This window comes from Rhincodon typus, chromosome 5 (assembly GCF_021869965.1).
Source record: "Rhincodon typus isolate 14 chromosome 5, sRhiTyp1.1, whole genome shotgun sequence".
In the NCBI taxonomy this organism is placed as follows: domain Eukaryota; kingdom Metazoa; phylum Chordata; class Chondrichthyes; order Orectolobiformes; family Rhincodontidae; genus Rhincodon; species Rhincodon typus.
In genome coordinates, this window is record NC_063336.1 from 30,895,210 (window position 1) to 30,967,298 (window position 72,089).

Consider the following 72,089-nt stretch of genomic DNA (forward strand, 5'->3'; position numbering starts at 1 on the left):
ATAAAATCACGAGGGACATGGATAGGGTAAATAGGCAATGTCTTTTCCCCAGGGTGAGGGTGTCCAAAACTAGAAGGTATAGGTTTAAGGTGAGAGGGGAAAGATATAAAAGGGTCCTAAGGGACAATTTTTTTTCATGCAGAGGGTGGTGCGTGTACACAATGAGCTGCCAGAGGAAGTAGTGGAAGCTGCTACGATTACAGTTTAAAAGGCCTCTGGATGGGTATACGAATAGGAAGGGTTTAGAGGGATATGGGACAAATACTGGCAAATGGAACTAGATTTATATAGGATATCTGGTCAGCATGGACAAATTGGACTGAAGGGTCTGTTTCCTTGCTGTATATCTCTGACTCTATAAATGGAACCAGCCAGCCAGATCACCTGGCATCGACCTAGGCACCAGAAAAAAACGACAGAAACAGCCCTATCGACCCTGCAATATCTAGTTCTTAAGCTATCAATAATACTGGAAGATTGTAATCTTCAAGATTCGAAAGATGTTATTAAGACTACTTCTATCGTTCAGCCTAAGCCCAAAAGTGTCATGTATATACGTAGTATTGAACACCTTTCACTTCATTATATTTTATTTAGTTAAGCCACAGATTTTGATATCATTTTGAAATATTTAAAAAGACTTTTTTTTTGCTTCCCAGGTATCTGTTATATTCAATGACTTCAGCAAGATGGAGAATTGCTGTAACTTATTGGTGGAGAAACTAGATAGTTCTGTTGTTGTTGGTTCACCTCAGTTTTATCATACAACTGAAGCTGTGGAAAGTATCAGGTAACGTGGACTACTTTGTTTTTGTTAGCCAGGATCAAGACCCTTTGACGCCTTGTTCAAAGATCAGTGTTTTAGATTATTTATTGTACTGCTTACTTATTCCATGAACAATTCATTTTTCTAATAGATTTAAAACACACTTTTAACCCTTTTTAATGCTCATGCAAACTGAAGTTCCTTGTAGATGGAATAATTTTACAGCTAGTTAAGTCTTTTTTTTAAAAAAGCACACGTTTTATGATCTTAATTGCACGTTATTATAAATAGTGAGTGGCATTGACCTGGAACCTGCTGCCTACAGTGACGGAGAAAATTGGATGGGTACTTGAGGGAAACAAACTTGCAGGGCAATGGAGATAGAGTATAGCTATTGGACAAACTGTGTCATCCTACAAACAGGCAGCATGGGCTTGATGAAGTGAAGGGCCTCCTTATGGATGCACTAATGAGTCTTGCGTTTCTGTTACCCAAAATATATTACATATTGTTCATTAAAGTCCATTAGGGAAGGAAACTGCCATCCCTACCTGGTCTGGCCTACATGTGACTTCAGACCCAATGTGGTTGACTCTGAACTACCCTCTGGGCAATTAGGGATGGGCAATAAATCCTGTTAATGAATTTAAAACAAAATTTTGAGTTTTTGTATCAATTGGATTGCTTTAGAGTTGTATTGGTGTAGATGTTTCTACCGTAGAAGTAAATGTCGAGTGAGATATAAGGCATATCAAAACCACTTACATCCAAATCCAGGTAGTTTTTTTTTTAGATAAACTAATAGATCAGCAAGTGGTTTTGGGAAATAGTTCAAGGGGAAACTTAAGCTCTCATGCTTGAATATAAAAATCAAGCACTGCCATTGATATCAATGTAGTATTGACTTGAAACTGGTTTCAAGTTGACCACAAATCACCAACATATAGTTTACATTATATCATATCTACTCAGCCTTGGTGCTAATATGTGCAGAAGAGCTGAATTCCAAAAGTTAAGTCAGAGTGACTGTCCTTGAATTCAAAGTGACATTTGACAGTGTGGCATCAAAGAGTGTCAGTAAAGTTGAAGTTTCAGCCCCAGAACATTGCTGTTAATTTCTTAGGGCATTGTTCTAAGCCCAACCATCTTCGCTGCTTCCTCAATGACTTGCCTCCATTATAAAACCGGAAGTGAGGATGTTTCTGATTGCACAATAAAGAGTTGCAAATGGTGATGAATAGGTACAGAAGCACGATGTGTTGCATTTAGCAAGACCTCGACAGCATTCAAGCTTGGGCTGATAAGTGGTAAGTAGCTTTGCGCCACAAAAATGCCAGGTGATGACATCTCAATAGAAGGCAATAAAACCACTTATTCTCGATGTTTATGGCATTGCCAATTGGCAATTCACTTACTATTAACATTCTGAGCCAGGCAGTCACCGCTGACAAGAAATTTTATTGTACCAGTCTCTCTCTCTCACACAGACACATACATACACACACACAACTACAATAGCAGGTAAAAGAATTACTGATTCGTTAGGGAGGAGAAGGAGGCCATTCTGCCTATCTACTCTGTTTAGCTTGGTCATGATTTTGAAACCCTCTACTAAATCTTCTCTCAGTTGGCATCTCTCCAAAGAGAGCAATCCCAACTTCTTCAATCTATCCACATAAACTGAAGTTTCTCATTCTTGGAACCATTCTCGCAAATCATTTCGACACTCTCTCTAACACATTCATATCTTTCCTATAATGTGGCACCCAGAACTGAAATCTACGAGCATAAGTTCATCATTACCTTCTTATTCTTGTTATTTATGAACCAATTAATAGAGCAAGAACACTGCTTTATTAACTGCTCTCTTTACCTATACTGCCACTTTCAGAGATCTATGCACATATATACCCAGGTTCTTCCTGCATACCTTTTAGAATTGTGCTCCATACTTTATATTGTCTTTCAATGTTCTTCTGACCAGTGTGTGTCACCTTCTTTGCATCTAACCTCATCTGCCACCTTTCTACCCATTCCACCAACTTGTCCTTTTGGAGTTGCACACTGTTCTCACAGTTTACAATTCTTCCAATTCAGAGGCTGGCTAGTCTGCAGTGACTCCCCTCCAAAAGCATGTCCACCTTCTACAAGGCTATCGTTGATTGTTGTAAAAGCCTATGTGGTTCATTATTGCCCTTTCAGGAAGAAAATCTCCTGCCCTTACCTGTATGTAGCTCTCAACCCACAGCAATGTGGTTGACTTTTAACTGCCCTTTGATATGGCTCATCAAGCTACTTAGTTCAAAGCAGTTAAGATAGGAAACAAATGTCAGCCTTACTTAAGAGATAGTAGGAACTGCAGATGCTGGAGAATCCGAGACAACAAGGTGCAGGGCTGGATGAACACAGCAGGCCAAGCAGCATCATAGGAGCAGAGAGGCTGACGTTTCGGGCCTAGACCCTTCATCAGAAAAGGGGGAGGGGAAGGGGGTTTTGAAATAAATAGGGAGAGAGTGGGAGGCGGATAGAAGAGGGATAGAGGAGAGGATAGGTGGAGAGGAAACAAACAGGTCGAAGAGGTGGGGATGGAGCCAGTAAAGGTGAGTGTAGGTAGGGAGTTAGGAAGGGGATAGGTCAGTCCAGGGAGGACGGACAGGTCAAGGGGGCCGGATGAGGTTGGTCGGTAGGAGATGGAGGTGCGGCTTGAGGTGGGAGGAGGGGATAGGTGGGAGGAAGAACAGGTTAGGGAGGCAGGGACGAGCTGGACTGGTTTTGGGATGCGGTAGGGGGAGGGGAGATTTTGAAACTTGTGAAATCCACATTGATACCATTGGGCTGCAGGGTTCCCAAGCGGAATATGAGTTGCTGTTCCTGCAACCTTCGGGTGGCATCGTTGTGGCACTGCAGGAGGCCCAGGATGGACATGTCGTCTGAGGAATGGGAGGGGGAGTTGAAATGGTTCGCGACTGGGAGGTGCAGTTGTTTATTGCGAACCGAGCGTAGGTGTTCTGCAAAGCGGTCCCCGAGCCTCCGCTTGGTTTCCCCGATGTAGAGGAAGCCACACCGGGTACAGCGGATGCAGTATACCACATTGGCAGATGTGCAGGTGAACATCTGCTTGATGTGGAAAGTCTTCTTGGGGCCTGGGATGGGGGTGAGGGAGGAGGTATGGGGGCAGGTGTAGCACTTCCTGCGGTTGCAGGGAAAAGTGCCGGGTGTGGTGGAGCTGGAGGGGAGTGTGGAGCGGACAAGGGAGTCACGGAGAGAGTTGTCCCTCCGGAAAGCAGATAAGGGTGGGGAGGGAAAGATGTCTTTGGTGGTGGGGTCGGATTGCAGATGGCGGAAGTGTCGGAGGATGATGCGTTGGATCCGGAGGTTGGTGGGGTGGTACGTGAGGACGAGGGGGATTCTTTTTTGGTTCTTATTGCGTGGACGGGGTGAGAGGGATGAGGTGCGGGAGATGTGGGAGACACGGTTGAGGGTGTTCTCGACCACTGAGGAGGGGAAGTTACGGTCCTTGAAAAACGAGGACAACTGAGATGTACGGGAGTGGAATGCCTCATCCTGGGAGCAGATGCGGCGGAGGCGAAGGAATTGGGAATAGGGGATAGCATTTTTGCAGGAAGGTGGGTGGGAGGAGGAGTATTCTAGGTAGCTGTGGGAGTCGGTGGGCTTGAAATGAATATCGGTTTCTAGGTGGTTGCCCGATATGGAGACAGAGAGGTCCAGGAACGGGAGAGAGGTGTTGGAGATGGTCCAGGTAAACTTAAGGTTGGGGTGGAAGGTGTTAGTGAAGTGTATGAACTGTTCGAGCTCCTCGTGGGAGCACGAGGCGGCGCCGATACAGTCATCAATGTAACGGAGGAAGAGGTGGGGTTTAGGGCCGGTGTAGGTACGGAAGAGGGATTGTTCCACGTAACCTACGAAGAGGCAGGCGTAGCTTGGGCCCATGCGGGTACCCATGGCTACCCCCTTTGTCTGTAGGAAGTGGGACCACGTAATCTACGAAGAGCCTTACTTAAGAAGCTTGACACCGTCTAAGGCAAAGCAGCCTCTTTGACTGGCAGCCCATTCATCACCTTAAACATTCACTCCCTCCAACACAAATGCACCATAGGATCAGTATCATTTGTATTGCAGCAACTTACAAACCTACAATCTGTGCTGCCTAGAAGTGCACGATCAGCAAATACATAGGAACAGCACCTTCTGCAAGTTCTCATCTGAGCCACCCAGCATTTTGACTTGAACTATATCACCACTGCTTTATTGTCCCTGAATAGAACCCCAGCCTAGCAGCATTGTGGGTGGATCAACACGCCAGGGACTGCAGCAGTTGAAGAAGGAAGTTCATAACCAACCTTGATATAAAGATGCTAATCAATTAGCAAATTAATGTAATGCCCACATTCTGTAGTTTTTTTTTTAAACTCTCCTGTTTTCCCTGTAGCGTGCCATATTTTCATTAATTTTATTGCAGATAATAAAGGTATTTCTTTTGGGATTAAGATGGCTTCAGGTGTAGTACAAACCACTTGAACCTTTGCAGCCTCTGTTATTCTAAATAAAGCCATGAAATTTATTGGCACTAAATTCCACGTGCTTTTTTTTTTAATCAATTCAATCCTATTGTTAGATTCCTTAACATCCCTTTAAAATGTATACAAAACAATGACTTGTAAGGCCATAACTGCCATATGGTGGAGGAAACAAAATGGTCTTCAGACTCGAACAACAGGAATGACCTTAGGAACAAAAACAAAGTTGCTGGAAAAGCTCAGCAGATCTGGCAGCATCTGTGAAGGAGAAAACGGAGTTAATGTTTCCGGTCCGGTGACCCATCCTCAGAACCTCGGGAATGACCTTAGGTTTGTGTGGTGGGAAGTGGAGTGTTTTGGGTACTGGTGCTAACTTCTTTCTTTTGAGAAGATAATGGAGTTGTGCTTGAGGAAAAAAAAAATTAAATGTTTTAATGTTTAATTATGCATGCAGAAAATGTGGAAACATGAAAAAATGCCAGTGAAAGGGCTTGAATATAATTCAGGACGTGGGTATGATAGGCCCATCATAAACTAAGATTCTGGCCTCGAAGTGGCAAAATTTCAATCCATCCCTCACCCACTTAATGGCAACTGTGGAAGTGGGGCCTAGGTCTCCTTAAACTAAGAGCTCATGGTTTCTCTTGAGGAGAACATGTCTGGAGGCCAAAACAGCCAGCGAGTTGAGGTAAACCAACTTCCAAAGGATATTAGGCTCAGTTGGTAGGAGGTTCTCAGATGGCAGAATTAATTTAAAAAATAAAATTCGACCATTGGTTCCAATCGACCTGGCTGCCAATCTCTTGCAAATTCTACTGTGTTCACTGACAGGCATAATACTGCTGCAGTTGACTAAGAGAGTTACATCCTGCATTACTTTGGATGTGTAGCAACAGCAAGCTCAACAACATGAAACAGATGTGCTGCATTAACAATAGTTTCCTTCTTCATTTTGTATCAGCACAAAATCGTAATTTTGTATTGTAATAGCACGTGAAGTTATCAGACAGTTGGAGAATTTATTAAAACAGAAATTTGAACATCCAGAAGTTGATTGATTAATCTGTGGCCAGTTATACTAATTCTTCAGGCAATTGGCCAACCTCCCACCATAACATCAGTGAAACTTTGATTGTATTTCCTGTAGGAATCCAGAGTTTCATTTTCACTGCAAAAACTTGATGAATGGGGTAGCCTGAGTAACAGAAATTTAGCTCCTTTGCTTCACTTGCATTTCTCCGTGAAATCACTGCCCTGCTGGGATGAGGCACAAGAAATTATCATCAAGTAGCTACTGCTGAAAACCTGTGAAAATGTTCCCACCACGAGTGCTCCAGGAAGGGAAGTCCAGGGCGGGAATTGCCCAAGGGTTCCTCATAGAGCTGTGTGGAGCATTTACATTCTTCTGGCCCTGGCTAATGTTTCTGGCAAGTTTTACCCAAAAGAAACTCCATTAATATCCGACTCAGGCCTTAGGTTACAAGGCCATACTGAGCCTTGATGATATCAAAGTGCACCACATGTTTGAAGAGGACCTCACTTGTGCAGGTGTTCTTACCGACCACAATTTCTGCGTAAACTCCTCACTCCATTATAATTTCCTTGCTGCCTTACACTTTAGGGTGGTAGAGGGTCAGGAATTAGGTGGGCAGTTAAAATCCGAGGCCTTAGCATCTGCTGTAATTTTTTTTAACTAAAATGTGTAGAGTAAAATAAAATTTTATCCAAGTTCTGTTTTATTTTGTATAGACGGCAGGCGTGTCTTCGAGCAGTTGCTAATTCTCGACGTAAAGCATTTGAAGTATGCCGACTACTTGGCCAGACACTCGGCAGACCTTTGATTGTTCGAGAAGAAGAAATTAAAGAAACTGAAGGGTTAACCTCTGAAGCACAAGCACCAGACAATACAAGGCCATTGACTATACAGCAGCAAATTAGCAATGCATCTGTGACTGTTTGTTCTAAAGTCTTTGTGACTTTTGAACTTAAATCAAAAGATAATCTCAAAAGAAATAATTGAGTATGACCCTTTTTGAATTTATAAATTAAAGCTTTTAAATCGGGAAACTGGCTGATTTTTTGGAAAAGGGGAAAGAATGTTTCAAACGTGTACTAATGCAGAATTTGGAAGCAAACTGGAAATGCAAATTCTGTATTAGCTAATTCTTGATGGTGCTAATTTTTAACTTGTTTCTTAGTGTGGTTACAATGGATCCATCAGTCTTGTGCATAATAGAATCTGTTATTTCTACTTATTCAGCTCATCACCAGTAACCAAAACTCCATGGAACATCTGTCAACTTATGGCAAAAGATGGCTAGGAACAAAAAGTTATTGACAGGTTTTTTTTCATAGATGCAGCTACGAGGCATATAATTTTTTGTGCAACAGTCAGCATCATCAAATCTTTTTTAGTCATTTCTCTGTCATATAATCTTTTAATCTTCATTGCTGTGCTGATACAAAATGAAGAAGGAAACTATTGTTAATGCAGCACATCTGTTTCATGTTGTTGAGCTTGCTGTTGCTACACATCCAAAGTAATGCAGGATGTAACTCTCTTAGTCAACTGCAGCAGTATTATGCCTGTCAGTGAACACAGTAGAATTTGCAAGAGATTGGCAGCCAGGTCGATTGGAACCAATGGTCGAATTTTATTTTTTAAATTAATTCTGCCATCTGAGAACCTCCTACCAACTGAGCCTAATATCCTTTGGAAGTTGGTTTACCTCAACTCGCTGGCTGTTTTGGCCTCCAGATATGTTAAACTCCTCAAGAGAAACCATGAGCTCTTAGTTTAAGGAGACCTAGGCCCCACTTCCACAGTTGCCATTAAGTGGGTGAGGGATGGATTGAAATTTTGCCACTTCGAGGCCAGAATCTTAGTTTATGATGGGCCTATCATACCCACGTCCTGAATTATATTCAAGTCCTTTCACTGGCATTTTTTCAGAGTTAACAGCAGGAACCTGGCAATGTAATTGAGAAAACCCGACTCCTCTTCCCCACTTCCCGAAACATTCCTAGGAAAGGAGTGCAGTTTCTAACAGTTACTGTAATATTCAGATTCTAGTGTGTTAAAATAACACATTTCTTTGACTCAATGTTGTGAACCAATACATGTTAGTGACGTGACAAGAGTATTTTTACAGTCAGAATGGGAAAGTTAGAAGATTTATTAAAACAATTTTATTTTGTAAAAAAAAAAGCTACTTTTTCTTCAAAGATGTAGATCTTTTACTACCATGCAAATGTAAATATTTGTTTTAAATAAAAACAGAGTACTAGAGAACCTCAGCAGGTCTGGCAGCATCTGTGGAGAGAGAAATAACATTAATATTTTGAGACCCTAGGAACTTTCTTTTTCCACAGATATTGTCAGACCTGCTGAGTTTCTTGAGCACTTTTTTTAAATTTCAGATTCCCAGCTTCTGCAGTATTTTGCTATTATTTCATATATATTTAGTTCCATCCATTTGTTGTAACTTACTACAATACCTCAGCTACCATTATTTATACGTGGACACCTACTTTGTACTAAATACTTGGTTATTAAAAACCTCAGTGACTTGCATACTTCTGTTTTCACAAGCTCATTTACCTTAACCATCCAGACAATCTTCAAGCATGTACGCAGACCTTGACTGATAAGTGGATAATCAGCCTTACCACAACTTAAGGGTTGGAGTACAGAAACCAAAGCTTCTTCCTGTTGTTATTCAACTTTTATACATTATGTGGATCTTTGCATTGGGATCAACAAATACTCAGCAAGACTGATTCATTTTCCCATTCTGTAGTCATTAATGCCAATTGTTGCTTCAGATTAGATAAACTAAAGAATCAGTTTTCAATGGTTGGAACACCAACACTGCTTTGATGAGGCACGAGTTCACCATGAAACTTTAATTGTAGCAATTTTCCAAGGTTATTTTCCCCATAATGTATGGACTGTGCAGCCTCTGGCAGAGACACTAGAGAAAATTAAAAGATTTTTCTTCCAATTGTTTGAACATTCCTTGTAAAAATGTGCTGCAGGCTTTACAATTGATCCGCTGTTTCTGCTCCATTATGCACAGTAAAACAAGAGAAACACCTTTTGGTCTCCCATGCACTCAGCACTAGTATGGATAAATATGTGAGATGATTTCACTTGCAAAATACTACAGTACATTTGCTCCCAACTGCAAGTGGCTGTTAGGTAGACCTACATATGTCACTTTTGTCAGTGTCTCTTGAAGAATCCCCTGCTGATATTACAACTGGGAGCTCATGTAATTCAAACTGGAAAATCTAGCTCAGGAGTCTCACATAGGACCTGATCTGTATAATAATGTGTAACACCAGATGGTTGCATTATCAACTGGGCTAATAGTGGAAATTCAGAAAAGCATTTTCTAAAATCCAGCCTTTGGTGTTGCTCATAGAGGCAATGATTTATGCATTAATTAACAGTAATTAAAGCAGTAGTTCAAGATGCCCTTTTTTTTTGCTCAGAAAAACAGACCATTTCCCCTTGAGAGGAAAAATAATCAGTTCTTTGGCTGTAGTTCAATGCCTAAATAGCTGGTGAAAGAGCTGAGTTTTTTTTTTCTGGAGGAATTTGTCTCAATTCCATTTTCTACACAATGTTTCACACACAGCTGTTTAATTTCCCTAAAATTCTCATGACAAAGTGAGCTTGAAATTCTGTAACTAAAATAACTAGATTAATAAATTATTCAATGGGTCTTATATAATCTGACTAATTCAACCTTTCCTTGCCTCCTTGTTGTAAAAACCTCTTGCCTAAATGAGGATTCAGAGTGTTTGCACTAAAATCAGGAATTGATTTTCAATGTTTTTGAAGAGAGCTGGAAGCAAGGTCCACCTTAGTGACAAACTGTTTATTTTTTAATCAAAATGTTTCCGATTTTAAAATGAAATTGCTCTGAATAAAAGTGAGAAAACTACATTGTCAATTTTTGCTGTTCATTTAAGTCAATTTTGCAGGCTTAATGGAACTGACAAAATTATTTATTAAATGCAAATGCATTATTTTTAGTTTAGAGTTAGTATCTCTGTCCAGTCAATTTGGCATCATTCTAACTCTGGATCAGTTAGATTGGCAAATATGAAGTGGATGGGAAGCAGACTGCAGTTATTTGGGAATATGCTATCACAGCCTACTAAACCCAAACGCTACAAGTTGCCGCATGACTTGCAATCAAACTTTAAATTATGTACACACATTGTTGCTTTTATTAATGAGTAATATTGAGACACACTGCTCCTAACTTCAATAAAATATTATCCTTTTGAGCCTTTCTCACAATGGAAGTATTTGTCTTTTCCCATGGCCCCTATTACATTTTCTTTAATACATGTATATAAATATGTCAGGGCCCAGTGGTGAAGAGATGGTGCCAAAACAGTGGCAGCTCCTAAGTTGGTGGGTCTGGCACAGGCGGTGGAGGCAGGCTGACAATGCAGGTGTCGTTGGTGAGCCAGCTCAAGCCTAAGGACTTTCTTTCAGTTATATCTTTTAGCCTTTTTATTCTTAAAAGTATTCAAAATGGCACCAGACTGTGGCGCTATTTGAAGCTTTTCTCTGTATTTAATTGTTCACAGTAAAATGCAAGTGACAATAAATAAATTAAACATACTTGGTATGATATGCACAATGACAACTTAATGAAGTATAAATATCTTTTTCATATTCTGTTGTCAATGTGGATAGCAACTACAAGATTATCATTTTTTTCCATTTCTAAATGCTTTTGAGCATGAATCACATTGTTGAACTGCTGCAATTCTTTTGAAACTCTACCATCTTTCCGTTGATCATGTGATAATCCAATTTTCCAAACTTTACTTGATGGTGGTTGCACCAGTCAAGCTGACATAACTTCTGTTTTGTTAATGGGGGAGCTGGTGGTGTAGCGGAAATGTAACTGAATGAATGATTTTTATTGTCACGTGTATTTTAGGGTGAGAAATACAATAAAATACAGTGAAAAGCTTCCATTTGTCACCACAAAATAGCCATTTTAATAGTTTAAGAATGAGAAAAATGAAAAAAGTATAGCTTAACAAGAAGTCCATCTACATTCGAGTTCTGAGCCAGTTCAGAACCACCACTGCTTTGCCAAACCCAACTAACGTCAGTGTTGCCGATTTCTCAACTGCCATCTTTCTCCACTGGGCTGATTCACCTCTGCCACCACCTGCACCAGACCCACCAATGCCAGAGGCTCTCACCACGGCCCACCTTGTCGATGTTGCTGTGATGCCCTTCTGCCACTGTTTCACCGCCAGCACTGGACAAAACTAACACCAAAGTCATCGATCCTCAGGCATCATCTTTCGCCACTGGACCCACCTTACCGACTTCGCCAACAGGGCTCAATTTCCCCCGCTCTGGGACCTCTGTCCTCCGCACTGGGCTTGCTGTCCTCAGTGAGTCTGCGCCAGAATAACTCACCTTCGCCAATGCCATCAGTACTCTTCACAGTAAGTGAAGTAAAAGTTAAGTAAAAAGGGAAAAAAAAACAAAAACCAAAAGAAATGAGAAGTGGATGATCCCCGAGCTCGGAGACCTACTCCACAGCCATCTTGGTGCTTATTCCTAAGAAGATAACTAGTAATTCAGAATCATAGGCTAATGTTGTACGGATTATGAGTTAAAATCCCATTGTGGTAGACTTGTATTCAATAAAAACCTTAATAAAAAGCTAGTTTAACCACTGACAATTGTTGTTTTCAAGAGAAAAAGAACATGTGATTCACTGATAGCCTTTGAGGGAGGAAATCTGTATTTCTTACCTGGTCCAACTGACCTGTGACTTGAGAGCAACAGCGATATGGTTGATTCTTAACTGTTGTCTGGGCGATGCCCACATTGCATGAAAATAAAACAGAACATAATTTGTTATAGAATGTTTATGAATTTTACAGTACAAAGGGAGGCCATTCGACCCATTGTGTCTGTACTGGCTCAATAAAAATGGCTTAGAGATATTAAACTACCATCATCTAATTTTAATACTTGAAACTTTTCAAAATGGTTTTAAAATGAACAAAAGGAGAAATTGCTGGAAAACCCAGCAAGTCTGGCAGCATCTGTGCAGAGAAATAAGAGTTAACATGTTGGGCCCAGTGACCCTTCTTCAGAACTGATAGTAGCTAGGAAAAGGTTGGTATTTATGCAGAAGATGGGATGGGGAAAGGGGAAGGAATAAATGATAATCAATGGAGAGGAACAAACTTGCTGAATTTTTCCAGCAATTTCTGTTTTTGTTTCTGATTTCCAGTATCCACGGTTCTCTCGTTTTTTTTCTAAAAGAACAAATACGACCTAAAACAGCTGATCTGATCACCTTTCTAGGTTGAGCCAAGATCATGAAACCCTCAGTTATCAAAGATCACTGAGCCAAAATGAACATCATCATAAAAGGGTACTGAAGGCTGGTCAGTTCTGTGCCTATTGATTCACACCTTTCAGGAAGCTACACATTAAGATTAAAGATGTCTGCAGTGTTCAGCTCAGCAAAACAGCAGACCCAGGAATATACAATTGGAACTTTACCAACAGCTGCTTCTGAGTAGTAGTGCACAGACAAGGAAAAATAGATTTCCAAGCAAGAACTGGAATTGACTGTCTGAATGTCTCTTTCCCTCAACTTCAGTACCCAGTGAAAAAAAAAACTCGGAACAACAATCTTTCTCCAGCACTCTTTGTTTTATTTCAGAATGACAACCGTTCACTGAGAAATCAGGATCCACAAACTACACCATTGCTGAAGAATCGAAACAGCTAAACAGTTTGAACTCCAGTCATTCTCATAACTCAAAGACTCTGAGATGCAATTGTGTTTACCTTTAAATCTGCGTTGACAACCTCCGTAAACATATTATCTGCCTTTGTGTGTATTTGATGTGATAAATTTATTATTTTCTTTTGGAGTAGTAAGTAATAAAATCCCTCTTTCTTTGGGGTTCCTTAATTTTGCTAGTCAACTAAGTTTTAATTGAAGTGTGTTCATTTTGTGCTTAAAAGAAATGAAAATATTTGTTTCCATCAAACTAAGAGGGTTAACAAGAGAGGAAGAAAAACAAATTGCTAGTGAAACTCAGTAGGTCTGACAGCATCTGAAGGAAGAAAGGGAGAGTTAATGTTTTGAGTCTGGTGACTCCATTACTTCTTGTACTGATTCTTGTACTCATCAGGACAATTTATAAGAATATCAAATTTAAGGGGACAACCAACTTTGATAGTGGACTTTGATAGAGGTGTTGCCGTGGAGAATGTCCCATCAATGATGATTGACAGTTAACTATTAAACCGGGCACTGGGCAGCATTAATAGATATACTGTCCATGGCAATGCCTCTACCAATCAGAAGTCACATGACACCAGGTTATCGTCCAATAGGTTTATTTGAAATCACAAGCTTTCATAGCCCTGCTCCTTCATCAGGTGAAGTGGCAAAGGAACAGCACTCAGAAAGCTTGTAATGTCAAATAAACCTTTTGGACAATAACTTGGTGTCATGTGACTTCTGACCTTGTCCACCCCAGTCCAACATGGCGCCTCCACGTTATGTCCACCAATCAGAATTCACTTGTCAATCAATCAGCACTCTCTGCTCATGCAATAAGAATGTAGGTTTTCCTTTGAAAAGGCATTCTTGCAAATTGTCCTGAAGAGTGCACAATGAAAAGCTCTGACAAAAATTGTCTTCTTTTCAGCAACACTCAAGTTTTGCATGACCTTTTTTTAAATTGCTTAATGGAAAACGGGCATTGCTGACTGGGCCAGCATTTATTGCCCAATATTAATTACCTTTGAGAGCTGCTTGAACTGTCAAAAATACTTTCTAGCAAATGATAGAACTCAGTGACTTGCTCAGCCATTTCAGAGAGCAGTTAAGAGTCAACTCCATTGCTGTGGAACTGGTCACATGGAGACCAGACCAGGTAAAGATGGCAGTTTTCCTTCCCTAAAGAATATTAATGAACCCGATGGATTATTTACGACATTTGCCAATGGTTTCATAGTCATTGTTATCTCTAATTTCAAGCTATTTTATTGCATTCAAACCTGGGTTCCCAGAACATTGCTTAAATCTCTGGATTACTAGTCTAGCAATAATACTACTATGTCACTGCCACTGCTAAATGATAATTGGATGACTATGACTTAATACGTGGAGCCATAAACTCAGGGAAACTGTAGTCTGGACACCAGAGAAGAATTAGGGCAGAGTAAATACCCCATAGACAAGCCAGAGAGAAAAGGGAGGTCCCACAGAGAAGGCAAAACTGTCCCCTACTATTAGAAGTAGTGGATTGCATAGGGGACACTGGTAGGAAACTGCCCCAGTGCTTCTGCTATGGGATACAAGGGCATATAAAGAAAATTTTGGTTCCTGCACCCCAGAGAAACTCAAGCTGTTAGGCCAGTGTTTAAGAGATGTTTACTGTGATGTTTACTGGAGTAGGTCACTGTTCTAGAAGGGCTGTATGACCCACATTTTTTAAAAAAAAAAGCCTTCATGAAAGTAACCAACCCCATATGCTGTTATTTTAAAATTCAAGCTTTAATTTACATCATTACCTGTCATTACGCAAATCGTTAGCTGAACGTTATAGGGGGCCTGCATTTCTGAATGGAAGCATGTTACATATTATAACAGCTTGCATTATGGAATTGTGTATGTCTTAAGGTCTTTCTGCATTTTAAGCTCCAAGAATGACTTTGTAAAAGTTTTGTAAAGATTTGCTGATTTTTTTTAGTGGAAAGTTGCTTATTTCATATTCATCTAAAACCAAAATCAAAATATATTCTAACTTTGCATTGCTTAACTAATTACTACATAGCTAACCAGAAGTTAAAATTAGAAGGGTAAGTCATAGAGAGAAATAAAAGATATCTGAAGACACTAGGGAAATATGTGGACTGGTTCAGCAATCAAGTCTTAAGACGCATAAAGGTGGATAAATCCCTGGGACCCGATCAGGTTTACCCTAGAACTCTGTGGGAAGCTAGGGAAGTGATTGCTGGGCCCCTTGCTGAGATATTTGTATCATTGATAGCCACAGGTGAGGTGCTGCAAGACTGGAAGTTGGCTAACACGGTGCCACTATTTAAGAAAGGTGGTAAGGAAAAGCCAGGGAACTATATAACGGTGAGCCTAAAGTCAGTAGTGGGCAAGTTGTTGGAGGGAATCCTGAGGGACAGGATTTACATGTATTTGGAAAGGCAAGGACTGATTAGGGATAGTCAACATGGTTTTGTGCATGGGAAATCATGTCTTACTAACTTGATTGAGTTTTTTGAAGAAGTACCGAAGAGGATAGATGAAGTCAGGCATGATCTATACGGACTTCAGTAAAGGGTTTAACAAGGTTCTGCATGGTTGACTGGTTAGCAAGGTTACAGTACATGAAATACAGGGAGAACAAACCATCTGGATACAGAACAGGCTCGAAGGTAGAAGACAGAGGGTGATGGTGGAGGATTGCTTTTCAGACTGGAGGCTTGTGACCAGAGGTGTGCCACAATGTTCAGTGCTGGGTCTACTGCTTGTTGTCACTTATATAAATGATTTTGATGTGAAAATAGGAGGGATGTTTTGCAGATGACACAAAAATTGGTGATGTAGTGGACAGCCGAAAAGATTATGTCAGAATACAACGGGAACTTGATCAGATGGGCCAATGGGCTGAGGAATAGCAGATGGAGTTTAATTTAGATAATTGTGAGGTGTTGCATTTTGGAAAGGCAAATCAGGTCAGGATACTGAATGGCAAGGTCCTGGGGAGTGTTGCTGAATAAAGAGATCTTGGAATGCAGGTTCATTGTTCCTTGGAAGTAGAGTCCCAGGTAGACAGGATAATGAAGAAGGTGTTTGATATGCTTGCCTTTATTGGTCAGTGCATTGAGTACATGAGTTGGGAGGTCATGCTGCAGCTCTACAGGACATTGGTTCGGCCACTTTTGGAATACCGCATTCAGTTATGGTCTCCCTACTATAGGAAGGATGTTGTGAAACTTAAGAGGGTTCAGAAAAGATTTACAAGAATGTTGCCAGCATTGGAGGGTTTGAGCTTTAGGGAGAGGCTGAATAGACTGGGGCTGTTTTCCCTGGAGTGTCAGAGGTTAAGCAGTGACTGTATAGAAGTTTATAAAACATGAGGGGCATGGATAGGGTAAATAACCAAGGTCTTTTCCCCAGGGTAGCGGAGTCCAAAACTAGAGGGCATAAGTTTAAGGTGAGAGGGAAAGAAATAAAAGGGTTCTAAGGGTCAACTTTTTCATGCAGCGGATGGTGCATGTATGGAATGAGCTGCCAGAGGAATTGGTGGAGGCTGGTACAATTACAACATTTAAAAGGCATTTGGATGGATATATGAACAGGAAGGGTTTGGAGGGATATGGGCCAAATGCTGGCAAATGGCACTGGATTAATTTAGGATATCTGGTCGGCACGGATGAGTTGGACCTAAGGATTTGTTTCCATGCTGTACAGCTCTAAGACGCTACAATTCTAAGTGTCCCTGGCAGGTGTAGGCACCTGCCAAGAGAACAGACTTTGAAATGAGAAGCTACAGCTCCTGCAGATATTGTGAGCACTGCCCCTTGCTGGCTTCATCCAATTGCAGTCTTGCTGAGACCATTATGGCTACAATCCCAATAAGAGAAAGAATGAAGCAGTTGAAAGTTCCTTAAAGAGGTTACACTTGCAGCTTTAAGCAGATTCCTCACAACATTGCTTGAGACAAATAAAGGCAAAACACTGCGGATGCTGGAAATATAAATAGAAAGCACTGGAACAGTTCAGCAGGTCTGGCAGCATCTGAGGAGAAAGTTAATGATAATAGAGTTGGATATGACTATTTCAAAACTTCCTTAAAGTCAATCAGAGTGAGTCATTTTTTATAATGATGTTCCGATATCATGTAAAATCTCAATATATAGCTTCAATAAACCAAATGGCTCACTTTGGAGCCAGAAAGACATCTTGGCTGCCACTCCATTTGATCATTTGCTGAGCTACTTTTAACCTTAACTCTGCATTCCTGCATACCCACAGTAATCTTTCAGTTCCTTGGTAACCAAAAATCTCTCTACCTCTGTGTTAAAAATATTTAAAGATTCTACATCCACTGCCTTTTAAGGAAGGAAATTCCAAACTCTTTCTGCCCTCTAAGAGAACAAATGTTTCCTCATCTCTGTCTTAAATGGGTGACCCCTTATTTTTTAACTATGACCCCCAATTCTAGATTTTCACACAAGAGGAAATATCCTTTCCACATCCATCCAGTCAAGTTCCCTCAGGATCTTATATGCTTCAATTAAATCACCTCTGACACTTCTAAACTCCAGAGGAGATGGAGCGAGCAGGAATCCTTTCCTCATAAGGCAATCTGCTTATTCCAGGAATTTGTCTAGAAAATCTTTTCTGAGTGGCTTTCATCAAATTAACATCTTTCCACAAGTATGGTAAAGAATACTGTATACAGTACAACAATAGTGTGGACAGTACTTTTCCACCTGTATATAATCAGTTGCAAGCTTTAACACCAGAACACAAAGGGGAAAGCAATTGTTATTGCTGCTTCCAAGGCTCTCAGAGGCAGTCAGGAGTTCACTAGATTGTTCTTAGTGGAATTTTAATACTATTGTATTAAACAGTTGATAATACCCAGTTCTTGGTTACTGCTTTTCAAATAGGTTTCCAGGTATGCATTTCTTTTCCATAAACATTAAATAAGCTTTTAACACTGTCCTTAATGACTGGATTTACACTTTACAGCATTTATTGTTTCTTACACTGTATTTTATGCAAAGACCTGTTTTGTTATGATCAGTTGAAGGTGGGTGATTGGCTAATCGTAATAAATATCTTTATTTTTTTAAGGTGCAGCTATCACACTTCAATTAAAACAGAGTTAACTAAAGCAAACTGAAGGAGTCAATTAATGACAAGGTTTTCCTGAGTGGAAGAAAGTCAGAGGAGCAGAAGTTGGCTATTTGGCCCATCAGGGGCTTTTATTATCTGTGACACTGAAAAAAAACTGTAATTGTGATATTGCTAGTCTATTAATCCAGAAACTCAGGTAATGTTCTGGGGAATGGTTTGAATCCTGTCTTGTCAGACGGTGGAATTTGAATTCACTAAATGTCTGGAATTACGAGTAAAATGATGACCAATGAATCACTATCGTGGAAAAAATTGGTTGAATAATGTCCTTAGGGAAGGAAATCTGCCATCCTTACCTGGTTTGACCCATAGCACCATTGCAGCCACTCAGTTTTATCAATCACTACAAAGTTTCATAAGAGAAATGAAAAAGACCAATAATGTGGTATCAACAGAGGCAGCGGAAATGACAATGGTCAAAACAGCTCTGTCGACCATGTAAGTGCTCCTTACTGACATCTGGAGGCTAGTGCCAGAATTGGGAGAGCTGTTTCACAGACTAGTCAAGCAACATGGAATACTCTCAGAATCACACCTCACAGACAGTGTCCCAGACACCACCATCACCATCCCTGGATATCTCCTGTCCCAACGACAGGACAGACCCAGCAGAGGTGGCCACAGACTGGTACAGTATACAGTCATGAGGGAGTTGCCCTGGGAGTCCTCAGCATTGACTCCAGACATCATGAAATCTGAAGGCATCAGGTCAAACTTTGCCAAGGAAACCTCGTCCTGATCGCCATGTCCCATATTCGCTCAGAACTTGAATCGATACTCCTCCATGTTGAACACACTTGGAGAAAGCACTGAGGGTGGCAAGGGCATAAAATGAACTCTGGGTGCAGGATTTCAATGTCCACCACCAAGATTGGCTCAGCAGCAGGACTATTGATTGAGCTGGTCAGGTCCTAACGACATAGCTGCTAGACTGAGTCTGCAGCAGATGGTAAGCAAACTAACAAAACAGAACATCATTCTTCACCTCATTCTTACCAACCTGGCGTCAGTAAATGCATCTGTCCATGACAGTATCGGTAAAAGTGACTGCACAGTCCTTGTGGAGGCCAAGTCCCAATCTCACATTAAGAATAGCTTTTATTGTGTTGTGTAGCACCATCACCATGCTAAATGGGACAGACTTAGAATAGGTCTAGCAAATCAAATTTAGGCATCCATGAGGTGCTGTGGCAGCAGCAGAATTATACTCCAGCACAATCTGTAATCTCATGACATTTTATATTCCCCGTTCAACCATTACCATCAATCCAGGTGATCAACAATGATTCAATGGAGAATACTGGAAGGCATGTCTGGAGCAGCACCAGGCATATCTAAAAATAAGGTGCCAACCTGGTGAAGCCACCAAACAGGAATACTTGCACACCAAACACCATAAGCAATAAGTGATAGAGCGAAGTGATCCCACAACCAACAGATCAGATGTAAGCTCTGCAGTCCTGCCACATCCAGCTGTGAATGGTGGTGGACAATTAAACAACTCCACGCAGGAGGAGGCTCAACAAATATCCCCATCCTCAATGATGGAAGAGCCCAGCACATCAGTGCAAAAGACAATGCTGAAGCATTCTCAGCAATCTTCAGTCAAAAGTGCCCCCTTTGCTGATCGGTGATCTGCACTAATTGGCTGGTACCACAAGCTGCAGGATCTCAGCCTCCTCCAATGGTCCCCAGCATTGCCAATTCCAGTTTTCAAACAATTCGATTCACCCCTTATGATATCAAGAAATGGTTGAAGGCACTAGATACTGAAAAGGCTATGGACCCTGACAACATTGTGGCAACAGTACTGTAGACTTGTGCTCCAGAGCCTACTGGTCTCTTAGCCAAGCTGTTCCAATCCAGCGACAACACTAGCATCTCCCGACAATGTGGAAATTTGTCCAGGTATGTCCTGTACACAAAAGGCAGGACAAATCCAACCCACCAAATACCACCCCATCCATCTACTCTCAATCGTCAGTAAAGTGATGGAAGGTCGCATCAATAGTGCTATGAAGCAGCTCCTGCTCAGCAATAACCTGCTCAGTGACGCCCAGTTTGGGTTCAGCCAGGGTCACTCCGCTCCTGACTTCATTACAGCCTTGGTTAAAACATGGACAAAGAACTGAATTTCAGAGGTGAGGTGACAGTGACAGCCTTTGACATCAATACTGCATTTGACACAGTGTGGCATCAAGGAGCCTAAGCAACTCAGAATCAACACAAATCAGGGGGGCAAACTCTGCTGGTTGGAATTATACCTGGCACACAGGAAGATGGTTGCGGTTGTTGGAGGCCAGTCATCTCAGCTCCAGAACATCTCTGCAGGAGTTCCTCAGGGTAGTGTCCTAGGCCCAACCATCTTCAGCTGCTTCATCAATGACCTTCCCTCCACCATAAGGTCAGAAGTGGAGATGTTTGCTGATGATTGCACAGTGTTCAGCTCTATTCATAACTCCTCGGATACTGAAGCAGTCCATATTTAAATGCAACAAAATCTAGACAATATCCGGGCTTGGGCTGAAAAGTGGCAAGTAACAGTTGTGCCTCACAAATGCTAGGGAATGACTATCTCCAATCAGAGATAATCTAACCATTATTCCTTGACATTTAGTGGAGTTACCATAACTCAATCCTTCACTATCAACATCCTAGGCGTTACCATTGACTAGAAACTGATCTGGACTCACCGCCTTAACAGTGACTGCAAGAGCAGGTCAGAGGCTAGGAATACTGCAACAACTAACTCATGACTCCCCAATGTCTGTCTACCATCTACAAGTCATGAGTGTGATGGAATACTCCCCACTTGCCTGGATGAGTGCAGTTCCCACATCACTCAAGAAGCCTGACACCATCCAGGACAAAGCAGCCCACTTGATTGGCACTACATCCACAAACGTTCAGTCCCTCCACAACTGACTCAGTAGCAGTAGTGTGTACTATTTACGAGATGCACTGCAGAAATTCACCAAAGATCTTAGACAGCCATCCAAACCCATGACCACTTCCATCTAGAAGGACAAGATATCACCATCACCTGCAAGTTCCCCTCCAAGACAGCACCATTCTGACATGGATATATATCACTGTTCCTTAACTGTTGCTGGGTTGAAATCCTGGAATTCCCTTGTTCATGATAATCAAGGATTGATTTGAGTTTAGGAAATCTACAGGTTTATAATATTTCAGAGAGCTGTTTGAAGTCAGAAGTAAACAGTTTCTCTCCCAGAATGGAGTATAGGTCAGTGCAGGGAAGGCAGTTACCTCAAAGCAAAAGTATAGCTGGTGAAACTTCCAAACCAGGACTGGTTAGAAATCTAAATAAAAACCAAAAGAACTGCGGATGCCGTAAATCAGGAACAAATACAAAGTTGCTGGAAAAGCTCAGCAGGTCTGGCAGCATCTGCGGAGGAGAAAACAGAGTAAACGTTTCAGGTGCGGTGACCCTTCCTCAGAACTGGTCCAGTTTGTTTTCTCCTTCGCAGATGCTGCCAGACCTGCTGAGCTGGTTAGCAATCTGTTGATTATTAGAAGCTGAGGAAGTCTAAGCTTCCAGTTTTGAGTATTCATGTAAAAAAAAAGTCACATTCACAGGAAAGAACTAGGCAGAACCAGTGAAGTTGAACGTAAAGATTTGATACAGCTGCATAATTTCTCTGGATTTGAGTCTCTGTGATGGATAGTGTTGGGAGACAGGATGACACTTTTTGTTATAAGACCTTTCAGTCTGCATTCAGACAGTTTGATTTTTTTCTTTTTTGTTATAAACCTCTGTAGTTAAATAAATTCTGCAACCTCGTGTGGCCGTGTATCAATGAATGACAATCCTGTTAACTAAAATCTTGTTTAAAAATCTATCAGGTTCTATTTCATTCTGGGATCTGGCTTGTCTAGTAGTACCATCAGCTGGGATCATAACAATAGTTGCTATACTGTGAATGCCATTTTATGATAGGAGTAGAACACACAGATTGTTCTATTTGGGTCCTAAATTTAAATGTATTCCTAGCATGAAGGAGGAAATAAAATAGTGAATTAAGTTCATCAAAAGTTATGGAAAATATTGTGGTTATGTTGCAATGAACGTACAGTAAGAGGAGACATGCCAATGGAATTATGAAATATAGACTATTCCATTTAACGTGTTTGTACTATCTTTCTCAAAAATTCATGTTTAAAGGGGCTCAAGCAGTTTGCATTTCCTAGACACTCACTCAAGAGAGTGTGAAGGAGTGAGATATCACTCTACCCTGACATTGTTCCATGTTAAATTAGAGGGACAGGATCAGTTACATAGAGTTGCTGGGGGAAGAGTGAAAATGCACTATTTACTGTTTCTTGAGTCATGGGTTCATGAAGGGTAGGTCATGTTTACCTAATTTAACTAATTTGGTGGAATTCTTTGAGGACATTACTTGCATGGTAGACTATGGGGAACCTGTGGATGTAGTGTATCTGGATTTCCAGAAGGCATTTGACAAGGTGCCACACCAAAGGCTGCTACATAAGATAAAGTTGCAAGATATTACAGGTAACGTATTGGCATGGATAGAGGATTGGTTGACTAGTAGAAAGCAAAGAGTAGGGGTAAATGGGTGTTTATCTGATTGGTGGTCAGTGGCTAGTGGTGTGCCTGGTGTTGGGACCGCAATTGTTTACAATTTACATAGATGATTTGCAGTTGGGGACTAAGTGTGGTGTGTCAAAATTTGCAGATGACACTAAGGTGAGTGGTAGAGCAAAGTGTGCAGAAGACACTGAAAGTCTGCAGAAGGATATAGATAGTCTAAGTGAGTGGGCAAAGGTCTGGCAGATGGAGTAAAATGTTGATAAGTGTGAGGTCATCCATTTTGGTAGAAATAACAGCAAAATGGACTTTGTTTTAAATGGTAAAAAATTGCAGCACGCTGCTGTGCAGAGAGACTTGAGTGTCCTTGTGCATGAATCGCTAAAAGTAGGATTGCAGGTGCAGCAGGTGATTAAAAAGGCAAATGGAATTTTGTCTGCCATTGCTAGAGGGATGGAGTTTAAAAACAGTGAGGCTATGCTGCAGCTGTATAGGGTCCTGGTGAGGCCACACCTGGAGTATTGTGTGCAGTTTTGGTCTCCTTACTTGAGAAGAGATATACTAGCACTGGAGGGGGTGCAGAGGAGATTCACTCAGTTGATTCCAGAGTTGAGAGGGTTGGATTATGAGGAGAGACTGAGTAGACTGGGATTATACTCATTGGAATTCAGAAGAATGAGGAGAGATCTTATAGAAACATATAAGATTATGAAGGGAATAGATAAGGTGGAGGCAGGGAGGTTGTTTCCGCTAGCAGGTGAAACTAGGACTAGGGGGCATAGCCTCAAAATAATGGGAAGCAGATGTAGGACTGAGGTCAGGAGGAATTTCTTCACCCAAAGGGTTGTGAATCTGTGGAATTCCCTGCCCAGTGAAGCGGTTGAAGCTATCTCGCTGAATGTGTTTAAGGCAAGGCTAGATAAATTTTTGAACAGTAAAGGAATTAAGGATTATGATGAGTGGGCAGGTAAGTGGAGCTGAGTCTCAAAAATATCAGCCATGATCTTATTAAATGGCAGGGCAGGCTCGAGGGGCCAGATGGCCTACTCCTGCTCCTAGTTCTTATGTTCTAGGTGATGGCCTAATGGTATTATGAAGAGATTTTTAACCCAGAGACACAGGTAATGTTTTTGGGGACCGGGGTTCAAATCCCACCATGGTAGATGGGGGAATTTGAATTCAATTGAATAAAAATAAGAGTTTAATAATGACTGTGAAACTGTTTACAATTGTCATGTACAGTAAAGCCCATCTGGTTTACTAATGCCCTTTAGGGAAGAAATCACCATCCTTGTGTTGTCTGGCCTACATGTGACTTCAGACACACAGTAATGTGGTTGACTCTTAGCTGCCCTCTGGGCATTAAATGCTACTCCAACCAGTGACACCCACAGCCCATGAATGAATAAAGAGATAGTGGTCCAAAGTGTGCTCAATAATCAATGGTCACATTATTATAAACATTATCTGTCTTGTAGGAGATGCTCTGTGGTTGATTGCAATCAGAAAACCAGTGCATGGTTCACTATTATGCCTCTGGAACACAAACATACTCCATCATACAAAGGGTTTGGGGGTCAGAATTGGTAGAATTTTGGGGGATGATGCAATTCAGCCCTTTTCAGGTCAGCAGGGAGCATGGATAAAAAAATGCATCCCATCACTCTTGGACTTAAAGCATGTAGTTATCAGAGTCATTGAGATCTACTGTACAGAAAAAGGCCTTTTGTCCCATAACATCCATACTGGTCAAAAACATCACCTAACTATTCTAATCCCATTTTCTATCCATTGGTCCACAGTCTTGTATGTCTTGGCATTGCAAATGCACATCTAAGACACAAAAGATTATTTGACCAAGCTGAAATACATACATTTGTAAAATGGAAGTCTTCTAAAAGTAGTGTAGTGAGAATTCATGGCTAGCATATTTATCTTAAGAGTGAAAGGCCAGGATAGCAAATCCAGGGAACTCTTTTGACATCAGCGGGTTTCATGAGTTTGTTAAAGAAATAAAAGGAAGCGTTTGTTAGGTAGCATGGGATGTGTAGGAGGATGCTGAAAATTTAAATTAGGAGGGCAAAGAGGGGCCACAAATTATCTTTGGCAGATGGGACCAAGAAAAACACAATGCTTTTTATAAGTATATTGAGTAAAAAGATTACCAGGGAAAGAGTGGAACCTCTTAGAGACCAAAGGCGCAACCTGTGCATAGAGCCTGAGGACATGGCGAGGTATTGTAGGAATACTTTTCATCTGTGATTGTACATGCCTTTAAGAGAGATTCGTTCTGTGCCGTTTCTCTTGCAGAGAGGTGTTGCCACAGTGGTCCCAGAATGTCTGCTTCAGAAGCAGTGGGAAAACAGCTTTGAACTCTGTTTTGTTTTTAATTAGACAAAAGAAACATGAGTGGGTGGAGTCAGGCCCATACAGGTTTTTAGTTTTGCTTTCAGTTAGGGTTTTTGAGTTGGCAGTTGAAGCTGATAGATACAGCTCTCTCTCTGCTGTAGCATAAATCTTGCATTCTCTCTCTGCTACTAAATTGTTTCTTTTGGTGTTCTTATCTCCTGGACTGGAGAGGAGATAGCATGTGAGCAAAATCTGTTTTGCTGAATTTGCCTTTGCCAAGGGTGTGTTTACGGAACTGCTATATTGCAACAGTTGATGATTAGTAGTTAAATTTAAAAAATTATTTTATTAAGCATTTCAATGGAGTTAAAGTTATGCCTTTTTTAAAATCTGTATTTTCACTGTGTTGTTAGAATAAAGTGTGTTTTGCTTAAAGCCTACTAGTGGACCAATTGAATCACATCTGGAACACAGCACCTTACATTGGTCTTTAATTAAAATAAAAGCTTAGGGTCTAGGCTATCTCCTTGATACATTCTGAGGGGGTTTGGTCTGATCCCCAACACATCTGTATTCACAGAGGAGAAACACATTTTTGCCAAGGATTTCACTTGGAATGGCAACATTCTAGAACATGTTAAGATTAATAAGGAGGAGGTATTAGATGTTTCAGCAGCATAAAAGGTACAAAAATCTCCAGGGCCTGAAGAGAAGAATCCCAGGCTGCTTTGAGGGGCAAGGGAGAAGAATTCTGGGGCCCTGATGGAACTATTTAATACTTTGCTGGCCACAGAAGTGCCAGATGACTGGAAGATAGTTAATGTAGTTCTTTTGTTCAAGAAGGGCAGCAGGGATAGGCTAGGTAATTACAGACCAGTTAGTCTGATGTCAGTGGGAGGGAAATTATTAGAAAAAATTCTCAGGGACAGGATTAAGCAACACTTGGATAGGCAGGGATTGATCAGGGATTGTCAGCGCGGATTTGTTAAAAGGTCATCTTGTTTGATAAATTTAATTGAGTTTATTGAAAAAGTGACTAAATATATTGATGAGGGTAGTGCAATTGATGTGATTTACATAGGTTTCAATAAGGCTTTTCACAAGGTCCCACGTGGAAGGCTGAAGGAGAGTCATTGGACCCAAAACATTAACTCTGCTTTCTCTCCACAACTGCTGCCAAACCTGCTGAGATTTTCCAGCAATTTCTGTTTTTGTTTCTGATTGCTAGCGTCCACAGTTCTTTGAGGTTTTTTTTTGTATAGTAGCAAGGAAGTCTTGTTACAACTTTATAAAACATTGATGAAGCCACAGATGGAATATTGTGTGCAATTCTGGTCACTACAGTATTGCAATGAGATGTTTGATCCGGAAAAGATGCAGAGGAGATTCACCTGGATGTTGCCTGGGATGAGAAATCTCAGTTATGAGGACAGATTGGACTGACTGAGTTTGTTTTCCTTGGAGCAGAGAAGGCTGGGACAGAGGGGATCTGACTGAGGTATCCACAATTATGAAAGGCAACAGATAACAGTTCATTGTGAGAAGTTTTTTCCCGCATGGCAGACATGTCTAAGACCAGGGGGCATATGTTTAAGGTGAGGAGTAAGTAGTTCAGAGGACATCTGAGAGAAAAAATGTTTTCACCCAGAGGATGGCTAAAATATGGAATGTGCTGCCTGAAACAGTGGTGGAGGCAGGTACTCTCACATTTAAGAATCATTTGGATGACCATTTAAAATGCCAGGGTACAAGAGACTATGAATCAAGTGGAAGTAAATGGGATTAGAGAGGTTTTGTGCATGCTGGTGGCATAGGCATGGTGGGCTGAGGGCTTGTTTCTGTACTATACGATTTGTAAAATATTCTACTACCATAAAATATTAAACCATCTAATCTTACACAAAGTCGTTGAATATTCAAAAGAAATCACACCTTAATAGATGGTTTTGATGTTTATTTTATTCATAGGAACTGAAGGTGAACAAAATGTTCTGAAACAATGCATATTGCTACAGTAATCTACACATAGCTTATCAAACTTTTTAAAATGACAATGATATGACAGCATGATGATATGAAACTTATACCAAGATGGATTATTTCAGAGTCTGAGGAGCTGTGAATGTTGCGAAACACTGTGCAACATCAGCAACAGTCCAAATTTTTGTATTTTGATTTTTTGGGGCAGTGTGAGGGGACATTGATGAAGAAGTGTGGATGGTTGAGCCTTGGACACTATCTTGAGGAACTCCTGCAACAAGGTCATGGGATTGAGATGATTGATCTCCAACAACCATAACCATCTTCCACCGTGCTAGTTTCCCAGTGCAGAGTTTTCCCTCTGAGTTCAGTCTAATTTAGGTTACTCATTGCCACACTTGGTTAAGGCAGATGCTCACCTCTTGAGTTCAAGCTCTTTTGTCCACAGTTGGATCAATGCTGTCATAAGGTCTGGAACCAAACGACTCTGGCAGAGCTCAAACATGATTGAACAGGTTACAGCTGAGGTGGTTATGCTTGACAGCATTGCTGATGACACTTTCCATCCCCTTGTTGATGACTGAGAATAAACTGATAGGACCGTAATTAACCAGATTCAATTTGGCCTGCTTCTGGAGACGAGGGTGTACCGAGGCAATTTTCTACATTACCACTGTTACAGTTCTACTAGAACCAGCTTGATCAGGGTGTAGCTAGTCCTCAAGCACACGTCTTCAGTACTATAGCCAGGCCGTTTTCAGGGCCAAAGACTTTGAGGCATCAAATGCCTTCAGGCATTCTTTTGATAGGATGTGGAGTCATTGAGTCATACAACACTGAAACAGACCCTTCAATCCAACCAGTCCATGTTGAGCGTAATCCTAAACTAAGCTAGTCCAACCTGCCTGATCCTGGCTCAAATCTCTCCAACCCTTTCCTATTCATGTATCCATTCAAATGTCTTTTAAACATTGTAATTGTACCTGCATCCACCATTTCCTCAGGAAGTTCATTCCACACCTGAACCACTCTCAGTGTAAAAAATTTGCCTCTTACATCTTTTTTAAATCTCTCTCACCTTAAAAATGTGCCCCCTAGTCTTGAAATGCCCCATCAACTCTATCTATTGGCTGAACCTGTTACGATGGGGACTCAGGAGGACACCAAGGTGCAATAGTCACTTGGTACTTCTGGTTGAAGATGTTTACAAATGCTCCAGCTTTGTCTCTCACATTGATGAAATTCAGATACCACTATCATTGAGGACAGAGATGTTGATGGAAGGCGCTGAAAAATAGATAATGTCTATATGATGAAGCTAACATCACAGAGTAACAACAATAAGTAAAGTAATCTGTACCTTTGGATGTATAGTCAGAATAAGAGCTCAAAAACTAGGATGACAATGAATTTAAAGAGTTATTAGCATGGACACATGCAGAATAGTGTACCGTTCTGGCTACCATACTACAGAAACAATATCTAGAAATTGAAAAAATACTAAACAGGAAGCAACATGATACCTATCCTAAGACATCTGACCAACGAAGAGGTTGAAGACATAGGATTGTTTATACTGTTGAAAAGAAGGTTTAGAGTAAGCTAATGGCAGGAGATTTACAGAGGATTTAGGGAAAATACTTTTTTCACTCAGAGGGTGGAAAGTATCATGAACTCACTGCTTGAAAGGGTCATAGAGGTTGGAACCATTACAACACTGAAGAAAATTTAGGTGAATACTTAAAAACCAAACAAACAGGACTGCAGGACAAGTGCTGAGAAATGGGACTACTGTAGTGCACTTGATGACCAGTGCAGCTATGATAGTCCAAAGGGCCTCTTTCATAAGAACAAATTGCTCTGTAATGCTCTACAACTCTACTCAAGCAGAACAGTTCTTAAGAGAAAAGTTTATTAAACCTTGATAATGCACTTAAGATTTTCAAGAATGATGATAGTAGGGTCAAGTTTAAAAGTGAGATGATTAAGTAGTCTTACGCGTGGTACCTCACTGAATGCATTTTGGAAATCCAAATATATTACATTTATTTGTTCCCCTTCATCGGTGCTGCTTGTTACCTCCTCAAAAACTCTAAGAAATTGATCTGGCATGATTTCCCCTTCATGAAGCCATGCTGACTCTGCTTGAACATATTATGTATTTCTAGATGCATCTAGATTACATCCTTTACAACAGACTTGAACATTTTCCCAACAATAGATGAACAGTCTCAATTCTCCACTGCCCTCCTTTGCCTGGCTGAGTGTGTTCTCACATTGCTTCACTTTCCACAGATGCTGCCAGACATGCTAAAACTGCGTTAATTTTACAAAATCATGCAAGATGTGACTGGAAACATTTAGTTTTTGGTCCAGTTGGGTTTAGAGATTTTTCTGTCCTTAGATTTCTTTTTTGTTTCTATGAAATAATCAAACAGGGATCAAGGAACCACTGAAAGTTGACAAGGACAGGGTAGGATAGAACTGACGCAGCAAAGTTTAGGTTGATATGGAGATTCAACAGATCGACCTCAGGATACCTCTGTGGGGCGTAGTGGTAAAGAAAGGCCTGAAAGTAAAGAAGGTGTGTGATGTTTAGTAATAGTAGTTATCAAGTATGGATACAGTTGAGAATATTACTGAGGTGGAAATACTTTCAATGGATTGCATGTGGGGTTTGCAGCCTGTTGCTGACTCAAACATGGTAAAAGTTTGGGTTAGTCTGTTGGAGCAGCCAAATTAGAAGATTAAATCAAGGAGGGACAAATCTGGTCTCTAGTGATATGAACAGAACCTTCAGTCTTACCACCATCACTTGCCATTAATTTTAATGAGCCTTACTATGGTGGTCCATCTTCATTTATAAAAATGGCCAGTGGGTATCATTCAGTATTATTCCTTGGAGGCTGAGTCTGTCCATGCCCAGCTTCAAAAGAAATGCACTTCCCAGCAGTCAAAGGCAAGAACCTTGGCTGACATTTCCTTTTACCAGGAAATCCTTCTAAAGCACTCCTACTGGTACTCAACTCTCCCAGATCTGGGTCACGTGTGAATCATTCTGTTACTAAGCTATGCTCAATGAAAAAGCTTGTGAACTGGTATATTGAAATAAAAGAAACTCCAGAGCTATAATTCAGGGAGATAGACAAGCCTAGGTAGCTACCCTATAGTTTTCAGTTTATTGCAGCCTAAAGTCAAAAATCAATTCCAACTCACATACAGAAAAGTGGAAGTTTCAATTTCTACTTAGCAACACCATAGTGCGGTTGCTATAGGAATAGAAAGGACATGTTATAAATTACTACTGGATTATCCCTTTAATTTTTCTTTCTATAAGCTACGAAAAGGTCAGTGAATGATCAAGATTTGAGAAAAAGGGTGTGCAGGTAAGAAACCTATGATACATTGTGCCACTGTTCAAGGAAGAAATGAATTGAATAATCTCAAAAAATTCTCAAAAAATGTAGAAAATATACATTTGATTTTTATAGAATAACTGAATCATCTGCCAGTTATTTCATATTTTAACCAGAATTATCAATAAATGTGAGTAGATAACAGCAATACTTTTTACATCTCCTTTAAAGAGTTTTGGCATTATACTTTAAATACATTACACATTTAGAGGTCTTCATCAATTTAAAGGATTCAAAATAAAAATTATGGCGCAAAATACATTTCTTGCATCATTTTATAATTAATCACCATTCAGTCATGTGGGTAGACTTGCATCAGCCATGGCATCATTATGTACTGTTCTCCATCAAACATGCTGAAATAATATACTAACAGCGGGTGGTACACCTAAAAATAACAAAATGCAAAACTGATCAGCATTCTGCTACCAAATATCGTGTGGTTAACAAATCTGAAAGCTCAGGCTAGGGAGTTGTATAGGTTTTATAGACAATCTTAATATTTCTTGGGTAGGATAGCAAAAATCTGCCATAGTGTTCACTCTCAATTATTCTCCAGTTGCACCTGTATGGGTAGGTGTTGGATGAAAGCTGATTGGGTCTCAGCTGTGATGCCATATCCAGTTGTGTGGACTAGCAGCACATTCTATCAAAACTCTTGTGATAATAATGAATTGTTGAGACAGGTACCTGTGGGAACGTATCCCAGAAAATGAGCTTGATGTTTCCAGGGAAAAGATGAAGTAAAAGATGTAATGCAGTCTATCACCACCAAGGTGATGTCCAATCCAAACGGTTTCGACAGACACCCAACCATTTCTAATGATTGTAATTACAAGGCTTGCCATTTTCCATCTTAGTTTAGTTCCATTCCCTTGTACTTTAACAAGGTCAGACACCTCCAAACTGTGTGTAAACCTGAATCACTCACTTCACAAATGTTTACATTGTTCTCTTTACTATGTAATAACAAATGAGCATTATTTTGTGCTCAAATGTTTGACCCTTGTTTTTCATTCTCCTTTACTGAGGCCTGTATTATCATCCGAGATGCATACAAGAATATATTTTTGTGAACTACCCTCAATATGGGGACATAGTCATTTAAGGCTTAAATGACAATTGTTTGATCCAACCTATCCAGTCCAATCTGAAACATTAAAATAATCTCTCAAGAACACAATAAAATGCACAATTAAATGTTGACATGCCTCTAGATATAACTTTGCAATAACTCAGGGATGTCTAAGTGGTGTTCTCAACTAGGCTGGAATTACATTACAGACACATAATGGAATTTCAGTCCTTTCCCCCTCAGCTTTTACACAGCATCTCACTCCCAAACCTACCCTCACCTTCACACTCAAACACTTACCTGTACACCAGTTAATACAATTATATCCAACTCTGGAACATAGGCTGTTTCTGAATCTCTTCCATCATTTGTGTGAATCAGAATCTTATAATGGGGAGTATACTTCATAATCTATAAATGAAGATATAGTGATAAGTGTTTATATGTGTATGTATGCAAATGAAAATAAAGCACTCTCTACTTGCAAAATTAAAAATATTGTAGCAGAACGTTACCAGAATTTGTTCACATGGTCCTTATTGGCGAGTTCCAAAGTGATACAGAGAAACCAAAATAAAGATTGTTCCTTTAACTACTATTTTCACCCACCAGTAAAACAAACAAATGAAAAGTCAGGGCTACTTGTCCGGGATTAATTTCCTTCCCCTGAAAAATATTCCTAGACTATGACATAATACATTGTCAGAATTGTATTTTCCATCTGTTTTTAACATCATGGGTTGCATTGTAATAGGAGGGATTGGTCTCTGCACCTCAGACATAGAGGTCAGTGACAAATGATGGCCACTGAATCATTTTTCAGCTTGAGCGAGGCCTTTTGCTCGTGCTCAAGAGGGAGGCCCACCTCTGGGAGCTGCCAGACAACAAGAGGCTGACACCTCCCAGCAGTGCCACAGGGAGTAGTGGTCATTGCTGGAACTGCTGGCAGCCTCAAAGAAGAGACGCTGATGGGAGTCTGAACTTAAAAGTTAGCCTGGCTTTACATGGTATGAATTGTGTGTGGGGTGGCCGTGGGGTTGGAAGAGAATGCTTGGTACCAAGCTGCTCCACACATGTACAATCCAAACGTGGTGAAAAATTGTCTGTGTCTGAGCAATGTTACTCAACTAGCTCACAGCTGAATGGGTCACCTCTCCTGCTCCTCATATAAACACAGTGGGGACAGACTGGGTAGGGTATGCAGCAGGTACAGCACCATGACCACGGCACCAACCTTTTCCACAGCTACTTCTTCACCTCTGGAAAACAATATTTCAGCCTATGAGCGTAACTGACATCAATAATTCGCTAAATCAAACTCAACTTTAAGGAGATCATTCAGTGACTTTTACACGTAAACTAAAAAGGTTCCTTTTTTAAACTTTCTTGGACGGCTTTTTGCTGTTAACTTGCATTTTCTTAGCAATGAAAAATAAACAGAATATCAACAGATCTCTCAAAAGTTGCTCAGCACATTGAACAAAGTTTTTCCTTTTTGTGCACTACTCTCTAACCTCCATGTCGGAAGGATATCTTTGGTTAAGCCATTCTTCCGGAGCTCTTGCTTTCTCATCCCAGCCAACAATCACACCGATATACCCATCCTGCCTGTGTCTGAAGACTTGTCCTACTCTGTATTTGACAGACAGTGGCCTGGGAGAGCGAGGCTCAGGTGAGTCTGGGAAAACAAGAAGAAAATAGCATTTTTAACAAAGGTGCAGTGAGATTTAATTTGGAGCCTTTTAAGAATGCTCATAGTAAGAATATCATTCATAAAAAGGATTCCATTTCAAATTGTTGTTTTAAAATTCTTCTATCGCAATTGTGACATATAAGTTTTGGAGATTAGGTGAGGGTGGCGAGAAACAGGACAGCATGACATAGCAGATCACCAGGCAGAAATAGCTGCAGCAGGTAGCGCATTCATGTGGAACTTCCTATCAATTTGAGATGGGTTTGATTCCTTAAATATTATGAAAACTCACTGTTACTCAGTTCCCTAACATCTAAATTGTCTCGTTAATAAAATTGATATTTTTATCCAAATATGGCACACATTTCTTGTTTAAAAGTGAAAACTATTGTATTCAGATAAAACAGTTTTCCTGAAATACTACAAAGCTGATCATAAAGCAACACTGAGATAGCACAGCCCCAAACTAAACAGCAAACAGGGTTCTTACAATGTCTAGATCTTACAGTGATCACCACCCTACACTCAAGCTTCTGAGAGAATACAGAGAAGGGCAACACAACTGATAGTATGTATCAGCATGGAGAATCTAAGAAAATTTGGAAAATAAAGTTTAGTATAGGACAATTTGTTTATGTAACCAGTTATCATAGGCGCAAAATTACAATCACAACAGTGAACAGTTTTATTTCTTTCAAACCAAGTGATAAATAGATGGAGAACACAAACAAACAAACAGTGTTAGTAAATTCAAGAGGGGCTGCATTTTTGTTTTGGTAGAAAAAGTGATTAAGTTGTGCAACAGATTGTAATAAATTATGTATGTTTGGTACTCTGAGAGGTCTCTACTGTTCCCAAGTTACCTGCAAAGTATCCATCATTCTCATTCAATAGAAATACCTCCATAGCTGGGGACTCTCCAGGAGGATCTTCATGCTGGGTAGATCTGTAGAATACCAAAGTAAAGGCGTTTCAACAAAATTAACAAAACCATATTCTTATAACTGTACAAACTTCAGAGGTGGCACAGTGGCTCACTGGTTAGCACTACTGCCTCGCAGTGCCAGACACCTGGGTTTGATTTCACCCTCTGGTGACTGTGTGAAATTTGTACATTCTCCCCGTGTCTGTGTGAGTTTCCTCCCAGTGCTCCTGTTTCTTCCCATAGTCCAAAGATGAACCGGTTAGGTGGACTAGCCATGCTAAATTGCTTGTAGTATCCAGGGATGTGCAGGCTAGATGGATTAACCATGGGAAATGCAGGGTTATAGGTGGGTCTGGATAGGATGCTCTTTGGAGGGTCACGTGGAATCGATGGGCCAAATGGCCTGCTTCCACACTGTAGGGATTCTATGTGCATAAACAAGTAAAAATTAATTTTCACTAACTCATAAGGAGGAAGTAAAAAGACCCAAGAGCAATGACACCCCTGCCCCCACCAACTTTCTTTGAATGTTCATTCTTTTCTCTTGAGAGGCATTTCACTTTGTATCAAGAGTAATTTCTCTTTAGTTGGAGATTGCAGGTGAGTTAATTTTACGAGTAAAATTAGAAGATGAATCTGGCAAGCAATATATAATTGATAAACATTATGCAAATAGCTTTGTAATAATATGTGGTTAAAATTGCTTGTCCTCTTGAACAGTAAACCAGCTGCAATGTACTATATGACCACCGAAAACATGTTTCATATTCTATACAAACCAGCAAAAGCAAAATACTGCAGATGCTGGAAATCTGAAATAAAATCAGAACCTGAGCAAGTATCTTCAGACTCAAAACATTAACTCTATGTGTAATCTTATAGAGGTCTGAATGACGTGGGCTAAGCAAGATTTATGGCAGAAGCAGACATGAAGTCGGGAAAGGTCTATCTAGACGTCAGGAGCAACACGCTGCATTTCTTACGCATTTGCCAAGTTGTGTGATAAATTTCACTCTAGGCAATGGTGAGTTGCCAATTAAGGGAGATCATAGCTGATTGAACATGATTCACCAGATTAATATTCATCTTCTCAATTTAACAAATGTGTCAATAAGCTAGACATTGAGAATTCTCAACATGGAAGTCAAAGCCAGTAGCTGGCAACTTCAGCTTCCATTTGCTCCAAAGGATCTCCATGTCAATATCGGGCCCCAACATCTCAGGGAGTAGCCATACACAACCGACATCGGTGACTGACACATGGCAGTCTCCAAGAACTCTCATGGCACATCTCTGATGTACATCTCTTACAGGATGCTTCTGCAATTCAGTGCTGCATTGGCAACTATCAGTGTAATGCTGCTGCTCCCTCACTCTGTTTGGGTGCTCACAACATCTCTGTTTTGCTGTGCTTTTTTGATCTTTGCTCCCTTAGCCAGAGATCCCAGGGCTCAAAGTAATTCTGCTGTGTTTTGCCAGGATGCAAGTCGTGGTTGTTAACAATCCTCAGTCAACAGGGATGACCTTCGCTCAGGGGGTTCCAGCACAGTAAGTCAAGGGCAGTCTCCGATACCAATACAGAAACAGGTAGGGCGAGGGGAGGTAACCCGAGCAAATGAGTAGACTCAGCAGAGGACATGAAGGAATCATAGAATCCCTACAGTGTGGAAACAATCCATTCGGCCCAACAAGCCCACACCGCCCCTCCGAACAGCATCCCACCCAGACCCATTCCACTACTCCTGATTTCCCCATGTCTAACCCACCTAACCTAAATATTCCTGGGAATTATGGGCAATTTAGCATGGCCAATCCACCTACCCTGCACACCTTTGGACTGTGGGAGGAAACCAGAGCACCAGGAGGAAACCCACGCAGACACGGGAAGAATGTGCAAATCCCACACAGACAGTCGCCCGAGGCTGGAATTGAACCTGGGTCCCTGGCGCGGAGAGGCAGCAGTGCTAACCACTGAGCCACTGTGCCAGTGATGTTAGGGAAAGAGAGAAATTTAATGGAGATGTTGCAGGCAAAAGTGAAAGTGGTACAGCATTAATCTTGTTAGGAGGTGAGTACAATAATGGAGATAGTGTGAATATGAGGCAAAGACAAGATGTGGAGTGGAGGTGAACTTTGGCCTTTGTTGTGCCCTGGCTGTCAACCTCAGATTAGGCTGGTGTTGTGGCCTCCACTGCTGGTCCTGAGACAAAGTGAAGTCCTACCTCTGCACCATCCTGTCCGGTAGGACTTCCACATTCCTGTCAACAAAGTGGAGCACCAATTTACGCCCGTCTGCAAGCTCCAATGCAAATGTCTGTGGCTGTGTAGGACAGCACCGGAATGACAGTGCTTTTCTGGATGTACAGCAAGCTTTTAAAGGTATTGTGGGCACATGGGATGCCGGTCTTTTGGCCAAAATCCATAACTGGTGAATTGTTCTAGGAATGGCATGTGGTAATGTGGGGTCAGAATTAGATGAGTGGGTTGCCTTGGGGCAGGGTAGGTAGTTAATGAGGCAGGTTTAGCAAGATACAGTGAGATATGTTGCTAGGCCTTATGGCGAGTGTCCCTCCTAGAAACTTGAAGCAACTCACACTTAGCCAAAACAAAACAGAATTCAGACCGTTTCCCTCTCCACAGTTGTTGCCAGACCAGCTGAGTTTCTCCAGTTTTTTGTTTTGACTTCTATAAGATCCAGCTTCTCTAAAATATTTATGCAGTTCCACAGCAAGGTGTATATCAGCCCTTCCTCAATGAACTACACTGTTATTAAACTTAAACATCCTTGTTCCTTACCTTTACGTTCGATGCTCCCTCTGTGAACCAGTTTTAAAACAGTAAATGGAGCAACTGAGTAACCACAGGGATAATAACCAGAATGACTCAGATTTATTTCCACTTGTAACATTAACAGCATTCCTAGAAGCTTCAAATAAGGTCAAGGAAAACAGATCATGGCCCCAGAAACAGAAGAGTTAGAAGAGGGAGGATGTGTCAACAAGGTGATGTTTTAAAGGAAAGAAAAAGATTTGAAGGATGGAATTGCAGGATAGAATCCAAGTTGTTGAACAGTATGCCCAAAAGGAGGAATAATCTGGAGCTGTTAGGGATACACTGAAATCCAGACACATATATATGGAGTCTAGGGATGGGCTGGAGTTGTGCTGGAGACCAGTGAAACAATTCAGTCTGAAAGTAATAAGGATATGTAAATAGCTGCATGGTAGAAGTAGGAAATAGTGTGGAAATAGAAGTAAGCAGCCTAGGTGTATTCAAATTGCAATCAATTCTGGAGCAAATCTACTTGCAGGGAAACAGCACAAAGATACATTTGAGTCCTTCAAACCTTTGATCATACTGTTCTGAATTTCTGCTGGGTCAGCAAGTTAGTCTCTCAAATAACCGGGATTATTTGGCTCAAATCTGGCAGAATGCCAAGACTGCCAAGTAATAGCAACCAAATGCAAGGAGGGACAGAGTCTTTGCAAAGACTGAAGGTGATAGTTTTGATTTTCCCACATTTGACCTTGAAGACATTCTGACTTAATCAAAGGTGGATGTCAGATAAACACTCAGGAAGTCAAGGGAGGTGGTGAAGTGGTATAGCACTCATACTAATGTTGGCTCCATGCAGTTTATCACACCAAGATACAATACGCAAACAAACAGACTCCATAAGTAAGGTTAAGGATATATTATAACATAAACATCCCCCTTATGGCTCTGGATTATCAGCAGATATTGTCAATAATAATGCTTAAGTGCTAAAGCTGGTTGGATTATGCAACATCCTACCTTTCTTTTAAACTCCATTCTTTTAGCCAGTCCTTCCATGCTTGTACATTTAAATAAGAGTTTTTGAATCGGTTCCAGCTATTGATTAACCTGTTGAGAATGGAATTGGAATTATTCAATATATTAGGGTGTGGGAGAAAGAGAAAGGGAAACAGCGACAAAATTATGAAATCAGAAAAAATTGGAACAGAGTGGTCCGTTTGGCTCTTTGAGTCTACTCCACCATTCAGTAAGATCATGGATGATCTGACTGGGGCCACATTCATGCAGCCACATCATATCCTCCAACTCCCTTGCAAATAAAAAAAGTGATCAGGTCTCAATATACGAAACTCACTTAATCTTGTAAAGATAAGGCATGCTCAGAAATAACTTCCCATGTATTGTGTAATCATTGATTTTTAGAAATCATTAGGCTCCTTTGTAACATAATGCATCAAATCTCACCAATGCCATGAAGGACCAGGGTCAAATGAGAACTGCACATCATCACAATGGAAGAAAATTATTCCAGGCCACTTACCATAGCTGCAAGTTAGCATTCCAGAGCCGTTAACTAAAAAATGGTGCTGACGTAAATAGAACAATAAGAATTCCAAAAAGCAAGCCAAGATAGTAAATTGCATAAATCTATGGGACAACATTAATACAGTTATCTCACAGAATGGTTACACTTCAGGAGGACGACATTTGGTCCATTATGTCCACATCTCATTTATAGTCAGACAAAATTATGAAATTCATTAATAAGCCACTTGGCAGCCCAAACCTAGTTGATATCCAAATCTTACTACATTTGGGCATTGACTGCTTCAGTATCCGAGGAGTTGTTAATGATGCTGAATTTTATGCAATCATCAGCAAATATCCCACTTTTGACATCATGATGGAGGGATGATTGTTGATGAAGCAGCTGAAGATAGTTCGCCTAGGACCCTACCCTGAGCAACTCCTGCAGAGATGTCCTGGAGTTGAGATGTCTGACTCCAGATTGGTAGGGCCCCTGTATGCCGCACTCAAATCAAATTCAGCCTTGATGTCAAAGGCAGTCATCTTCCCTCTGGAGCTCAGCCCTTTGACTGTATTTGAACCAAGGCAGTAATGAGGTCAGGAGCTGAGTGGCAATTGCAGACTCCAAACTAGACAGTTCTGCTGGATAGCTTTGTCGATAATCTCTACCATCATTTTACTGATGATTTAGAGTTGACTGAAAGGGGTGGCAATTGGCTGGGTTCGTTTTGTCTTGCTTTTAAGTGTACAGGATATGCCTGGGCAATTTTCCACCCTGTTGGGTAGATGCCACATTATAGCTGTACTGGAACAGTTTGGTAAAGGAGCATTGCAAGTTTTGAAGCAAGAGTCTTCAGTACCATTGCAGGAATACTGTTGAGATCCACAGTCTTTGCAGCATCCAGCACATTCACTTATTTCTTGATATCGCATTAAGTTAATCAAATTGGCTGAAAACTGGCTATTGCGCGGCTTGGGACCTCTGGAGGAGGCTGAGATTGATCACCTCCTTGGCACTCCTGGCTGGAGATTGTTGCAGATGCTTCCTCCTTGTTGTATGCACTGATGTGCTGGGCATCCTCACCATTGAGGATGGGCAGATTTGTGCAGCCTCAGCCTCCTCCAGTGAGTTATCATAGAATCACAGAATCCCCACAGTGTGGAAAGCAGGTCATTTGGTCCATTGAGCACACACCAACCTTCCAAAGAACATCCCACCCAGAACCACTTGCCCTACTCTATCTCTGTAACCCTGCATATCCCATGGTTGATCCACCAAACCTGCACATCTCTGGATACTATGGGCAATTTAGCATGGCCAAACCACATGTTGTGCATTGCCATTCATGAATGGAAAGCGCTTAGACCTGATTCATTGCTTGTAAAATTGCTTAGTCCTGTCTATCAATTGCTGCTTATGCTCTTTGGCACGCATGTGGTTCTGCGTTGTAACTTCATTCGGTTGACACCACTTTTTGTGAAGCCTGGTGCTGTTCCTTGCATGACCTCCTGCACTCCTCACTGAATCAGGGCTGGTCCCTGGCTTGATGGTATTCAACATAGAGGTGAGGGGGGTGGGGGGTAGTGGGGGGTGAAGAGTACATGGTAAAAGTTTTTTGATCTTGGGGTCTGGAGTCAACGTTAAGATTTCCCGGGAAAACTTATTCCCATTTATATACCACTATGCTGCCACCTCTGCTAGGTCTATCCTGCTGGTGGGACAGGGTACACGTAAAGATAGTGATAGTGGTGTCTGGGACATTGTCTGGAAGGTATGATTCCGTGACTATGAATATGTCAGGCTGTTGTTTGACTAGTCTGTGAGACTGGCTCTGCCAATTTTGGCACTAGCTCCCAGTTGTTAGTAAGGAAGACTTTACAGGTTGAGTTTTGCTGTCATAAATTTCAGGGACCTAGGTTGATGCCGAGTCTCTCTGGTCCGGTTTCATTTCATTTTTGAGGGCATTTAGAAGGTGACCACATTGTTGTGGTTCTGGAATCACATATGGGCCAGATCAGGTAAGGATAGCAGTTTTCCTTCTCTGAACGATAATAGCAAACCAGATGATTTTATATGACACTCGACAATGATTTCATGGCCATCATTAGTTAATTAGAAAAGACGGACACAAGCAAGTCAGAGAAAGAGGTAACTCTGAAGAATTAAATTGTGTTTATTTCAATGCAAGGGGTCTCACAAGTAAGGCTGATGAACTCAAGTGTTCCAGTTTTAGATGTTAAAGGAAGGATCGAAAGGGAGGTATGAGAGGAGCGGGTGTGGTGTTTTTGATTCAGGATAACATTACTAGTGTAATTAGTCAGGATATTTCAGAGGGATCATCCAGTGAAAATATATGGGTTGAAATTATAAATAAGAAAGAATTATCACTTTGATAGGATTGTACTATAAAGTCAGAGGAAATTGAGGTGCAAATATGTAGAGAGATCTCAGCTTATATAAGAATAATAGGGTTGTAATTGTAGGAGATTTTAACTTTCCAAACATTGAGTGGGACTGACATAGTGTTAAAGGTTTGGATGGTGAGAAATTTATTAAATGTGTCCAAGAAAACTTTCCTTATCAACCTGTAAATGTTCCAACTAGAGAAGGAGCAAAACACGACCTTCTCTTGGGAAATAAGGCAGGGCAAGTGACTGAAGTGTTAGTGGGGGAACACTTTGGGACTAGTGATCATAATTCTATTAGTTTTAAAAGTTATTGAAAAGGATTAAGCCTTCCATAAAAATTAAAGTCCTTAATTTGAGTAAGGCAAATTTTAATGGCATGAGACAAGAACTTTCAAAAGTTGATTGGAGTAGACTGTTCGCAGGTAAAGCGTTGAGTCACAAGTGGAAGGTTTTCAAAAGTGCAATAAGGAGAGTTCAAAGGCAATATGTTCCTGCTAGAGTGAAAGGTAAGGCTGGTAAGATTAGGGAACAATGGACGAATAAAGATATTGAGGTTAAGAATAATAAAACAAGAAAAATAAGCAAGAGTAATAAAAGAATTATGTATTAGATACAGAATCTCTTGAAGGATATAAAGAGTGTAGGGCATTCTTAATAGGGAAATCAGGAAGGCAAAGTGGGGATATGAGACAGTCTTGGCAGATAAGGTTAAGGATAATCCAAAGAAATTCCAAACTACATTAAGAGCAAGGGAGCAACTAGAGAGAGAGTAGGGCTCCTTAAACATCAAAGAGGTTGTATTTGTGTTGAGCCTCAGGAGATGGGAGCGATATTCAATTAATATTTCATGTCACTTTTTTTACTGGGGACAAAGAAATGGAGACCAGAGAAATCAGGGAAATAAATATCTATGTTTTGGAAATAGTTCACATTACAAAAGAGGAAGTGCTGGAGGTCTTAGAAGACATAAGAGTGGATAAATCTCCAGAACCTGATCTTGTGTGCAAAGTTAGGGATGAAATTATGGGGGCCCCTAGAAGGAATATTTGTATCATCTATAATCACGGTTGAGCTGCCAGAGGACTGGAGTGTGGCCAATAGTGTCCCATTATTTAAGAAAGGCTGTAAGGAGAAGCCGGAGAACTATAGACCTGCGAGTCTGACATCAGTGGTGGGTGAGTTGTTAGAGGGAAAGGTTAAGTCCATTCAAGGTCAAAGCAGTGAGTTTATGTGTGGAGCCAGAGGAACTGGGTGAGGTCTTTAATGAGTGCTTTGCATTGGTATTCATCAAGGAGAAGGATGTAGCTGATGGTAAGATGAGGGAGGGGTACGTTGATATTCCAGGGCATGCCAATATTAAGAAGGAGATGGTGTTGGATGTCTTGAAAAACATTGAGATAGATAGGTTCCCAGTGCTTGATGAGATCTATCCCAGGATACTGAGAGAGGTAAGTGAGGAGTTTGCCGGGGCCTTGGCACAAATCTTTAGCCAGAAATATAGTCCCAGAAGATTGGAGATTCCCTACATCAGTGGTAGGGAAAGTAATAGAGAAGATTCTTAGGGATAGGATTTACTTGCATTTGGAAAAGAATGGACTTATTAGGGATTGTCAGCATGGCTTTCATGCCAGGGAGGTCTGTGAGAGAGCAGGGAAATTAGCCATTGGAAGTTCCACAGGATCCTGATGACATTCCCTGTCTTTGATCAGTATGTAAAAATCCAGAGACAAGAAGATTTGAGCTAAAATGTACTAAATGAAATCATTTTAAAGGGCTGCAGATACAGAGACCATGGGTGTATGCATTCTTAATAGAGGAATTACATACAAAAGCTAGGAATTTATTTTTGAAACTTATAAAACACTCATTAGGCCACAGCTGATGTATTGGTTGGGATTTTTCCCCGAGAGTAACAGCTTTCAACATTCACTTTGTGTTGAACTGCCGACAGATTTTTCTCCTGCCTGTCGGTGGAGACTGCCACCTACCCAGTGGCCTCTGCAGGAGATCTGTGAAGAGGGCAAGCAACAATGAGGGTCTTTACCAAATTAGGCTGAAGAATCCTCAGAGATACCCAAAGGCCAAGCCATGAAAGATAAAGAAATATGAATTATGTCTAAACAATACATAGTAAAGCAAAACAAAGACTGGAACTAAAGGACTAAAGGGCAGAATCAAGAGAAGTATTTTTTTCTTAAAATCTACAAGATTAATTTTATTCTGTGGGATGGAGATTACTTCTATATTTTTCTTCAAGGCCAGATAGGTTGTTCAGCATTGAAGACAACTTATTATGCTGTTAAAAACTCTTTTACTCTGAAAGGTACCAACGCTAACTTTTCAACTGCCTTTAGTCCAGAAAAGTCAGGAAGTATCTCAATTTCATTCCATTTCAGAGACACAGTGTTAGTGAGCTAGAACAGTGCATCCTTGAGGAACAGCAGAGTATCTCTGACATCAGTTTCTGGATCTAATTGCACATGAAGTCATAAATTGCTGCCAGAATTACTCTCTAAGAATGTTATAAGCTTGCTGTTATTAATGTTGTAAATTCTGGACCATTGTGCTCAGCTCTGAGCATCACCCTTCAGGAACACAAAATTTAGGAGTAGGCCATTCAGCCCCTCAAGCCTGTTTCGCCATTCAATCAGATGATAGTTAATCTTTGGCCTAAACTCCATATACCTGCTTTTGGCATATATCCCTTAATACCTTTGCTTAACAAAAAATTATCTATTTCATTTTAAAATTTGCAATTGATCCTGCATTCACTGCCATTTGTAGAAAATAATTTCAAACATCTGTGTAGAAGTACTTCCTAAAATCTCTTGAATGGTCTGGCCCTAACTTTAAATTATACCCCCTAGTTCTAGGATCCCCAGCTAGTGGAAATAGTTAATCTTCATCCATCTTGTCTTTTCCTGTTAATATCTTGAAGACTTTGATCAGATCACCCCTTAACCTTCTAAATTCTCAAGAAAACAGGCCTAATTTGTATAATCATAGGAGCAGAGAGGCTGACGTTTCGGGCCTAGACCCTTCATCAGAAAAGGGGGAGGGGAAGGGGGTTTTGAAATAAATAGGGAGAGAGTGGGAGGCGGATAGAAGAGGGATAGAGGAGAGGATAGGTGGAGAGGAAACAAACAGGTCGAAGAGGCGGGGATGGAGCCAGTAAAGGTGAGTGTAGGTAGGGAGTTAGGAAGGGGATAGGTCAGTCCAGGGAGGACGGACAGGTCAAGGGGGCCGGATGAGGTTGGTCGGTAGGAGATGGAGGTGCGGCTTGAGGTGGGAGGAGGGGATAGGTGGGAGGAAGAACAGGTTAGGGAGGCAGGGACGAGTTGGACTGGTTTTGGGATGCGGTGGGGGGAGGGGAGATTTTGAAACTTGTGAAATCCACATTGATACCATTGGGCTGCAGGGTTCCCAAGCGGAATATGAGTTGCTGTTCCTGCAACCTTCGGGTGGCATCGTTGTGGCACTGCAGGAGGCCCAGGATGGACATGTCATCTGAGGAATGGGAGGGGGAGTTGAAATGGTTCGCGACTGGGAGGTGCAGTTGTTTATTGCGAACCGAGCGTAGGTGTTCTGCAAAGCGGTCCCCGAGCCTCCGCTTGGTTTCCCCGATGTAGAGGAAGCCACACCGGGTACAGCGGATGCAGTATACCACATTGGCAGATGTGCAGGTGAACATCTGCTTGATGTGGAAAGTCTTCTTGGGGCCTGGGATGGGGGTGAGGGAGGAGGTATGGGGGCAGGTGTAGCACTTCCTGCGGTTGCAGGGAAAAGTGCCGGGTGTGGTGGAGCTGGAGGGGAGTGTGGAGCGGACAAGGGAGTCACGGAGAGAGTTGTCCCTCCGGAAAGCAGATAAAGGTGGGGAGGGAAAGATGTCTTTGGTGGTGGGGTCGGATTGCAGATGGTGGAAGTGTCGGAGGATGATGCGTTGGATCCGGAGGTTGGTGGGGTGGTACGTGAGGACGAGGGGGATTCTTTTTTGGTTTTTATTGCGTGGACGGGGTGTGAGGGATGAGGTGCGGGAGATGTGGGAGACACGGTTGAGGGCGTTCTCGACCACCGAGGAGGGGAAGTTACGGTCCTTGAAAAACGAGGACAACTGAGATGTACGGGAGTGGAATGCCTCATCCTGGGAGCAGATGCGGCGGAGGCGAAGGAATTGGGAATAGGGGATAGCATTTTTGCAGGAAGGTGGGTGGGAGGAGGAGTATTCTAGGTAGCTGTGGGAGTCGGTGGGCTTGAAATGAATATCGGTTTCTAGGTGGTTGCCCGATATGGAGACAGAGAGGTCCAGGAAGGGGAGAGAGGTGTTAGAGATGGTCCAGGTAAATTTAAGGTTGGGGTGGAAGGTGTTAGTGAAGTGTATGAACTGTTCGAGCTCCTCGTGGGAGCACGAGGCGGCACCGATACAGTCATCAATGTAACGGAGGAAGAGGTGGGGTTTAGGGCCGGTGTAGGTACGGAAGAGGGATTATTCCACGTAACCTACGAAGAGGCAGGCGTAGCTTGGGCCCATGCGGGTACCCATGGCTACCCCCTTTGTCTGTAGGAAGTGGGAGGAATTGAAAGAGAAGTTGTTGAGTGTGAGGATGAGTTCGGCTGAGCGGATGAGGCTATCAGTGGAGAGGGAACTGGTCGGGCCTGCGGGACAGGAAGAAGCGGAGGGCCTTAAGGCCATCTGCATGGGGAATGCAGGTGTAGAGGGACTGGACGTCCATGGTAAAGATGAGGTGTTGGGGGGGCTGAATTGCCTACTTCTATTCGGGAGATTCAGAAGTTGTCTTATCAATCGCGCCAATTTTAATGCACAATCGTTCAATTCCCTTCCCCACTACATTGCGTTGCCTTCAAGCTAACAACTTTTTGGAAGGTACACGCAACGTAAAAATATTTTTATCCGCTCCCTAAATACAGAGTGATAAGCTGCTCAAGCTCAGAAGCCCCGAACTCGAAGTCAAGTACTCCGAAAGAATGTGAAACACTGACAATCTATAAACTGCCGTATGTCTTCGATACTAAACATCACAAAAGCTGTTCATCCCTCCTTTCCTACGTGACACTTAAGACAATTTGATGATTCAAACAAACTTTCAAAATTATTTCACAGCAAATGGAAATTGACGTTGAACTCTAAGATGAAACTGCTATAGAAGGAAACATCAGTAGGACACAGCCCAGCAAACCATTTGCCACTAATTCACTTGCAGACACCTGTAAACCTGCTAGGAGGTACGCACCATGTAAATACATTTGAATAGTTCCCGGCATTGATCAACAGACAGGGAGCAAACTAAACTGAAAAGAGTAAAACTTCAAAAGACTGCCGCGAACTCTCAACAACACATGCTCGCAGCTCGATGTTTAATGCTATTAAACCTTTGGTTGAGAGCCGTGTTATTGTAGACAGACACTGAACGTCGCATGGTATCGGCTTGTTTAAGGAAATTAACGCATGTGACCCCCGCCAGCAGTAAAAGCAAGCTTCTCCGCCCATCCCAAACATAAACTTTGTTTTTCTCTCCAGAGAAAACCGTAAGAGCCGGATTACGCTGGACGTTGTTAAAGGGTATAAAGATGAAAGGTGTTTCATGTTCGTATCCCGTTTATACAGAAGAGGCTCACCCCCACTTTATTCGCCATTTTCAACCGTTCACCGCTGCAGTTGCGCTTTCTAGAAATTTCCAGAGGCGCGTGCTGACGGTGATGTCACCACTGACCCGACCTGACTGCACGTCCATTGAAACGGGGAATGGGGCAGGCCGATAAGTAACTCCAAAAGATAACAAGGTGTAGAGCTGGATGAACACAGCAGGCCAAGCAGCATCAGAGGTTCAGGAAGGCTGACGTTTCGGGCCTAGACCTTCTTCTGAAATGGGGGAGGGGAAGGGGGAAGGGGATCTGAAATAAATAGGGAAAGAGGGGGAGGCGGATAGAAGATGGATAGATCCTCTGATGCTGCTTGGCCTGCTGTGTTCATCCAGCTCTACACCTTGTTATCTTTTGGAGTTACTTATCGGCCTGCCCCATTCCCCGTTTCAATGGACGTGCAGTCAGGTCGGGTCAGTGGTGACATCACCGTCAGCACGCGCCTCTGGAAATTTCTAGAAAGCGCAACTGCAGCGGTGAACGGTTGAAAATGGCGAATAAAGTGGGGGTGAGCCTCTTCTGTATAAACGGGATACGAACATGAAACACCTTTCATCTTTATACCCTTTAACAACGTCCAGCGTAATCCGGCTCTTACGGTTTTCTCTGGAGAGAAAAACAAAGTTTATGTTTGGGATGGGCGGAGAAGCTTGCTTTTACTGCTGGCGGGGGTCACATGCGTTAATTTCCTTAAACAAGCCGATACCATGCGACGTTCAGTGTCTGTCTACAATAACACGGCTCTCAACCAAAGGTTTAATAGCATTAAACATCGAGCTGCGAGCATGTGTTGTTGAGAGTTCGCGGCAGTCTTTTGAAGTTTTACTCTTTTCAGTTTAGTTTGCTCCCTGTCTGTTGATCAATGCCGGGAACTATTCAAATGTATTTACATGGTGCGTACCTCCTAGCAGGTTTACAGGTGTCTGCAAGTGAATTAGTGGCAAATGGTTTGCTGGGCTGTGTCCTACTGATGTTTCCTTCTATAGCAGTTTCATCTTAGAGTTCAACGTCAATTTCCATTTGCTGTGAAATAATTTTGAAAGTTTGTTTGAATCATCAAATTGTCTTAAGTGTCACGTAGGAAAGGAGGGATGAACAGCTTTTGTGATGTTTAGTATCGAAGACATACGGCAGTTTATAGATTGTCAGTGTTTCACATTCTTTCGGAGTACTTGACTTCGAGTTCGGGGCTTCTGAGCTTGAGCAGCTTATCACTCTGTATTTAGGGAGCGGATAAAAATATTTTTACGTTGCGTGTACCTTCCAAAAAGTTGTTAGCTTGAAGGCAACGCAATGTAGTGGGGAAGGGAATTGAACGATTGTGCATTAAAATTGGCGCGATTGATAAGACAACTTCTGAATCTCCCGAATAGAAGTAGGCAATTCAGCCCCCCCAACACCTCATCTTTACCATGGACGTCCAGTCCCTCTACACCTGCATTCCCCATGCAGATGGCCTTAAGGCCCTCCGCTTCTTCCTGTCCCGCAGGCCCGACCAGTTCCCTCTCCACTGATAGCCTCATCCGCTCAGCCGAACTCATCCTCACACTCAACAACTTCTCTTTCAATTCCTCCCACTTCCTACAGACAAAGGGGGTAGCCATGGGTACCCGCATGGGCCCAAGCTACGCCTGCCTCTTTGTAGGTTACGTGGAACAATCCCTCTTCCGTACCTACACCGGCCCTAAACCCCACCTCTTCCTCCGTTACATTGATGACTGTATCGGTGCCGCCTCGTGCTCCCACGAGGAGCTCGAACAGTTCATACACTTCACTAACACCTTCCACCCCAACCTTAAGTTTACCTGGACCATCTCTAACACCTCTCTCCCCTTCCTGGACCTCTCTGTCTCCATATCGGGCAACCACCTCGAAACCGATATTCATTTCAAGCCCACCGACTCCCACAGCTACCTAGAATACTCCTCCTCCCACCCACCTTCCTGCAAAAATGCTATCCCCTATTCCCAATTCCTTCGCCTCCGCCGCATCTGCTCCCAGGATGAGGCATTCCACTCCCGTACATCTCAGTTGTCCTCGTTTTTCAAGGACCGTAACTTCCCCCCCTCAGTGGTCGAGAACGCCCTCAACCGTGTCTCCCACATCTCCCGCACCTCATCCCTCACACCCCGTCCACGCAATAAAAACCAAAAAAGAATCCCCCTCGTCCTCACGTACCACCCCACCAACCTCCGGATCCAACGCATCATCCTCCGACACTTCCACCATCTGCAATCCGACCCCACCACCAAAGACATCTTTCCCTCCCCACCTTTATCTGCTTTCCGGAGGGACAACTCTCTCCGTGACTCCCTTGTCCGCTCCACACTCCCCTCCAGCTCCACCACACCCGGCACTTTTCCCTGCAACCGCAGGAAGTGCTACACCTGCCCCCATACCTCCTCCCTCACCCCCATCCCAGGCCCCAAGAAGACTTTCCACATCAAGCAGATGTTCACCTGCACATCTGCCAATGTGGTATACTGCATCCGCTGTACCCGGTGTGGCTTCCTCTACATCGGGGAAACCAAGCGGAGACTCAGGGACCGCTTTGCAGAACACCTACGCTCGGTTCGCAACAAACAACTGCACCTCCCAGTCGCGAACCATTTCAACTCCCCCTCCCATTCCTCAGATGACATGTCCATCCTGGGCCTCCTGCAGTGCCACAACGATGCCACCCGAAGGTTGCAGGAACAGCAACTCATATTCCGCTTGGGAACCCTGCAGCCCAATGGTATCAATGTGGATTTCACAAGTTTCAAAATCTCCCCTCCCCCCACCGCATCCCAAAACCAGTCCAACTCGTCCCTGCCTCCCTAACCTGTTCTTCCTCCCACCTATCCCCTCCTCCCACCTCAAGCCGCACCTCCATCTCCTACCGACCAACCTCATCCGGCCCCCTTGACCTGTCCGTCCTCCCTGGACTGACCTATCCCCTTCCTAACTCCCTACCTACACTCACCTTTACTGGCTCCATCCCCGCCTCTTCGACCTGTTTGTTTCCTCTCCACCTATCCTCTCCTCTATCCCTCTTCTATCCGCCTCCCACTCTCTCCCTATTTATTTCAAAACCCCCTTCCCCTCCCCCTTTTCTGATGAAGGGTCTAGGCCCGAAACGTCAGCCTCTCTGCTCCTATGATGCTGCTTGGCCTGCTGTGTTCATCCAGCCCTGCACCTTGTTGTCTCGGATTCTCCAGCATCTGCAGTTCCTACTATCTCTAATTTGTATGATGTAAGGATGGACAGTAACTCCTTCGGGTGTTAGAATGGGCCACAGATATGGAATCTCAGTTAGAGATAATAAAAAAAAACTGGGGTTGTTCTGCCTAGAGTAGGGAAGTTAAGACATTTGGTAGGGTTGTTAATGCTTCTGATAGGAGAAAGAGTTGCCAGTGGCACAAGGTAACCAGAAGACATAGATTTAAGGAATGGTGAAAGATATGAGGACACAGTTTCTTTTGAACACAGTAAGTTCTTGGCATCTGGAAAGGGCTGAAGAACCAGACTAAATTGTTTTATTTCAAAGAAAATTTGGTAAATACTTTAAGCAAGTTTTTTTGTACAAGAATATCGGGGGAAAGTAGAGGAATGGAAATAATTGGCTAACTCTACCAAAGAGCTGGTACAATAGCTCAGATGACCTCCTCTGTGCTGTCTCATTCTAAGTGAATAAGAAACAGAGAGAAGTATTTAGGCTACTGTTCACAGTGGCAAATGTTGATTTTGACACATCCCTACTGATCAGTCAACACTGACCCATAATCATACATAAACATGGTACAACACATTATAAAATTATAGGATTGTGGTGGGCAATAAATTGATGCATCAGGGTATAGCCAGGATTGTCTAGAATATCCACATAATGCCCAAAACTACAGTACACTGCGTTTTGCTTTACTGATGTATATTGGGCAGACCAATCAGTTAAAATCCATTAAATCTAAGTATTTAGCACTGAAGCAGTGAATAGTGGTGACAACACCTATCAGCACACATTTTTACTCAAAGCACATTTTGAAAGCTATAAAATTTGACTGTAGTATATCCTGAGGATCAACACAGTCACGGAGTGTTGGCATATTGCCTTACCTCTTTGCAATGCCTGACTTGGGAGTGTTTGATGTTGACACTAGCTATGCAAAGTCTGTGAAGATTTCCCTTCCACAGCAGTAGCACATTATTAAAAACATCAACAGATGTTAAGAAAGAGAACATGCAACAGTACCTTCTTGATGCCCGGATGCGCTGAGCAGAATCACTGCCAGACCAGCGAGATAAAATATACTGTGCAGGAAGTGCAGATATTAACAAACCAATCTGCAAAGCAGCAGCTGCAGTTAGTTGAGGCATCCCAGTGTTCACAACTCCCTCTTTTCACTCAGAGGACTTGAAGATAACCAGCTTACACTGCAGAGAACAATAAGTAAAAGAGTATCAAATACATGGAACTTCTTTGTAATTCACATTATGTATAGGATACTAAAGGTTCCAAGCCAAAACAGTATTTTAAGCATCGGGGTGGATACATATACAAAGTACACAGTATTCAGCTCCCAACTGGTTTTATATCCAATCTGATATTCATTTTATTTGAACTTTATATTTCACAGGAACCTATGAGGTGTTCTACTTAGGCAAAAAGCTCAAACATGTTTTGTGAAAATGTAACAAAATACAGGATCTTTTAATAAATATGCAGCACAGTACATTGATAAAGTGTGTTATGACTTTACCCCTTCCCAATGTAATTCGCAACCTGCGAGTTTTAATACTCCTAATGTTGGAACGCTTCTGGTTGAAAATAACACAGGGATCAATATGATTGTGTGTACTAGTCATGGAAACATGTTAATAATATTTCAGCATCAACGCCTCAAGTAATTTTGTTCCACAGTACACACCCAATGTCACTTTTATTTTTTCAGGAGTGCAGCTGGATACATTTCTAGGATGTTGGCACTCCTACCTAAGCAAACTTGATAATGACCATCACTGAACTGTATAAGGCATTGCAGATAAACAACAATAATTTGCATTTATATGGTATCCTTACAAAAAAAGCTGATCCTAGAGCTCAATATAGTTCACACCAATCTTCAACTCTCCACACTTTCCAGCACTTAGAAACAAAAACCATGTATGATACTTTCCACCCCTATCCCAGTCCCACCCAGCTCAGGGATTCCAAGGCTAACATTATTTTTCCACAATTGCTGCAGCATAAATAAACTTGCCTAACTTGACACTACCAAATACTGATGAAGGGTCACTGGATTTGAAATGCTAACTCTTGATTTCTCTCCACAGAAGCTGCTAGACCTGCTAGTTTCTCCAGCAATTTCTGTTTTTCTTTCAAATACTGATGTCTTCTTGATCTTATGTCTCTGAACTACAAGATATGCATTAACCAACTGACAGATCATGAAAACAGAAATTTTACCTTAAACAATTTAGAATATTAATAAAGAAAGAAGAAAGTACCTTGTGTTTTTCAGTGCCTTTACTGTTCTCAGGACATCAAAAGAAAATACTTCACTGTACTTCAAGTAATTTTGTAGTGTATTCAACTTAACCTTATTTGAAAGAGGCTCATGTACTGAAATTTCACAGGTGTCTCACTGCCCTGAGTTAAAATTAGGATTTAGGGTTAAGATTACTTTCTCAGAGTAGTTCAAGTTGCTAATGGAGTGCCTTCTGATTATGGTTTTGCAACTCTGTGTTTACTGTGTATGCTGATTTACATTTGGGGCTCACAGAAGCCTGAATTTGCATGCCATATAAAAATATATTTATTAGGCATTTACAGAGTAAAAACAGGAAGTGCAAATAATTTGCAGAAATGATACAAATGGCAAGTATAGTGATAACATGGTTGAACTAGCAAAAATAAACCAAATGTGAATTTCAATGTCAGTAAATGAATGGTGGTAGAAGAACTGGCAATTGTACTTTGAATGTAGAAAGTGGGACAATATGCAAGAATAGAGGGATTGGAAATATGGGCATCCCTACCTCTGAGCTAAGAGGCCTGGGGTCAGTTCCTAACTGCTCCAGAAGTGATCACATAATAGCTCTGAACAGGTTTATTAGGAAAATATCTTCACAAAAGTCAGACCTCAACTGGCTACACAAAGAGCTAATAAATACAGGGTTTTGAATAATCAATTCAAACACTGTGGTTAATGAGAGCTATTGACAGTAGGTAGGTGGAAATGTTTGTTCCACTCTGGACAGCAAACATTAAAAATTAGTTTGAATTGTGACTGGTGCCAGTTCTATGTCCTCTCTTCATAGTCTGAAATAGTTCTGCAATTTTGTAAATGAATATGCGACCACTTTCCATTCCCCATTTTTAAAAATCCCCAATTATTTTAGGCAACGTATTAACTGTAGCCCAGACAGCTGTTCCGAGGGAGGGTCACTGGATCTGAAACGTTAACCCCACAAATTTCTCTCCACCGCTGCTGCCAGACCTGCTGAGCTTGTCTAGCAATTCCAGTTTTTGTTTCTGATTTACAGCAACGGCAGTTCTTTCGGTTCTCTCTTTCAATTATATCTTTTATCCTTTTAATTCTTAAGCTATTCAAAATGACGCTGGATTGTGGCGACTGTTGATGCTTTTAACTGTATGTTACTGCATCATTCACTGTCAAATACAAGTGACAAAAAATAAACCATCAATTGCAGAGGGAACTGTGAACATCTCTGACCATGACTCCGTAAACGATACCATCAAATATTAAAACGAGGATACGTGGTTCGTTTCCCTCTTCCAGTAAACAGCAGGGATTTGTTCCCATTGAACTGAAGAAGCCCTACCAAGAAATGAAGCACTCCCTAAACTTACACTGATACCTCGTATAACTTTGTGGTCGTGCAGTGGTCTCGGCACTAAGGCCAGTTCTTCACTGCCCACCTGCCCAGTAAGAACCGAATGTGCTGTCAAAAAAAAAACTTCTGGTGAAACGTACTGGTGGGACGGGCGGGGAGCTGTGCAGTCAAAACTTATGATTTTCAATTATGAAGTTCAAATGACCTGAAGAGCTCAAGCTACAACCTCGCACTCCCCTGTTCCTTGAGTTGTATGACCCTTCAATGCTTGTGAGTTAGTACTGGAGGAAGCAAAATTCCTGCCAAACATTAACCAGGATGCAGCCGTAAAGAACGCGAAGTCGTATCTCCTAGTGACTTGGGGAGGTGGGGGGGGAGTATTTTAATGTCGCGTAATATCAGCAATCAACCGCTCTCTCCAATCGGAGAAAGGTTGTTTGCAAGCTGAAGCTGCTTAGTGGCAATCGACGCAAATAACGTGGACTATAGCTGTAATCGGAGCACTTAAAGCAATTTTTACCACACAACATGGGATTTATCCCAAGATACGGACTGGTGTGTGTGTGTGTTGCCGAGGTATAACTACAAGTAACCAAGGTTAAAACGACCGATGCGGAGTTTCTGTTTTTAAAAGTGGTACGCCTAATACTGTAAATTCAAAATTATCAGGGATTTGGATCTCTGGTTTTAGAATTTCTGGAGTCCCAGATCACAGAAACCAAGAAAATAAAGAGAAGAAATGGGAATGTGAGGCTTTCCAAAAAAAAAGTCGGTTGGTGGCACATCATAAAAACGTTCAGCCAGAAAACATGTTGTGAACGCCTTGCCAATCAGCCAGTTACGATGTTTAAAGCAAGCTACTTGGGGTCCTGTGGCACAGTGGTAATATCCCTTCCTCTGAACCAGGAGGCCAAAGTTCAAATCACAGCTGTATACTAACATCTCGGCTGATTTAAAAAAATATCGAAAGCAAGTCACCACAACCACTGACACTTTGGACCTGGAGTTTAAAAAGTATGAAATGGGCCCAACTTACCCAGCACTGGAAATGTTTTATGATGTGAATTTTGCAAAAGGTCAGTCCAGCCTTTGTAGCACTTTATGTAAAAATCAGAATCGACCGCGCAATCACCAGCCGCGCTGCCAAAGGGACAGGTAAACAGCTCTCACCACATCACTAAGCTATCTGCTGCTGTGTTTAAACAGGAACTGAAAATTACTGCCGCATGCAAACAAGTGTATGTGCGTGTGTCCCTCGGATTCGGCGTTGCCTCTGACGGCCACAAAATACAGCGGCCCCGGTACATTGCCCGCAGGCTGCAGGTGGCGACCGTGTCGCCTGTGTTTTCTTATCCAATAACTTCGGCCCACGACTCGCTCAACAGCTGTCCCGCTCGGCGCCACGTCTCCATTCCCGCACATCTAGCCAGAGAGAAAAAAAAACATACGGCGCTGTTTCTAAACAAACTACTTCGTGTGGTGTTCAGAAAGACACAGTAAGGTTATATAGGGTTTCAGCAATCGGGCGCAGCCAACTGCTTTCAAGCTACACTCCAACCGGCCAGCATTAAATTCTATATCAGAAATAAAAATAGAAATTGCTGGAAAGGCTCAGCAGATTTGTTTCTGATTTACAGCACTTCTTTCGGTTTTAACTAAACTGTGCATGTTTAACTTTGCGTCTTTTGTATTTATAAATTGACTTCCTTGCAGTCATTTTTTTTTAAGATTTAAATAAGAATCTTCAATTGTTGCCTCATCTTTTTGTGACAGTTTGGTTGTTCATGATCACAATTGCCATCTCTAGATTTTTATTTCAGATTTGTTTTCTTTAGCTCTAGTTTGAAATCCTCAGCTACCAATGTGTTATTTGAACTCATCTCCAGAGTTTTAGTCCATGCCTCTACTTACTCGTCGAGTGGTTTAACCAGTATAACCAGTTGCAGGATCCTGTGAAGAATTGTTTAAGGTTATTGAACAAATTGAGAAAACAAATATCATTTGCAATAGGTGACAGCATTAACATCACCAAGATAGCCGGAAAAATATATTTTAATCACTAAGAATCATTAGAATAAGTAATCTAATCAACATCCCATTAAAGACAAGCTAATTATAATACTTTTAGAAAATTAAGTTTATTCGGAAATGTTAAATAATTCGAGACAAAAAAGAACAAGGGAATAGAGCCATGTACATACTTATGGGGAGCCAATATCAGCGTAAATGGAATAAAATAAAACAAAGAACTGCAGATGCTGGAAAACAAACAAAAACAGAAATTGCTGGAGAAACTCAGCAGATCTGGCAGTGTCTGTTGGGAGAAAATAGACTTAACACTGTGTGCAGGAGAAGGGTCACTGGACTTGAAACATTATCAGGATAAGTGGAATGGCCACCTGTATGATGACATTTCTACAATTTTATGTTCATTACTGTCAGGATGTTGCTCACAATGACAATTTTTATTGTCCATGCCTAAATGCTGTTGTGAAGTTGCTGATGAGCTAGCTTCTAGAATATAGTGGGATGGCTTCCTCATTGTTTCAGAGGATTGCTCAGAGTTAAGAGTTATACAGCACACAAACAGACCTTTCGGCCCAACTCATCCTTGCCGCCCAAGTTTCCTAATCTAAACTAGTCTCACTTGCCTGCATTTGGCCCATTTCTCTCTAATCCTCTCCTATTCATGTACCTGTCCCCAAAGTCTTTTAAATGTTGTAACATACCTGCATCTACCACTACTTCTAGCGTTTCATTCCATGTATGAATCATCCGCTGTGTGAAAAAGTTGCCCCTCAGGTCCCTTTTCAATCTTTCTCTTCTCACCTTAAAAATATGTCTTCTAATTTTAAACTTCTCTATCTAGGGAAAAGCCCTTTGCTATTCACCATATCTATGCCCCTCATGATGTTTATTAACCTCTATAAGGTCACCCCTCAAGCTCCTATGCTCCAGTGAAAGAAGTCCCAGCTATCCAGCTTTCCTTATAATTCAAACTTTCAAATCCTGGCAACATCCTTGTAAATCTTTTCTGAACCTTCTCCACTTTAGTATATCCTTCCTACAGCAGGGTGACTAGAACTGTACACTGTATTCCAAAAGTGGCCTCACGAACATGCTGTATAACCTCAACATGACATTCTATACTCCTAAACTCAATGGTCTGAGCATTGTAGGCAAGCATGCCAAATGCCTTCTTAACCATCCTGTCTACCTATGATGCAACTTTTGAGGAACTTTGTACCTGAACCTCTAGGTATCTCTGTTTGACAACACTACCTACATCCCTCCCACTAAGGGTACAATTTTTGCTCTTGTTCATTTTACCAAAATGCAATATCTCTCATTTATCCAATTTAAACTCCACCTGCCACTCCTCAGCCCATTGAACACCGATCAAGATCCTTTTGTAATCTTAGATAATCTTCATCACTGTCCACTATACCATCAATTTTGGTGTCATCCACAAACATACTAAAGAGTCCCGAGTCTCCTACAGGGCTGGATGGGTAAAGAAGCTGATTTCCTTCCTAAAAGGACATAAGGGAATAAGATGTTTTATTTTTGTGACAATGTGATACTTCATAATCACAATTACCACCTCTAGATTTTTATTCCAGATTTGTTTTAATTAGTTCCAATTTGAATTCCTCAGCTACCATGGTGTTATTTAAACTCATCTCCAGATTTTTAGTCCATGCATCTGGATTTCTTGAGTAGCATAAACAGTATGGCATCATAACATACATTATTATAGATTACCTGAGAAATGTCGATGTTTCAAGTTAAAAAGTGCATCTTGACATAAGATAGGAAACAAAGAGTAGGTACCGATGGGCACTTCTCAGACTGGAGATGGGTTGAAAGTGGTGTTGCCCAGGGATCAGTGTTGGGACCCTTGCTTTTTCTGATTTATATAAATGATTCAGAGATGAGTGTTGAGGGCAAAATCTCTAAATTTGCAGATGATACTAAACTTTGAAAATGACACTGAGCGACTTCACATTGACAAGTTGGCCAAATGAGCAGACACCTGGCAGATGATCTTCCAAGCAGAATGATGTGAGGTAACATGTTTTGGTAGAAGAAACATGGATAGACAATACAGGCTCAATGGTAAAACGTTGGGGGAAGGAGAGGAGCAGAGGGACCTCAGCATTCAAGTGCATAATTCTCTGAAGGTGGCTCGGCCAGTTGAATAAGTTGTTTAGAAGGCTTGTAGGATCCTTGGGTTTATAATTAGAGGCATAGAGTATAAAAGCAACAAAGTAATGCTACACCTCTGCAAATCATTGTTCAGATCTCATTTGGAGTATCATGTTCACTTCTGGGCACATTATTTAAGGAAGGATGTTAATGTCTTGGAGAGAGTGCAAAAGACATTTACTAGAATGATACCAGGAATGAGGAATTTTAGATACAAGTAAAGATTTGAGAAATTAGACTTATTCTCTGGCAGCAAAGAAGATTAAGAGGTGACTTTATTGAGGCGTTCAAAATTATGAACAATTTTGAAAGGGTAAAGAAGAATATTTTGTTTCTACTAGTTGATACATCAGTAACTAGGGGTCACAATTTCAAGACTGTCAGCAAGAGCACTAGGTGTGAGATGAGAAGAAACTTCTTTACTCAGAATTATTAGGATTTGGAATGCACTTCCTGGGAGAATGGCAGAAGTGGATTCCATAGGAAGTTTGTTAAAGGAGCTGGATTTAAAAGTGATGAATTCACAGGGCTAGAGATAGGGGCTGGAGAATGAGACTGGCTGGATAATTCTTCTGGGAGCCAGCACAGACATGATAGGCTGAACGGCCTCTTTCTGCACTGTAAAATTCTATAATGCTATATATTTCCAAAATATTTTGTTCCATAGGTAAACCAACTGAATACTGGTGAAAAATGACAATCACCTTACTTCACAGTGGCAGTTGCAAACATTTCTTGCAGAATTGGCAGTTATTCACTGTACAAAGTTTAATTACAGTACAAAATTAGAATGGTATCAGCCTGGCTCCCAGCAATAAGTCACCCTCTCTCCCCACCACTATGAACTTGCCTTCTCATGCAGCTCCATGAATGAATTATATTTGGGACTGGTTACAACCTCAGTGGTGCTCACCACCCCTGCTGGTGCTTCTGAAATTGGATGGCAGCTATCAGACACAGGTTCCCTCCCAAAATGAGCTGGACAATTGGCCTCAAGCTAACTGATAACCCAAGAACAAAACTGCAGACTGGCAAAGCAGGGCAAGCCCCTCCTACATTTATGCCAGAGGTTTGGGGGCATTGGGACCCTACACTGTAAAATGCAGCCCATTGAATATGAGATTCAAAATGTTACAATTTGGCATAAAATAATTAATCATTTTAATTTCTCAATTCATACTTGACTATGTGTGGTAATCGGTCACTGAGAAACTGAAATCCAGTATGCAGCTGTTGCCCCTACACTTTACACTGCTATTTGTTATCCTTTCACAATTTATATTAAAAAATGTTACATTTGTTCACTTTTTCATGGTTATGCAGAGATCGTTTCTGTACTGTAAGAGTTGATAGAAATCTCACCTAAGATTCAGCCCATTCTGGGAGGTAACCAAGGCTTGGATCAGGGTTTTCAATGAGCTGATGCAGGACAGAGTCAGGAGACATCAGGAAGTGGAATTAGGCAGACTTAACAATATATACTGTCAATAGTTTACCTCTAGGTCAAACACAGTAGCAAGGTACCAAATCTGGTTCAGCAACTGATAGTTGTGAGGGAGATAGGTGCAATAGATGTCTAGTGAATGAAGTTTGTGATGAAAATTAAAGGTAATGGGCAAGACCTTCCTAGGTCATGTGATATTGTAAACTTCAGAACTTTAATAGCTGTTCACGGATTGAAAGAATCAACAAAGATAAACTGTTAAACATTGAAAGAAGCAGCAATAACTCTGTCTGGAATAAATCTATTAATGGACAAGGACAAACTTATACAGGAATTGAAACCAATTAGTCATGTCTAGGAAAAGGTGGATCTGAAGCTACAAACTCTTTGTTTGAGAATCGGTTGCTTTTTGCCATGAGGACAACTGATTGCCCTGCAGAAGAATTTAAGGAATTAACTGCAGGATTGACTGTTTTTAAAGACAGTCAATGCCAAATGTAACAAGAAACAGAGAAATTGCTTCTGATAAGAAGGTATGCTGCAGACTTCATGGCTTCAGAGGAGTAGTCAATAATTCGTATGAAAGAATCAAAAGAATCATCAATAATATCACATCATAGGCCTGAAGGATGATAACCTGTATAAGAATCCAATACCTTCATTAGCAGAACTTTGAAGAACACAATGCACAAGGATATAAGGCCCTGGCCATATCCAGAGGCGCACACTGTTGGTTAGAATCGTAACGAAGTTCCACCACTGATCGGGTAATAGCCAAGTTGAGTTGTGAAGCTTAACTTAATTACTTCAGGGGTATTATTTTGGATACTACATGAATAAAGTTTAAATCATTGTTTCAATACTTGATTGTGAGATTTCTTAACAAATAGCTCAATTAAAGGTAATTGTGATGATTTACCCACAACAGTCATTAGACGTCGATTCGACAGCAAGTGAGGTGGGAAAATTCCACAAATTGATCTTAGGTTGAGGCTGATGTGATTGCTCCCTACTATCTTTCCCCAGCATGAAGCTGAAAGCATGGGGAACAGCCACAGAGTTCACATAAATATTTAGAGAGTTTGTTAAGAAGCAATTATGAAGTTCTTCAGCCCTGAATCCTGAATTTCCCAGCCACAGAACATGTTTCCCTGACTTGTCAGCAATTCGCAAGGTCACTGAGATGAATGCACAGTGCAAATAGCTTCAGCGTGATACTGACATGTTGGGAAGAGTTTGATGTGGAAGTGCCCATGTTGGACTGGGATGGACAAGGTGCTTGTGAAAGCTTGTGATTTCAAATAAACCTGTTGGACTATAACTTGGTGTCATGTAATGGTTCTGAGCGGGAAGAGATTGATCAGTGAAACTGAACAATTTTGGCCACGGGATCGCAGTTCTCTGCTTGACAGCCAATTGCCAACTCACTGGAAAATATTTGACTTGTCTAGCATTTCACTCACTTTCACCAGCACTTTCTAGTCTTCACCATGGCATGGAAGCAACTTAATTAGCTCTACTTTTACCTCTATTGAGGGAAACATCAGAGGCCATGCCACCACCAACAGCTTCAGCAGGAACAGCAACAAATCCCATCTTCTCAGCCACATGGCAGCACAGCGTAAGGATGGGGTGAACACTATGGAAGATGGGGAGACCCACTTATATTCGAGTCAACACGTAGAAAATATCAATAAGTCAGAGCACAAGTGCCTCAGGATGATCAGTCAGGCTGTCATGGCAGGCTGCTTTTGAGATCTGCAGTTTCAGTTACAAGGCATTGATTTCAGCGCATAAAGTAGGCAGAGACTGATTACTAATGGTCAACCAGGGTGCCCATCACTGGCCACACCTTCCCATCCAAGACTAGATCTCCGTCTCTAATTTTTCTTGAATAATATAGACATTTTTAGTGCTCATTATGGCTTGTATGCAGAAGAGGATAAACACTATTTGTTGAGAGTGCCTGAACTGTATAAGGTATAAGAAGATATTTTACTGAGTGTTAGGGTGAGCCATGGCTGCTCAGATTGTTATGTGAGGAGGTGCCTTGATAGCAAAGTGAGTTGTGTTATCCTGAGGAATGCTGTTGTGTCCGGTTCAAGCAGGTCAGAGTTAGGGACTTGGTATCTGTTAAGTGTTATGCCTACCACCTTTCATCTAACCTGAGGTACACTATCTCCAGGTTGGAGAGAACAGTCCTACTGCTCACGGCCACATCCAACCATGTCTATTTGGTTGGAGAGTTTACCTTCTTGCTGTTTCCTGGGGGAGTTCACCTCACTGCAGTGCTCTCAAATCCTCCACAATAGGCAAGACATTTGGGGGACAACTTTCCCTCGTATTTTTTCTCATTCCTATGTTTGTTGCAAGTGGGAAAAATCCAAGTGTTGATTAGCTTTTTTGACACAAGCTGTGGTGACTTTCAATTGAAATTGACAGAATGGACGTGGCATTCCCATCATCCCTCCCCAAGTGATTGACAGAATTAGTAATCATATGGAAAAAGGTAGGTTGATTAGGAAGAGTCAGCAGTGATTTCTAAAAAGAGAATCATATTTAACTGATTTGGTGGAGATTTTTTGAAGAGGTAACAGAAAGGATCGATTAGGGTTTACCCGTGTACATGGATTTCCAGAAAGCACTGATACAGTTCCAAACAACAGACTTGAGGAAAATTGTAGGTCATTGTTAAAAGAGGAACAGTAACAATGCGGATACAAAATTAGCTGAGTGATGGAAACAGAGAGTAATGATCAATGGATATCTTTTAGGCTAGTGGAAGGTTTATAGTAGAGCTCCCCAGGGGTCAGTGTTGGATGGACCTTGACTTTTCCTTATATATATTAATGATCCAGATCTTAGTATGCAGGGGACTCTCAAAAGATTTGTAAACTGTGAGGACAGTGTGGAACTCCAAAGTGATAGGTTGGTGGAGTGGGCAGAAAGGTGGCAGGTGAGCTTCAATGCAGAGAAGTGTGAGGTGATGCAATTTGAATGAAAGAACATTGAAAGACAATATAAAACGGGGATGCAATTCTAAAGGGGGTGCAGGAGAAGGGGGACCTGAATGTATATGTACACAGATCACTGAAGGTGGCAAGGTAAGTGGAGACAGCAGTTAATCAAGCATTCAGTGTGTCAGGTTTATTAATAGTGACAGAAAGGTAGGTGGCAGGACAGGTAGTTGAGGAAGCAGGGAGGCTGCAGACGACCTGGATAGGCTAGGAATTTGGGCGAAAAAGTGGCAACTGGAATACAATGTGGAAAGTGAGAGGTTATGCACTTTGGGAGGAAAAACAGAGGTGTAGACTACTTTCTAAACTGGGAAAAACTTTGGAAATCTGACGCACAAAGGGATTTGGGAGTCCTAGTTCAGGATTCTCTTAAGGCTAATGTGCAGGTTCAGTTGGCAGTTAGGAAGGCAAATGCAATGTTAGCATTCATTTCAAGAGGACTAGAACGCAAGAGTAAAGCTGTACTGCGGAGTCTGTGAAAGGCTCTGATCACACTGCATTTGAAATGTTACGGGAAGTTTTTTAGGCCCCATGTCCAAGGAAGGATGTACTGGCATTGGTAGGGTTCCAGATGAAGTTCACAAGAATGATCCCACGGATGAAGGGCTTGTCATACAAGGAGTGATTGAGAAGTCTAGGTCTGAAATTGATGGAGTTTAGAAGGATGAGGGACGATCTGATTGAAACTTAAAGAATACTGAGAGGCCCGGATAGAGTGGATGTGGAGATGTTTCCATTAGTAAGGGATTCTGGAACCTGTGAACGCAGCCTCAGAGTAAAAGGATGACCCTTTAGAACTGTGATGACGAGGAATTTCTTCAGCCAGAGGGTGGTTGATCTGTGAAACTCACTGCTGCAGAGGGCTGTGGAGGCCAAGTCATTGAGTGTATTTAAGTCAGAGGTAGATACGTTCTTGATTGATAAGGGGATCAAGGAATACGGGGAGAAGGCAGAAGAATGGTGTTGAGAAACATATCAGCCAGATTCAATAGGCTGAATGGCCTAATTCCACTCTTCATATTTTTTGGTCTTATGGAAATAGACTATAAGGGCAGGTAAGTGATGTTGAATTTGTACATGACACTTGTTAAATTTCAGCTGGAGTATTGTGCACAGTTGTGGGGACCACATTATAGGGAAAGATGTGAACGCATTGAAGACAGTACAGAAGCGATTTACAAGAAAAGCTCCAGGAGAACCTTCAGTTATGAGGATAAGACTGAAGAAGTTGGGACTATGGTCCTTGGTGAGAAGAAGATTCAGAGGACACTTGATAGAGATTTTCAAAATCACGATCAGGCTGGATAGAATAGGTAATGAGAAGTCGCTCTCCATGTAAACCCAATCTTCTGAGCACCGCACTATGACAGCTCCACAGCTGCTGAGGAAGAAACAACCTGGCCACTGGCACTGAGAGGACTTTCGTAGACCAGGCACCTGCTCTTCACCAGGACAGAACCCTGTAGGGACTTCGTCTACATAGAAAGGGAGGAACAGGAGCAGCAGACAGGTACAACAAAGAACAAAGAAAATTACAGCACAGGAACAGGCCCTTCGGCCCTCCAAGCCTGCGCCGATCCAGATCCTCTATCTAAACCTGTCACCTATTTTCCAAGGATCTGTATCCCTCTGTTCCCTGCCCATTCACGTATCTGTCTAGATACATCTTAAATGACGCTATCGTGCCCGCCTCTACCACCTCCGCTAGCAACACATTCCTGGCACCCACCACCCTCTGCGTAAAGAACTTTCCACGCATATCTCCCTTAAACTTTTCCCCTCTCACCTTGAAATCGTGATGATTTACCCACAACAGTCATTAAAGGTGGATTCCCCCACTCTGAGAAAAAGCTTCTTGCTATCCACCCTGTCTATACCTCTCATAATTTTGTTGACCTCAATCAGGTCCCCCCCTCAACCTCCGTCTTTCTAATGTAAATAATCCTAATCTACTCAACCTCTCTTCATAGCTAGCGCCCTCCATACCAGGCAACATCCTGGTGAACCTTCTCCACACCCTCTCCAAAGCATCCACATCCTTTTGGTAATGTGGCGACCAGAACTGTAAGCAGTATTTCAAATGTGGTCGAACCAAAGTCCTATACAACTGTAACATGACCTGCCAACTCTTGTACTCAATACCCCACTCGATGAATGAAAGCATGCCATATGCCTTCTTGACCACTCGATCAACCTGCGTTGCCACCTTCAGGGTACAATGGACCTGAACACCCAGATCTCTCTGTGCATCAATTTTCCCCAGGGCTTTTCCATTTACCGTATAGTTCGCTCTTGAATTGGATCTTCCAAAATGCATCACCTCGCATTTGCCTGGATTGAACTCCATCTGCCATTTCTTCGCCCAACTCTCCAATCTATCTATATTCTACTGCATTCTCCGACAGTCCCCTTCACTAATGAGGTATGTGAGATATGTGAGACACAATGGTGTCACTGCCCAGAAGCTGCAGCGGTGTAGCAAATTACGTGACTCCATCTTCCTCCACAGACAGTTTAGCAGCTGCCATGGAGGGCCAGGTCCAGCACCCTCAAGGTATGCTGCATATACACACACAGGTACTCCATCACCCAGCCAATGTAGTCTTGACAGCAGGGGAATGGAAAAATTGGCAAACACTAAAGGTGCCCCTGCCTAACAAGCAGACATGGTGTTTCAGCAAGGTACCATTCACAGGCTCATCTGAATTCTTCCATAAGGAGACTCCAATGGTGGTAGGGCATCACAGCACCAAAGCTCCAGGACTAATGCCGAGCAGGCTCCAACCCAGCTGTGGAAATAGGGAGTACATTAGGAGGGGAAGGAAGAAGAAATTTGGTGGCACAGGTGACAATGGCTTGTAAATGGTTCTGAACGTTTGCATAAATTTACGTCCTTCGACTGTAAATCCAGATTGTTTCTCTCTCTGTATATGGCCAAATGGCATTGTTACACCATCTCGCATAATTTCACAGCCACGAATGAGGTTCTCTATGCTGAGATGTTCTGTATCATTTCATAGCAAGGGGAACAATGCAAAGACATGATGCTAGGTCATGCTTACACCTTTGGCGCTCCTTTACAACATCCAAATTCTTTCATGACCTCCTGTCCAAAAGTGTAGCTGTCAATGCGTTGTCCAGCAATATTTATAGCAGGGACGTGCAACACATTTGGATGGCCAGGCAATAATGACCCCACAGGTCTTTGTGTCATGTACAATACATGGGTCTGTGTGCAATGTTCTTTCCCTTCGAGATTCCTATCATTACTGGGTCCTGCAGTCCCCTTCCTTGCAGGTTGAATTACTTATCCTGGCCACTTGGACTGTGGTCACAGGTATTTTTGTCCCCATTGCACACTTTCACTTCCAACACAAAGAGGTCTGTAGACTCCATGTGAACATGTCAGTGAGCCCTACAGACCATTCACATCCCCTTCCTAGAAGCCCATGCCATAAACCCACAGTCTTCACCCCGATTACTCATCCAAGCCATCCAAATGCACCAGCACCTGCCTATTTTTTCCAGGCAGTGACCATGCCAGTAACCACAGAAACCAGGAAGCTCCTGACCATGAACTGCCCCCTACCCACTCCCACATTACCCCTTTCCCAATCGTCCTTTACCATTTACATCCCTTGTAGATACTTCCCTTCTCTAGTCCCAGAAAATAACTTGCAGTCTCCGTCCCATGGCAGCAGCTACCCTTGCCCCTACTAACTCCTCTCTCCCTTTAGTTTCTGTGGTTGGCCCCAATGGACTTACTGTGGCCCAACCCATGAGTGACCTAACCAGTTAGCCCTGGATAAAAGGCGCCCAGACACCTAACTGTTGTCTGCACACTTCCCTGAACACATTAACCCTACCCTCACGACTGGCTACAATGTAATCCACAGGATTGACTTTGACCTACTCCCCACACTTCGAGACCATGAATCCCTGACCATGCATCCACATTTAACCATGGTCTGAGTTGATATCGGAAGCTGCCCTTGACTTACTGTGCCAGGACCTGCTGACTGATGGATGCCTCCCCGTTGGCACATGGAGTAGGTATGAGATCAGCATGTCACATTGCCATACAGCAAGACAATTGCTCACTTGATTGAGGACTGCTGGCTAGTTAGGCAAGCTGTCTGATTAGGTGCATGTTAATTGGCAAGGCAAGGCATGGATAATGAGAGCGTCTAGATATGTATTAAGTGACCGAGTGCCAAAGAGCAAGCGAGCAGCCTTAAGATGTAGCTTGGTCCTATCCTTCAGTTGGGTGCCTGGTCATGCACACAAAGTATCCCTGCTGTAGCCTTTCAACGTCTGCAATGCAAGTTTGTGCTTCTCGAGTGCACTAGCGGTGTATTGGAAAGGTACAACAATGATTGTGAGGGATTGGCACATGCCAGTGTCCATGGACATGGGGTGAATATGGCTGCTGCTGGTGGATCGTGCGCTGAGCTGCAGTTTGGTCGGACTCAACATGGAGATCACTCGAAGCAAGTGGCGAGCTGAAGTTGCCGGGTTGCTCCGGTTTCCATGTTTGGTCTATGTCGCGTCTAGACTGTTTGGCGAGTTTGATAAGACAGAAAGCTGAATATTAATGAGGTGAGTTCAGTCATCAAAAATGAGTTTAACAAGCAATAATCCTCCTTATTTGGAAACTCGCTGCTGCCTAGCGAGAAAACCGCCACTCAGCCTGTGAAAAGCATAAAAATATGGAACATGTTGCTCCCAATGCCAAGATGGACCACATCAGACATCTCACTTGATTTTGGCAAACATCTCACCATAAGCCACGTCACTCAGACCCCTATAAGATTTTGCCAAATATCTTTAACTGTGCTTATAACATGCATATGGCTTCAAGACTTTATCTGCATAGAACACAGAACAGTACAGCACAGGAACGAGCCCTTTGGCCCACCATGTTTGTGTTGACCACGATGCCATTCTAAACTAATCCCATCTGTCTGCACATGGTCTGTATCCCTCTATTCCCTGCCTATTCATGTGCCTGTGTAATGATTATTAAATGTTGTTATCATATCTGCTTCTACCACCTCCTCTGGCAGCATGTTCCAGGCGCCTATCACCCTCCATGTTAAAAAAATTTGCCTCACGCACCTGAGAGACATAGAGACATATTGCATGGAAACGGACCCTTCAGTCCAACTTGTCCATGCTGACCAGATATCCTAGATAAATCTAGTCCCATTTGCCAGCATTTAGTCCATATCCCTGTAAACCCTTCCTATTCATGTACCCATCCCGATGCCTTTTAAATATTGTAGTTGTACCAGCCTCCACTACTTCTGGCAGCTCCTTCCATCCAAGCACCACCCTAAGCTTGAAAAAGTTGCCCCTTAGGTCCCTTTTAGATTTTACCCCTTTCACCTTAAACCTATGTCCTCTAGTTTTGGACTCCCCCAACCCCAGGGAAAAGACCTTGTCTATTTACCCTATCTATGTCCCTTATGATTTTATAACTTACCCCCTCTCACCTTCAACCCATGCCCGCTGGTATTTGACATTTCCACTCTACGAAAAAGACTCTGACTATTCATCCTATCCATGCCCCTCATAATTTTATATATTTCTATCATATTGCCACTCAACCACCAATTCTCTAGTGAAAACAATCCAAATTTGTCCAATCTCTCCTTATAGCTAATACACCCCAGGCAATATCCCGGTAAACCTCATTTGCACCCTCTCGAAGATGTCTACATCCTTCCTATGGTGTCGCGACCAGAACTGCATACAATACTCCAAATGTGGCCTAACTAAAGTCTTATGGAGCTGCAACATGACTTGCCAACTTTTATACTCAATGCCCCAACCGATGAAGGCAAGTAAGCCCTATGCCTTCTTTACCACCTTATTCAGTTATGTTGCCACTTTTAGGGAAATATGAATTTACACCCCAAGATCCCTTTGTATATCAATGCCGGTAAGACCCATGGCCATTTACTCTCTACTTTCTTCTTGCGTGTGAACTCTCAAAATGTACAATCTCACATTGTCTAGATTAAATTTCATCTGCTATTTCTCTGTCCAACTTTCCAACTGATCTATATCCTGCTGTATCCTTTGACAATCTTCCTCACTATCCATAATGCCACAATTTTCGTGTCGTCTGCAAACTTACTAATCAGACTAATCAGACCTTTTCATTCAAATCATTTCTACAGCTCCTTGCAGAACACCACAGGTCATAGACCCCCAGTCAGAAAATCACACCTCTACAACTACCTTGTCTTCTATGACAAAGCCAATTTTTTATCCAACTTACCAGCTTACCATGAGGGATCTTTTCAAATGCTTAGTAATGTCCATGTATGCAACATCCACTACCGTACCCTAACCAATCATCTTCATCACTTCATCAAAAAACTCATATCAAGCTTGAGAGACCAGACCTCCCCTGCATAAAGCCAGGGTGACTATCCTTAATAAGTCCATTCATCTCCAAATGCAAGTAAATCCTGTCCCTAAGAATCTTCTTCAATAATTTCCCCACCACCGATGTAAGGCTCACAGGCCTATAATTTCCTGGATTGTTCCCTGTTACCCTTTTTAAACAAAGCAGCAACATTGGCTATTCTCTAATCTTCTGGGGCCTCGCCTATGGCTACAAAGGATACAAAGGCCTCTGCCAAGACCTCTGCAAACTCTTCCCTTGCCTCCCTCAGTATGCTGGGATAGGGCTAATGAGGCCCAACACCACCACTTGCCCTAGAATATGAGCAAACCCCTCCCTAATCTAACCATCATCCATGTCCTTCTCCTTGGTGAATTCCGATGTGAAGTCCTCGTTCAGAACCACACCCACTTCCTTTGGGTCCACATATAAATTCCCTCCTTTCACCTTGAGTAGACTTAGCCTTTCTTGATCTTAATATTCCTAAAAATGCCATGGGATTCTCCTTAATCATACTTGCCAAAGATATTTCATGGTCCCTTTTAGTCCTCCTCATTCCTTGAACAAGTTGTTTCCTGCTTCCTTTATTTTCTTCAACACCCTTACTAATTTCAGTTTCCTAAACCTTACATATGCTTCCTTTTACTTTTTGACTAAATTCTCAATATCTCTTGTCATCCAGGGTTTCCAAATCTTGTAATCCTTCTCTTTCATCCTGGTCCTGAACTTTGATCAACTGGCCTTAAAAGATTCCCAAATGTCAGATGTAGATTTACCCTCAAAGAGTTGCCCCCAATCTAATGTCTCCAGTTCCTGCCTAATACTGTTATAATTAACCTTCCCCTAATTTAGAGCTTCCACCCAAGGACCAGTCTTATCCATAATTCCATAAATTCTAAGAAAGTTATGATCACTGTTCCCAAAATGCTCCCCTACTGAAAATTTGTTCACCTTGCCAGACTCATTCCCCAATGAAAAGTTCTGGTATGACAACTTCCCCAGTTGGACTATCTACCTGTTGTTTCAAAAATTCTCTTCCATCAGACAGAAGATGCAGGGGCTTGAAAACACACACCAACAGGTTCAAGAACAGCTTCTTCCCTGCCGTTATTAGACTGATGAATGGACTAACTTCAAATAATGTTGATCTTGTTAAGTGTTGATCTTGCTTCGTGCACGTCCTGTACAGTGTAACCGGTATGCTTCACTCTGTCCAAGTTTATTTCACCCTATGATCTGTATATCCTTGCTTACTGATCTGCCTGTACATAGCAAGAACCACAGATGCTGTAGTCAGAGACAGCACAGTGTGCAGCTGGAGGAACACAGCAGGCCAGGCAGCATCAGAGCCACAGGAAAGTTGACATTTTGGGTTGGGACCCTTCTTCAGAAGAACTGTGTTGTCTATGATCTGCCTGTACTGCTCGTAAACAAAGCTTTTCACTGTACTTCAATCGATCAATCAAAAAAAATCTTCCCGGGCACACTAAACAAATTCTGCCCCATTCAAGCCCCAGCACTCAGGGAGCCCCTGTCAATATTGGGGAAGTTAAAATCACTCACTACAACAACTCTGTTGTTTTAATATCTTTCCACGATTGTTCCTCGATCTCCCACTGGCTATTAGGAAGCTGATAGTCTAACCCTATCATAGTGATTGCACCTGTCTTATTCCTGAGTTCTACCTTTATGGCCTCGCTGGATAAGACTTCCAAGACACCCACTCTTATTGCAGCTATAACATTGTCCTTAACCAGTAATGCAGCTCCCCCACCCCTTGTACATCCCTCTCTATCACGCCCAAAACATCTAAACTGGTTCGCTGAGCTGCCAGTCTTGCCCTTCTCTCAATCAAGTTTCTGTAATGGCTACAACATCATAATTCCATATACTAATCCAGGCTCTAAGCTCATCTGCCGTTACCTGTTATACTCCTTGCATTAAAATAAATAGACTTCAGACCGCTAGTCCCAACATGTCCATTAATCTGGCCCTGCTTGTTCTTCCTATTTAGACTTACTTGACTTAACTTCTACCTTCTCCTCAATCACTCCACATGCTGACCTACTGCTCTGGTTCCTGTTCCCCACCACACTAGTTTAAACCCTTCCAAGTGGCAAGCCTCCCTGCAAGGATATTGGTGTCTCTCCATTTTAGGTGCAACCTGTTCTTCTTGTACAGATCCCTCCTGCCCTGAAAAAGATCCCAATGATCCAGATTTCTGATGCCCTCCCTCCTACACCAGCTCTTTAGCCACACATTAAACTGTATTATCTTCCTATTTATGGCCTCAACAGCACATGACACAGGGAATAAATCCCGAGATTACAACCTTAGGAGGTCCTGCTTTCCAACTTACTACGTAACTCCCTAAATTCCCTTTGCAGGACCCCATCTCTCTTTCTGCCTATGTTGTTAGTAACAATATGGACCACGATCTGGTGTCCTGCGCACACTCCTAGACATCCTGGACCCTTGGACAAGGGAGGAAACACATCATCCTGGAGTCTCACTCACGGTCACAAAAACACCTATCTATGCCCCTGAGTACAGAGTCCCGTATCACTACCACTCAACTACACTTTGACTCTCCATGCTTTACAAAAGTGCCAGTCATGGTGCCACTGATCTGGTTGCTGCTGTTGCTTTCCGCCGAGAGGACATTGCCCCCATCAGTATCTAAAACAGTACACTTGTTACAGAGGGGACTAGCCACGGGGATTCTTGCACGGGTCACCCATCTATTGGGCTTAATCTTTGGTGTGGCCACATCCTTGAAACTTTTATCTATCACTCCCTCTGCCTCCTGTATGCTCCTCAGTGAGTCCAAATGCTGCTCTAACTGATCCATGTGGTCTAAGAGGAGCTGCAGATGGCTACACTTCCTGCAGACATAGTTGTCAGGGACAATTAACTTCACCCTGATCTCACAGGAGGACGACACCACTCCACTAACTGCCACTACTGTCCCTCTAGTAACTATTGGATTTAAAGACCCTACCTTGCCATATCTTAATGCTGCTCACTCTCCTCAGTAAAGCCTAATGGTCACCAAAGCTTGGAGACAATAAGGACTGCAGATGCTGGAAGCTACAGTCTATAGGAATGAGGCTGGAAAAGCACAGCAGATCAAACAGCAGGAAAGTCAACGTTTCGGGCTGAAACCCTTCGTCATAAACTCGACTGTCCTGGTCAACCCATTGTCTCTAACTGCTCCTGCCCCACCGAGTTCACCAAAGCTTGCACTTTGACCTCAACAGTAGCACTTCTACCTCACATCCCCTCTTCAAATTGGCCACCCATTAGAGCTTATATACGCTAACAGTAGGAAGACAAAACTCTTTCAGAATTTCCCACAGTCACTTCTCACCACTGCCCTCTGTTTGATGCTCTTTCTCCTGTTGAGCACCATGTCGTCTGCAATCCCCCTCTCAGTTGTGGTGACAAAGCCGACTTCTCCCTGATTCTTTCTTAGTCTTTTCTCGCTACCACCCTCGGTTTAAAACGGAGCA

At 42.1% G+C, this 72,089-nt stretch overlaps 2 protein-coding genes across 6 annotated transcripts in view; one reads left to right on the forward strand and one right to left on the reverse strand.

The window, feature by feature from the left end:
* Positions 1-9,729, forward strand: part of irak1bp1 (interleukin-1 receptor-associated kinase 1 binding protein 1) — a 17,918-nt gene extending 8,189 nt beyond the window's left edge. For both annotated transcript variants that reach the window (XM_020528224.2, XM_048597249.1), the window contains 2 exons: positions 660-790; positions 7,054-9,729. In XM_020528224.2, coding sequence (XP_020383813.1) covers positions 660-790; positions 7,054-7,324 — 402 coding nt within the window. In that variant the 3' untranslated portion in view covers positions 7,325-9,729. The remainder of the gene's footprint in view (positions 1-659; positions 791-7,053) is intronic.
* Positions 9,730-27,135: 17,406 nt separating this feature from the next.
* On the reverse strand, positions 27,136-54,961 carry si:dkey-261l7.2 (uncharacterized protein LOC569751 homolog). 4 transcript variants are annotated; one of them, XM_048597251.1, is made up of 8 exons: positions 54,529-54,961; positions 50,887-51,068; positions 38,079-38,168; positions 34,222-34,304; positions 33,180-33,343; positions 31,966-32,076; positions 30,880-30,978; positions 27,136-29,743 (listed from the first exon to the last, which is right to left on the reverse strand). In XM_048597251.1, exons 2-7 carry the CDS (start codon positions 51,009-51,011, stop codon positions 30,883-30,885), a joined length of 669 nt encoding a protein of 222 aa, XP_048453208.1. In that variant the 5' UTR covers positions 51,012-51,068; positions 54,529-54,961; the 3' UTR covers positions 27,136-29,743; positions 30,880-30,882. The 4 variants fall into 4 exon arrangements, with proteins under 4 accessions (XP_048453208.1, XP_048453207.1, XP_020383812.2 ...); XM_048597250.1 differs by having other exon boundaries at positions 27,136-30,978; positions 54,663-54,960; XM_020528223.2 differs by having other exon boundaries at positions 27,136-30,978; positions 54,529-54,960.
* Between the last annotated feature and the right edge of the window lie 17,128 nt (positions 54,962-72,089).

What these genes read in the sequence shown, in the direction of transcription:
- si:dkey-261l7.2 (XM_048597251.1), bottom strand. Translation starts at nt 51,011, where the DNA reads ATGCCTCAACTAACTGCAGCTGCTGCTTTGCAGATTGGTTTGTTAATA. An exon ending in CGCATCCGGGCATCAAGAAG is followed by an intron (nt 38,169 to 50,886) that starts GTACTGTTGCAT and finishes CATTCTCAACAG; the next exon opens with GTTAATCAATAGCTGGAACC. An exon ending in TTGTATTAACTGGTGTACAG is followed by an intron (nt 30,979 to 31,965) that starts GTAAGTGTTTGA and finishes TGTTATTTTTAG; the next exon opens with GTGTACCACCCGCTGTTAGT.